Consider the following 72,089-nt stretch of genomic DNA (forward strand, 5'->3'; position numbering starts at 1 on the left):
TTGATAAGACTACATTTTATGTCTGTTAAATCAGAAACTAAATATCTTTAATCTCTTTTCTAATAGTATGGGGGTTTTTCTGCCTTTTACAAAGGTGTAGTTACATGGCAGATTCACAAGGAAAAAAAAAATCCTTCACCATGCATACTTTGAAAGGTTCTTAGTAAACCAAAATAAACCGCCGTTGCAAGAGCCCCTAAGAAAGAGGCTATTGAGTTTGAGGAACAGACAGGATGCCCATGAGTGGGAATGCAGTTATGTGTCATGTGCGGAACTTTGAGGAAAAGTTTGGGTCACAGCCCAAAAAGTGGGATCCACTGCAGATTTTAAATAGCTCAAACTGACACAGGATACATCTTAGAACAATCATTATCGAGTGCCTACTGGATGGTGAAATGAAAAGTGTAGAGCAGGCTGATCCTGTCAAAACCATGCAGAAACTTGCAGAGAGGATGTGTGGGTGTGGGTGTGTGCAGGAGTGATGGGCAGGCATAAGGTAAGTGGGGAGAATTGAATGGCTTGACACATGCCTAGCTGATATAAGAGAGACCGACCGATTTGGAGGAATGGAAAAATAGATCGGGAAGATGCCCAGCCTTCTTTGAGGAAAATTTAATACACTTAGAGATCATACTTACTAAGATTTCATAGCAACAGACATTACATGACACTGAATAAGACATAGAAGGGAAAAAGTTGAAGACCCAGGACTGAATCTTAAAGACTAGCTTAGATCCTGTAAGAGGTCCTGGAGCCTGATATACAGAGAATTGACAGCCTCAAGGGCATGTTGATTCATGTGTGTTCTAATTGTGTTTTGTATTCTTAACATTAAATTCTTCTAAGTAAGTTTACTCAGTTTCTCATTCACATAAGAGTTCATGAAGAGTGTTTTTTAAAGATGTAAGGCATATAATATTTTAAGAATTTTGTATCTGGAAGGTCTCTGACACAGACCTGTCAATGCTATGAAAGGATTATAAGTCAAAGAGAATCTGCAGAAGTCAGGGTGTGAGGCATCACCAAGGGTATGGCTTTGAGCTGGCCTTGGGGTGCATAGATTTTTAAAAGAAATCTCATATATAAATATGTGTGTATATTAGCTCCAAACACACATATTTGCTTTTATATCTTTATTAGTCTCTCTATATTTATTCTCTGAGTTCATAGTTCCAATCTAATTCTATTTCAATTACAGATCGATTTGTTCTTTGACAACTAGAAATCTGACCCTAATGTTTTACAAAGTATTTTCTCATTTGTACAATCATATTGTACCCAAAATATTTCAGAATTAATAACTCATACTTCTGTAGGAAACACACCATTTATAATTTTTTCATCTTAAGTTTGTAATAGTAGTTTATCAAAATACTGATTCCTAAGGTTCCTTACTTACTTCTGTCCTCTACCTGTTTTGGTGTGGTAACCATTCACAGGTAAGGTCGGTAACATTTGTTCGAGTTTGTATTCTACTTGGCAATACCTCCACTTGTGTGCTTTTACTTTGTTGACGAAGAGTCACATCCACTCCCTGTAGTCTTTCTTTCTTCAGGCTTCAGCAAACGCTTTGAGTTCTGTACCTACCACCACAGTCACAGGATGGCACACAGTGGTCCTGTCACCTCAACATCCTTTGTGTTTGCACTTTTGCTGAGAGCCACTCCCACTCCCACTAAACGGTTATCTGCTTCTTCTCAACTTTGTATAAACGTAACAATACAATGGCCTCTGAGTCTGGGAGCTCTCACTTGGCAAAGTATATCAGGAATTCACCAGAGGAGTGATAAGTAGCAATAGCTCATTTTCTTTTTAATGGTAGTATTTGATTGGTTGGGTTACACTGGGGTTTTATCTGTTCACAGATTGAAAAAGATCTGGGCTGTATGCTGAATAGAGATAGGATAGACATTCAAGTGTAAGATGGTCAGTATGGTCTAAGATCTTTCGAGTAAAAACACCTAGAAGGGTTTTAATCTTTTCTCTTTGTTTTTCAGTTTGGTTAATTACCATTGGTGGTTCAGCCTCCCTTTTCCATTCGTTCATTTATTTATTCACTCTACATCCCAATTGTAGAGCCCCCTTTCTCCTGGTCTCCCCTTCATACAGCCCCTCTCTCCTTCTCCTTCTTCTCTGAGAAGAGGGAGGACCCCCTGGGTATCACCCCACCCTGGCACATCAGTCACTGAGACACTAGGCACACTCTCTCCCACTGAGGCCTGACAACCTCAGTTAGGGGATTGGGATTTACAAGCAAGCAACAGATTCAGGAACTGCCCCCACTTCGGTTGTTGGGGCTCCTTCATGAAGATTAAACTGCACACCTGCTACATTATGTACGGGGAGCCTAGGGCCCGCTTTGGTTGATAGTTCAGTCTCTGGGAGCCCCCAAGGGTTCATGTTTGTTGACTGCTAGTCTTCCTGTGAAGTCCCTATCCCCTTCATACTTAAAGTATGTTGACCACCATACTGACATTAAATCTTAATGATATTATAAGCCCTGGAAAAAGATGAGTTTATTGATTAGGTCAGAGACCTTAGTGTCCAATCCCTTTCTAAAAGTCATTCAGCTGGCCACAAAACCTGTACTGTGTAAGTCTACAAAATAAGTTACAGATCTAAGCTATTGTGTGTAAGTTTGGTTTCACCGCAGTAGATTCATTCAATAAATAAAAACCTTACAGAGAACAAGGCAATTTAGACATATAAATATAAGAGGTATATTGATTTTTTTTCATGGAAAGTACCAATATGTTAATAGTTTGAGATTCAGGAGTGTATTAGAAGTTAGCGCCTGAGAATTTGCAATGCATTCCAAGTATCGGTGTTGTGAGGTCTTCTTAGCAGATCCATGGAAACCCTCTGCTGGCCTTTCTACGCCATGATATGTCCTTGGGCATCATTAGCATTGTATTTTTAAGCCAATTAATGTGATAAGTCATTATCATTGGTCATTAACTTATAGCTATTATAATACAACCATGGTAAATAACATTGTCTCATTACCTAAAATTTTTCTTTGACTCTTATTATATGATTTGTTATTTATTAATAGACACTCAAAAATGTTTATCTAACTATACTGAGCTTTGTGTAGCTTATCAAACACCTGGTCATATGCTATTTTTTACAAAGAAAATTCTCTTTTAAAAGTAGACAATATTACCTTTAACTTGTTTGTATCTTTGTTTCTTTGTTTGGTTGGTTAGTTGGTTTGGTTTGGTTTTTCAAGACAGGATTTTTCTGTGTGGCCCTAGCCGTCCTAGAACTCACTCTGTTAACCAGGTTGGCTTCAAACTTAAGAGATCCACCTGCCTCTGCCTCTCAAGTGCTAGGATGAAAAGTATGCTCCACCACTGCCCGTAACTTGTATAACTTTTCATTAAATATGTTCACACGTACTAATTTCATGGTCACTTTGGTTACCGAAACATTACAAGCAATCTGAGGAACTATAAGGATGTCTCTGGAAGAACTCTGTGTAACAGCTTAATTCTGATCCCTATGGTGTTATCTCTATTAATATTTTCTTCAGCTAAGCATGGTGACTCATGCCTCTAATATCAGGTGTAAGGACATCAAGGCAGAATATCTGCAGGTTCTGCCTTAGTAACATTTCTTGCTGTTTACCCACCTCCACGTTTCCAGGGCACTGAATCTGCTCTGTTCCGCCTTGCTTTTGCTTTCCTTTCTGGAAGAGGATGTAAGGGGAGTTCTGGAGGCTGAGGCATTCTAAGACCGACCTCCTTCGTCAGTACACTACTCTTGAGTCCCATCCTTGATATTACTGTGTCACAGTCTGGCCTCCTTTATTTCTGAGTAGTACTGGTTCGGCGAGTTTCTTCTGTTAGCTTTTTGTCTAAGCTCCGCCCCGCCCACTGTTACCTGGCAACAGTCAGGTATGCCTGACTCACTAGAAAAGGGGTTGCTCGCCCCCTCCTCTCTTGCTCTTTCCCTCTTGCTCGCTGCTCTCTCTTACCCCCTGTCTCCCCATTCCCTTTCCCCCGTCTCTCCACATGCTCATGGCCGACCTCTACTCCTCTGCTTTTCTACTCTCTCTCTCTTTCTCTCTGTCTTTCTCTGACTCTACTACCCTCTTAACTCCCCTCCCCATGCCCTGAATAAACTCTATTCCATACTATACCATCTTGTGGCTGGTCTCTCAGGGGGAAGGGATGCCTCAGCATGGGCCCGCAGGGGCGCACCTTTCCCCCACACCTTACCACACATCCACCAAAACATATCCCTCCTCACTTTCTCTTTTTATAAACGCATCATCTTCATCTTCTTAGTCTCTTCTATTGGTGGACTTTGAGAATTGGGGAGTACGAATGAAACTACCGTGCTCACTAACCTTTATCACGATTTTATTTCTCCAGGTTTCTGGTTGTCAGCTTTTCATCACCGTTACCAAATACCCAAGAGAAAGAACTTTAAAGCCGGAAAAGTTTCAGGGTCTTTATTAATGCACTTAGCATCCTCATGATCCATTTGCCGGTCAAGAGACCAGCTGAGACCCAAGCTATTAATACACAAACTTTTGGAGAGGGACATTTTGTATCTCCAGCATAAAAAGGTGAAATAGAACTGCTGAGACACTGGTAAAGTGCACGCCTAACTTCCTAATAAACTATCCACTGGTTCCAGGGTGTATTACCCACGTTAGGTTTTTCCCTAGCAATGCAAGCGCTTGCTTGCTGTTTCCAGGCGTTGACAGGTCAGAGTGAGTGATAAAAACATGCTAGCAAAGCCAAACTCCCAGCTTAAAATGGAAACAATGCAAGCATTTGGGTAGAAAATAAGAAAATATTTTACACTGGTATTTATTAAAGAATGAGCTGATGGTGTTATCTGATGGAGAAGAGAGCAAGTGGGCATAACCACTTGAGAGACCATGGAAGTATTACTAGGAAAGGCCAGGAAGTGAGTTACTGAATTTTATATGCCAAAGCTACCAAGTAGTGTGTGGCATTTCACAGTGGAGATATATAAAAAAAAAAAAAAAAAAAAAAAAAAAAAAAAAAAAACATAGGAGAAGTACTACTACCTAGAATGAAACCCAGCGCTGAAGATTTTTCTCTATAAGGAAGAAATAAGTACTCATTTAGGGCAATTGCAAGGTTTTAAAGACAAGGTTTTAAAGACAAGAACTAAGGATAGCCTGTTGTACCAAATTATGGTCCAGGCTTCTTGGATCTCAGCTTCTAGCATTTCACCTGATAGCCAACATATGTGTGTATATATGTTGGCTATCAGGTGAAATGTGTGTATATATATTACTATATATATTATATATGTTATATATATGCATTATATATATAATGTATAATATATATATAATTATATGATATATAATATATTATATATTAATTATATATATTATATATATTACTATATATAATACTATATTATATATATATATATATATATATATATATATATAAAATAAGTAATACTGAGACTCTTAGATGGCAGGGATATCGGAGAGGAAATGTGTAGGAAGTAAAGGTAGTCTTCAAGTCAGAAAATGTAAACAAACATACTTAATAAGTGGCCTATGGGTGTCATGTCAGAAAGCATTCAGTGATGATATACGCGATGTTCAGTGTGACTCTCCCAATTGGCAGTGTGTAACCATGGCGAAGTTCTAATGAAGCTGTGCAGGTGGAGGTATCCATCAGGGCCTGTACACACAGTGTACGTGCATGCCAGCACACACAGGCACATGTGTACAGGCACACACACAAACACACACACAGTATATGTGCACACACACACACTCACACCACCACACCACCACCATACCACCACCACCTCACCACCAAAGAAATAGATGCTGTGTATTTTCTCAGAAGAGTTAGAGCTCTAACTTTCACTTTAAAAACCTGTATTTGGTTTACTAGAGAAAGTACTGAATACAGTTCATTTTCCAAAGTAGGAAAATAACAAGATCCATCTCCAGACGTTCTTGTTACTAGTAGAACCTCCTTGGAGGATAAAGGTGAAGGTACCAAATGGCAGCCATCATAGAAGACATTTGATATTTTCAAATTAATACGGCAATAATTGAAGAACCCCTTGAGGGAGTTGGGGGGATTGGGGAAGTAAAGAGCTGACAGCATGGGTTCCTGAAAGTGGTGGGCATCGGATGCATTGGGCACAAAGGCGAATCCAGTCACTGAAGCGCTATATTTAGCAAGAAGACTGACATGTTATAGAAATTCTGAAGCTTATTCAATGATTTGGAGCAGTTTCAAGAGAGGGGTGGAGCAGTGGAATTCAGACAGCACTGAAGGGACTGTGTAATGAAGAGGAAGCACACAGAGTACCTGTCATTTGTAACTTGGGGGTAAGCAGAAAGTAAAAATAGCATAGTACTGATAGGAGTTTCTGGCTAAGTGAATTGCTTTTAAAACTTGGTCTGATGATGGTCACATTATCTCCCTCTGTCTGTATCTCATCCGAGGGTATGATCACTAATAAAGGGTAAACGGACAGTGTAAAAGAGCAATGGGTGCCAAGACAAGGGCCGGAAGGACTTCCTTGGTAAGAAACTACAGAACCTTGCAAACTAAGTTTTCTGTTTCTGCCTCTGTCCAACCCAGAGTAACAGCCAGGGCATTTACGTCTTTCCAACAATGGCTACGTCGTCTGGGATACAAATGTTTTCACAAGCACTGTTAATATATTCAGATCAACATTTTCTACTGAATTAAATCGGGTTTGTTTTGTACCCAAGAACGTTTCATGTTACAACTTCATGTCAATCATGAGCAAATACTCACTGTGAAACTTCCCTCTGTATTTGCAGTACAGACACCATAGACTGATAGGTCACTTCTCTAAACAGCTAGAAGTGGCATTTTTACTTATTAAAATAGAACCTTGAAAATACTTTATTGAGAATTCTTATGTTTAAATTGTTACAATTAAGAATTTTTTTCTTTTTTTTTATATGAATACAAAAAAAATGGAGGAAAATTATTCACAAATGTAAAGGCTGGCCACAACTTGGAATTCATGCAATTTCTGAAAAGAAAGAGAAAATGACATGGTAATTTCATATTTATTCTCAAAAACAATACATTTATTTTCTTTGGCAGGTGTGGCTGGCATGTCTATGATACCAACTCCAGGGAAGGGCGGAATTAACCCAAGGGTGATAAAACCAGCTGGTAGGAGTCGAGGAGGAGAAGCAAGTTCTTGACTTTTTTTTTTTTTTTTTTTTTTTTTTTGGTTTTTTGAGACAGGGTTTCTCTGTGTAGCCCTGGCTGTCCTGGAACTCACTCGGTAGACCAGGCTAGCCTCGAACTCAGAAATCCGCCTGCCTCTGCCTCCCAAGTGCTGGGATTAAAGGCGTGCGCCACCACCACCCGGCTCTTTACTTTTTTTAAAAAAAATTCTTTCCACTAATATTATTGAAAAATGGGTGTGTGCTTTACACCAGCAGTCTCAACTTTCTCTTCTAATTTATCATCTATATTTTTAGCCTTCTTCAGAAAATGGTCCAACACAAAGCTTGCGTCATCGTCTCTTTAAGGAAGTACTAAATCTTGTTGCACTTTTGAAATGCAAAACAAAACCATCCCTTTTCACATTTTACAGTTGAAAAACAAAAAGCCAAAGATGCAATACTGTAAAATCAGTAATTGTGTTGTTGTTGAGGTCTGTGAACCTCTATTTTGATACAATATAAAAGAAAACCGGAGACAGGTTTGTTCTCAAATGGATTATTCAGTGAATTGAAAGGCTGGCAGCAATAAGCACTCAGTGAGCTGTCTTTGTTTTAACTCTATTCACTGGCAAGGTTTGATAAAGTAATAGGTGCCGGCTTTATGAGCCTATACCTAGATTTAAGAATGTACTAACCATTTTAGGTCCTCCTAGCAATGTAAGCACTCGACACTGCCTGTGGGTTTGCCCCTGTTTTCACAGGTATATACTGCTATAACAATATAAGTGTGATTTTCATTTCCACAGATGGTAATGGCTTGAAACATCTTTTTATGTTCTTGCTTGACTTGCCCTTTGATTGTGTATATTTTTCTGCTGAAGTCTCTATTAAAAACATAGATATGTTAGGGCAATGGATTTCAACCTGTGAGACACAGCCCCCTGGGGTTGTATAGCAAACATCCTGAATATTAGATATTTATATTATGATTCCTAACAGTAACAAAATTACAGTTCTGAAGTAGTAACAATAGTTGAGGGTCACCACGACATGAAGAGCTGTGTCAGCATTAGGAAGGTTGAGAAGCAGTGGGTTAGTGTGTTAGGTAAGTGAGGACACACCTGCAAAGCTAAGCTCTCATCTTAGAATGGAAACATTGCAAGTGCTGGGTAGGGAATGTGTTGGTGGGTGTAATAGATACGTGTTTTGTGAATCTATTGCTAAGCTAAGCTATGTTGTTTCCTCATATTTATTAGAAAGCTTTGAAAACATGACTATAATATGTCACCTATTATAAGTAGCTCTGGGGAGGAAAATACAAATTCCATTGTCATTTGTTAATGTTTATTAGAAGCAGTACCTGGAACAACCATATTATACATCCAAAAACCGGAGAAATTCAGGTTTCTCTGAATACCAAGTTTTGATTCATCATTGAATGGATTCAGATTGAAAGCAGAAGTTGAAACAAAGCTTAGTTTCAAAGTTTCTAACACAGTTTCAATTTCAACAACACCCCTGTGCTCTCTCTTCCTTCCAACTACCCTGTAACATCCCATAATAATGCAGGAGGTAGAGCAGGGAATCTCCAGCAATGTGTCTTCCCACTGCCATTCTGCTTGACTGAAACCCGTGACATACAGCTTCTTGTCACTTTGGATAATCCTGTCTGGGCAATCGACTCAAGCAGTCAAGTCATTGGTGGGTGGAAAAGCTAGTGTTCAAAGTATGTTGTATGTGTGGTGTGTTGTATCGGAACATTTCCCTGGGGGCAGAAGGTACATTATGGTTCTCCCCAATCTTTACAAAAGAAGCTTATGGTTTTGGAGAGCTGAAGACTTTAAAGACGTAAATCCCCCAGTGCATGCCCCCCTGTTCTGATTCTATGCTCACCAAGTTGAGTGGGGTAGACCCTGGTGGGTATCAGGCTTGTCAGGGTTCTTGTTGTAAATTACGAAGTGAAATGTGGTTTCATGGGCTGGTTTCTTGAGAGCTCCCTAATGGACTGGTAAGATGATTGAGTACTCTCAGGTCAGGAAAACGCCACATACTGGCCCTTCAAGGCTCTGAGCCTGTGCAGCTATGTCATTGAGCATGCCTTAGAGAGTGCCATCCAGTGATCAGTAGAAGCCAGCTGTGCTTTCAAGAAACTCTTCCATGCTTCCATAGGCTGTTGCCTAAGAAGCATTAAAACCATCCCAGTTGCTGGCAATCTGTTTTCTCCATCGATCTATCACTCTGCTGTCTATAAGCAGCCATGACATTTGTCACAGCCATTCCATTCTCTTATAAAACTCAGCTTAATGTCAAAGAGCAATCCCTACTTGTGTAGCTGTGACGAGGTTCCTAGAGCAATGGTTTTCAGGAAATGTTCACTCGTTGGGGTCTACTGGAACCCCGACCCTGCCACCAGTCGGTTTTGCTATACTGCCTGGATCTAGGCCGATGGGGATGGGAAGCAGGCTGCCAGAGATGAAACCGGCAAATAGAAGGCAGAGGAAGCAAGCTCTTGACCTTTTTCTTTTCTCTCCACCACTAAAGTTCTTGAAAATCTGTGTGTGTTCCACACCAACAGTCTCCCTGTCCTCTTTCTATTCCACTTTATTATCTATTTTTACCATTCTACAGAAACTGGTCTAAGTTCACAGTATGCCAGATCTGATGGCCTCGTTTTAGCTTCCCTCCACTGTGTTATCTCCTTAACTTTCCACAGTGATCTTGCGGCCGGAAATCTATCCTGTTCTTTGTGTTTTCAGTCAGCATTTGTCACAGAGCACAATGGCAACTTCCTGGGAAATATGAAATACAGTTTTTACTGCGAGAGTCAATAACCTTTTCTCATCAATAAAGAAAAGCACTCCCTGGTTCTTGTGCTTCGACGATATTTTCCTAAAGAATCGTGTTTCTTTTTTGTCTGCGTTTACTCATGGATGTTCCAACAGAAGTGAGGATGGTAAACGGGAGGAGGGGATGCGCCTCCTGTCGCAGGTGATCAGTAGAAGTGTGACCAATGATTGACGGTGACATTGACTCTGTGATGTCCCCGTTACTCTGCTGACTTTGTGCCAAATTACTCCTCAGACACAGCAGCTTCAGATAGTGATCACTTACATTCTCTTTCCCATTTCCTGCCGCTTACGAGTTGAGGAAAGGCTAAGCTGGCCACTGAAGGGGCTCTAGCAGGCCCTAGCAGGCAACATGGTGCTGGCAGGCCTTGCCCTTCTCCTTTTCCTCTCCCTTGCTAAACCATAGATCAACATGCCTAAAAGTCAGCCACCAAGGTCTATTCCCTTATTTGCCCACTTCTTCCTCCTGAGGCTGACAACCAATTTCCAGCTATCAACGTATTGATGTCCAGCAATCAAAAGCCCCCTTTGGCTTACTTAGTCAGCATGCACGATTAAAATTAAATACCTTATCCTAACATAGGGTTTCCCCTTTTGTCATTATATAAACTGCTATTTGCAGATGAGGGCCACACCTGCCTCCTCTCTATCCAGAGGCAGTTATTTGTCCCTCCAGAGCAAATGTCCCTTCCCCCTCTCCCTTCTTGCTGAGAACTTGGTCTTGCTGTGTTCTGTGCTGACTCCAGTCCTTTCTGTCACTTTTCTCTTGAAGTGCTGATGGGCCTTGTATAAGGATGAAGGTGGTGAGGTGTCAGCTTAAATGGTGGAATCTGAAGGTTTGCCTTGGGTTAGAGAATTAATTTCCAAGGAAAGTACATCTCTATGGCCCGGGGGCCTCTATCCCTCTCCGTAGGCTTGCCTGAATGGCCCCAAAGCAGGGTATCTAATTTCCCTTAGAGTGAGCAGTTCAGGACACCAGGGTGGGATCCACAATGCTTTTAGAAACCTGTCTCATATGTCACATGGCAGCGTCCCACCATGCTTTATTGATCATACAGATCTCCCAGTTAGTGTGGCAAGATAGCGAATGTCAGGAAGTGAGGACATTAGAGCTTGCTTGAAAATGGGGCACAGAGAAGTTAGCCTTGGGGGAAACAGTTTTGAACTGGGACAAAGCTCAGGTAGGCAGTATTAGGAAGGTAAACATTCAGTACCAAGCCCCCAAACAAACAAGCAAATACATTGTTATCTAAGGATGAGTTGTATTTCTTCCCTCTCAGGTTCCCACCCCCCAGTTCTGTTCTGACACAATGGCTGGCCACCTATGCAGAGTTAGGTCCCCAAGCAGCACCCCCATCTCAGTGAAAGCCAGGCAAGGGTTTGGGTCAGTTTAATCTTAAACTGTTTGGGCTGTCCCTTAGGCAGAAACGGGAGTGTGCTAAAGCTGCCAGCAAATCTCAGATAAAGTCATTTATGCTTGTCCTTTGGCCTCACTGAATCCCTGGGCTGGGTCTCAAGGCTCCAAGACAGCAGAACTATTGCTTCTGTTCTCATAACAGTACCTGTACTCAGAGTAGCCTGGAGGAAACACGTTTCTTTACGATCATTTCAAAAGACCAGGAGCAAGGCAATAACTCCCAGGACACCTGGAGCACACCCACACAAAACACATGCTCCTTGGCTCTAACCATTTATGCCTCTCTATGTCTGTCCCAGTTCCCGAATAATGACACAGAGGCTTATTTATTCATGATTTAATGCCTAGGCCTTAAGCTAGGCTTGTTCTCCAACCAGCTTGTAACTCAGTAACTCGGTTAACCTGTTTATACTAGTCTATGTCTGCTACATGGCTAGTTCCCTCTCCTCTGTTTCATGTTTGACCTCCTCTGCCAGTCAGTGGAGAATCCTCCAGCGCCTGACTCTTTCCAAGAGATCCTATCTCCTCCCGGAAGTCCCACCTTCTCTCCTGCCTTGCTATTTAGCTCTTTATTGACAGGTGATTCGTTGACACAGTGCACAAAAGATTATCCCTATACACGGCTGTTGATTTTTATAGCAAACGTCTTTTGGATTTGGGGAAAAATCCAGAATGTGCTTGTGTGTGTGTGTGTGTGTGTGTGTGTGTGTATTTGGTTCAGTTACTACAATGCTTTTAAGTAATTAGAAAAATTGAAAGGACCAAGAATTATGTAAGAAAAAGTCGTGGAATAATTTTCAAAAAGATCATACGATACATAACCACTTGGCTCATGAAATCAACTCTGAAGTCAAGCATTCTTGTTTCATAAGATTTATGGCGTTTATTTTAAAATAACAATATGCAGCTGAATTATGCAAATGAGAACTATAAACTATAGGTTTGAACAAGTGTTATTTTTAACTCTGAAGACTGGTCTGCCTTTAGCTCACAGGCTGACTTCCTTTGTTTAGCTATGCAAATGATGATTTCTTACCTGGTTCTACATTAGTTTCTGTTGAGTTTTACTATCAGTATGTCTAGTAACTTACGGTGCCCCAATGCAACACATACATGATATACACTTTTAACCTTGACCTTAGTAAGAACGTTGGTGTGGTTAGCGGGCACAAAGGACTTTGAGCTCTGAAAATACTCAGTACCTACTGTGACTATGGACTTAGCCTTTGAATTGGAAAGCAGTTCTTAGAAATAAAACCTGTATTTTATCAGTGCTACATTTTCCCTCTTAGTCAACTACCCCCTTGTGGAAATTTCCAGATATACAGTTTTTCATATTTAAGGGGAACAAGATGTGTGTTAGAATCAGTGTTTCTTGGGTTCCACTACACACAGCTGAGCTAGGGCTCTGCTGTATCTGTCTGTACTGCAAGTGTCTCAAACAATTTGCTACTGGAGAGTCCCCTCTTCAGAGCAGTACTTCATCACAGAGTAATAAACAGTAAACACCTTATACAAGTAGTAAAAATAGGGTTGTTCTTGATGAAAGTGGCTAGCTAGTAGTTTTTGAAGGAAGGGAAACAAACAACTTTAAGCCGGTTGCTCAGAATGCAGCTGTTCTGGCCAGCTCTGGCCGTCTCAAGTTTGTCTATGCTGGAACCAGTCTCGCTTTTGCTGTCTTCATCTACACCAGTATCTTGGCCAGAAACTCTCTTCTCATTGCTCCTTGTTCTTTCTCCTTCAAGTCTTCATGTCTTCACTTGCATGTCACCTCCCTCAGAGAAACCGCCTAACACCACACCCCTGTCATCTTGTCTTGTCTATATTGTACTTACATTTGCATAGCTACTATCAGGTTTATTAAATTGCTGTCTTTACTAATGTCCCCTTGTTGATGACCACACTGCCCCACGCTTTGGGGCTACTATGTTGCTGTCCACACTGCCCCACGCTTTGGGGCTAAGTGCTCTCGTCAAGAGAGAGAGTGGGGATAGAGGGGCAAGAGACTTGAAGAATGGAGACAAACCAGAGTGTGTGGTCAAGTCCGGTTACTCCTTTATTTCCCCTATTCCCTCTATTATAAGAAAATCCTGGGTATTTATAAGCACAAGCAGGAGAACACAGGTGAAGACATTTTACCACGTGCACCATGCAGCTGGGGGTCACTAAACAGCAAAACAAGCTATGTGGGATAAACAAGATATTTGTCAGTGTGCTCAGCTGTTGTAGGCTGTTGAAAAACAAGTCTCTATCAGGGTATATGGTTTCAGATGGCTGCAAAGATGATCTAGCCGCTTTCTACTAAAAGTCGGCTCCCAACAATTCCCTAAAACTGGAAGTTTGTACCCTGGCTTGCACAATGGCCATCCCTCCCTGGTGAATGCTGGTTAAACAAATTAATTGTTGGGAACCAATGAAAACAAACTAGAACCACACAGTTATCATATTTTGTCATTTTGATAGATTGTATGTGGTAATATTTAAAGTCCCTCAGGGATGGATCAGAGTCTTGGCAGCAGTTTGGCTGCCAGTGGGAGAATTTAATTCATTTGCTACCAAGACTTGATAGCAAAATATTTGGCATCTTCTATTAGTTATTTAAAAATACAGAAATGTCTTCGTTGTATAAAACAATTTAAGTTGAAACAAGGTAAATGCTATTTTACATCTGCTTGAAGACTGGGGACAGTAGTAATAAGAATATTTATAAAAAGAGTTAATGGGTGGGAAATACACTAGAAATGAATCCTATAAAGAAATAACAGGAGGGATGAAGTCGCCTTTCCGATTGCAGTGTCAGTAGAGAGCAGATTCTGAAGGAGGCATCGTGGTGCTGATAGTGATGTGGCCCATGCAGGAGAGCTAGTACGGGGAGGGGGTGGTGGTGGCAGCTAACACACAAAATACCCCCGAATTTTATCTTCACAAACTAAAACACATTTACAAATTCCTTATTTGGAAATGAGAGATCAAGGAAAATGTCCAGTGAGCCCTGGTTTGGTCAAAGACTCCAAGAGAAGTTGTACAGCTTGTGTCCTTGATGAAGGTATGTCCTAGAGTCCTTGGGCAGGGACTCTGGTCCCATAGGGCAAAGAGCATCTTCTTCTCAATAGTATGGTGGCCCTACAAGTATTAGCAGAGACTTCTACAGTGGTGAATTTTGAAAGGGACTGGTATAGCACTAACTGTTTCTTTGAGGCATCTTTTTTTCTTCTTGCCTCTAGGATTCTATGTGCTGCTGCTGCTGCAGGGTTAACACCCCAGATTAAGTAAAGTGGGCCTTGGCTGACCTCTGATTTTATTTGAAGATTCTCAAAGGACATATTCAACAGTAGACCTCCTTTGTTAATATTCTTAAAACAACTCATCACAAAAAAATCAAGTTATGCCAGGTGTGTGTGTGGGAATCTACCCAAAGGGTTTAGTTTCTGAAGTGTCCATTACTCTTTAAGACCTTTCAACGCTTCCAAAACAAAATTGAAAGCAGAATTAGACTGGGGAGGGTCGGTAGTGCCTGTGTGAATCCAGGAAGAATCTGGATGCAGGGAGGCAGAAACCATGTTTCATTATTCATTCTGATAGTACTTTCCTCTTTATTCCACGTACAAATTACAGTAGTGCTTGTCTTAGTTTGGGTTTCCAGAGGTTTCAGTTCATTATCATCACAGTGGGAAGCATGGAAGCATTCAGGCAGGCACTGTGCTGTAGAAGGAGCCTAACATCTTGATCCTAAGTCATTAAGAAGTCTGGCTTCCACCCTTAGTGGAGCCATCCCCACAGTGACTCACTTCCTCCAACGAGGCTATATCTACTCCAACAAGGACCCACCTCCTAATAGTGGGCCAGGCATTCAAACACCAGTCAATGAGGACCAAACCCACTCGAACCATGACAGTGCTCAATTTGATATTCTTGAAAGATGTTTTAGATGAATAATGTCTAGAACTAACAAACACTTAAGGTGATTCCTGGTAATGGGTTAAGTGATAAAATTTGTTTTGTTTTCAGCCAATTTCTCCCTATATTTCTTGGGTCAATTTTGAACTCGAGGGCTAAATTAACACTCCCACCTTAGTCTTCTGAGTAGCTATCACTACAGGAGCTTTCTGCTGGCTAGTTTTATGTCAACTAGATACAAGGGAAAGTCATCCGAGAGGAAAAGAGCCTCACTTTAAATCCCTCTATAAGATCTGGCTGTAGGCAAGCCTAGGTAGGGCATTTTCTTAATTAGTGATTGATGTGGGAGGGCCCTTCACATTGTAGCTGGGACCACCCCTGGGCTGATGGCCCTGCTACTATTAGCAGGCTGAGCAAGCCACAGGGTGCAAGCCAGTAAGCAGCATTCCTCCCTGCCTCTAGGTTCCTGCTGTGTTTGCATTCCTGTTCTGACTTCCCTAAGAGGTAGAGCATGACCTGACGTTTGTAAGATGAAGTGAACCCTTTCCTCCCCGAGTTGCGTTTTGGGCCATGGTGTTTCATTGCAGCAGTAGTAACCTTTATTAGGACAGGGGTATGCTACCATGCTACCATATCCTGCAAAAGGATGAATTTCTAGAAACACACTTAACTGTTAATTCAAGAACGTCATATACTCTCAAAGGTAGGAAGGTTTTTGTTTGTTTTGTTGTTGTTTGTTTGGTAGGAAGTTTTTTAAATGTAAGTATTCATTAAGGGCAATTCTTTTATTACAGGACCTAAGAGATATTCAGAATTAATTAAAAACATATGTTGGATACAATGTAGGCAAATTATTGCTCTAAACTTACTTTAAGAATTTTTCTATACTATGCTTTGATAATGTCTCATCTAAAACTACATTCACCAATAAATACATATCACACCTTGGCAGATGATCCATAACACTATAAAAACTAATAAAAATGCCAGAAGGTATAGGAAAATGTAACAGCTTAACTGTAGCAGTTATTTATGTTAATATATGTAAATTATGTAAGCTTGCTGCATGCTCCCCACTAAATAACAGAGCACTTTAGAATTTAGTGATCTAAAAACAATAGTGATTTTATCGAATTTCACGACTCAGGAATTTTAGCAGTGCTCTATTGGGTGTTTATTTTGTTCCAAGTAGGATCAATGAATCTTACTGAATGAAATTCATCTAGTGAATGGAGTCAACACGAAGCAATTCACATTTAATAGGAGATACTGAGAGGCAGGGATTAGTTGGCAGTCCTGGCCAGAGCCCATATCCAGTGGCCTTTTCAGGGAAGCAGTATCATGGGAGTTGAATTTGCGTGTCAGCCCAGAGTTATCAGACGGAATAACGCAAAATAATATTCTAGAAAATGCAAAGTTCCTTTTGGCCTAACTTTGAAAATGTTAGAATATCTCTTATTCCAGGTTCTATCTATTCTCAAGGTATTTAGGTTAGAACCAATTCAAGAGTGAGGGTTAAAACTCTATTTTTCTCTTTTTAAAAATATTTTGAAATTAAAATATAGTTACGTTCTTTCTGCTCTTCCCTTTCCTCCCTTCAGCCCTTCCATGCCCTCCTACTCCCTTCTATTTTTTTTTTTTTTAAATCAAGTTCATGGACTTCAGTTTTTCAAAAACTATTGTTTCGTATAGTGGACGAGATAAGGAGAGCCTGTAAGAGTCAGAGGACCCGGCGTCTGCTGTGCGATTTCCTCTTCTAGACTTGTCAGGGAAGCTACACCCAGGAAGACTTGTGAGCATGCCCTGAACAGGGATGGCACCAACAGACTTGCTAACACAAAAAGGGGGAAGTCCCTCAACCCTAGACAAAAGACTCCATGCAACTAAGGCATTCTGGGAGCAGGGGAAATAGGCTCTTAAAGGAAAGCAAAGACAGTGCAATGGACCTAGTCTACAATACACCTGGGCTCATTACCACTAAGCTTCCGGCTTTGGACTAGTTAAATGTTCACTTTGCAGTATACTCTAGTCTAGTAGAGTTTTAACAATGTCGGATTGATTTGTTCTACAGCTGCCCCATAATTGTTTTGTTTTTTTCTCACCAAGTCATTGTCAACATAAACCACAATCAGAGGTTCTCCACAGTGACATTTATTTGGGAAGAGCAGAGTATGGGGAGAGAGGAGACAAACAAACAAACAAACAAACAAACAAACTAAACTGCAGATATAGTCAAGAGGGTTTGAGGAAGGATAAGATTTTAAATTTAAAAAGAGATAAATTTACATAAGCGTCTTGAATATCAAGACTTTGGGTTTTGGAGGAGGGAGGAAGAAGTTGAGATGGGTTCAACTTGCGGAGTAGGTTAGGATTGCTAGGAAAACATTCTGTATGAGCATTTGTATGGACTGCTGCAATTGTAATGTTACAGATAATCTTACCTCTCCCACCCCCCTGTATACCCCCCCCCGCCCCCCCCCGCCCCCCCCCCCCCGCAGTGGAAGAGGTGCGCAAAGCAAGCTGGTCTATTAAAACAAACACAGATCTAATGAGCCAAGAAACTACTTACCTCAGACAGGTACGACCACTCCTCCCCCAATAATATTGTCGGGTTCTAATTTCGTTTGGGTCTGACAGGAAGGACTTCATCCTAATATCATCGGTTTTTATGAATATCCTGACCAGAACGTTCTTTTTGTGTGTATTACGGGTCCATTATTAGTTTTTGACCCTCTGTTAGTCATAAAGTCATTAAAGGTGAAGCTAGATGTTACTCCAGAGAGAAAAACCTGGGTTCATTGTGAAGATGAGGAAACTAGTGGGGTCTCAAGGAGCTACGTGACCTGTTCAAAGCCAGAAAATACTGGCAGAGGCACACCCTACTGTAATGGTTGGAAAGCAGTAACCGTTGGTTTATCTATGGAAAGACATCTGCTAGCAGAGTCTTCCCTAAGCAATACCCATCCACCTGGATTTGTAATTTATTTTTTAATTACTAGTTCTGAGTACATTATTGGTGCATCTAATAAAACTAATCCATGATCCCGGCAATATCCCACAGCAGAAAAAGTAAAGACTCATGTGCAGGCAGAGGGTCACTGTTTCATGGGGTTTGTTTCACGCTCTGCCGTTTTTTCGGATTCTTTGGTTCTTATTTTGCCTTGAAGCATTCTTACAGCATGGTCACCTCTGGACCTTAGAACCATAGTCTTTAGCACTCCACTTAGAACTTGCCTATTCGTTGTATAAATTCCGAGGCTTTTCTGCCTTAGGGCACGAAAGTGGACTACTCACTGATGAAATAAATGCATTGGTCTAATTCTTCTTGCTCCTTTGTTTCGAGAGAAGTTTGCTCTTTGGATGAGAGGACAGAGAGCTCTGACTTTTATTTTCTAGACCGCAGGGACTTTAGGTGGCCTTAAGTACTGTTCCCGAAGCTTGGATTTCCCGTTTAGAGGGTGCACTGTCACGATTAGCTTTTGTCTTCTGCTGCAGCTAATTTATCTTCTTCCTCTTGGCCCAGCCGGTGGGGGGCGGGGGTGTGGGCGGGACCCGCCTGCTGATGGAGACACCCCCTTCCACTCTCTGACCTGGGCGGGATCAGGCTTCCCGCTTGGCTGGGAGGAGCCCCATGGGGGCGGATCCCGGCCACAGGGGGCGGGGCAGCAGCTGACCCCTGGCCACTCCCGGGGACCGTGGAAGGGGGCGCGTCCCGGTGGAGCTGGTCCCGCGCTCTCGGGAGTGGGTTGGCCTCGCTGGGGCGGGGCGAGGCGGCGGCGGCGGCGGGATGGGCGGGCTGGATCGCGTGCGGCGGCGGCCCGGGAGCGCCCGGCTCCTCCCCGCCTGTGCGGCGGAGCGCCGGCGGCCGCGCTGAGCTGTGCGGCGCGGGCCGGGCGAGCTGCCGCCTGCGCCCGGAGCGAGCGGAGCGCGGCCATGCCCGGGCCCTAGCGCGCTGCCGCAGCCCGCGCCCGCCGCCGTCTCTTCAATGGGCAACCTGCTCGGCGGGGTCAGCTTCCGCGAGCCCACCACCGTGGAGGACTGCGACTCTACCTGGCAGACCGACTCGGAGCCCGAGCCCGAGCAGCCGGGGCCGGCAGGCGGTGGCGAGGGCCAGGAGCACGACGAGCCGGAGCAGCCCGAGCAGCCTCTGGAGAGAGCTGGAGGGCGGCCCCGCGCCAGCCCCGTACCGGAGGATCACGCCGAGGCGGCGGGCGCGGAGCAGGTACGCGGCCCCGGGACCCACGGTGGGCCCGGCGGGGGTCGTGCGCCCGGTGCCGGGGAGGGGATTGTGTGCGTTCCCCCCCCCCCCGGGGGGTGCATGGCAGGATGCTCGGCGTGCGTGGTCCCGGGCACCTGAACTAGGAGAGCCTGAGGTGCCCAGGATCGCCCGGTAGCTCGCTGCTGGCCCGGGGGGCCTTGCTGTGCGCCACGCAGGGAAGTCCCCCAAGGCAAATCCTGACTCCACTCGGTGTTCTCTGCAGCGCAGCTGTGTGATGCGAAGGTGGGGTGGGAGGAACTAGACTAAAAATAGAAGATTGTGAGGACCCGGCCGGTGCGTGTTGTTGTTTTTTTTTTTTTTTTTTTTAATTTAAAATATTATTCAGATCAAGACAAAAGGCAGTTGCCCGCAGCCTTCCCCTCCCAGCGGGGGGCCATGGCCATTAAAAGTATCGCAGAAGGTTTCTGAGTAAACTTAAAATAACACCGTTCTTTCCCCCAAGAGACACCTTTCAACGACTTCGAGTATTCCTTAACCGTTTCACCTAGAAGACTTGTTGATCCAACCAAGCTTAAATCAGTTGACCAATACAGTTAGGTAGTTAGGTTAGATGGCGTCCCTTAACCTCTTGTGGTTTCAGAAACTTTTAAAAGGAGGAACTGTATATTAAGTTTGCAGCGTTTAAGGCTGCTGGTTCTGTATTAGGCCTCCCTTTTACAACGTGAAGGAAAATGGAGCCCAAAGTCCAATGTGACATTAGGGGAAGCATTACCTTTCGAGGAAGTCCGAGCCTTCCCATCCGAGTTAATTGAGCTTGTTATTGAATGGAATGCTATTTCAGGGTGTGCGGTCCATTTTAATTCCCCGTTTTGGAGAACTGTGAGCTTTTCAGAGAAAATCTTGCCCAGAGCATATAGGGAGAAAAAGATGCAAGCTTAAGGATGTCTGTGGCCATAGTGAGGGCCGTGGCACTGCTGGATGAGATCGTGGCCGACCTTGCCTTGTGTTCCGGTTTGTATTTTGCACATAGTATTTGCTCAACCTCCAAACAGTATCGCATGACACATGTCAGCGTTTTATCCTCCCATTTGTTTCCCAAGTAAATAGCCACCGACAGACGTTTAGAATTGAAAAAAAATTGATAATAATCCAATTAACTAGATCAATTGTAAAATAACATAATGTTTCAGTTACTACCCCTCAACCTGAGTAAGAGTAGGGCATCCTTTAATTGTGAATATTTGTTTCTGGAAGTTCCACCAGACTTTTTTGAGACAGGGTTTTTCTTCGTAGACCAGGCTGCAGGCTGTCCTTGAACTCAGAATTCCACCTGCCTCTGCCTCCCAAGTGCTGGGATTAAAGATGTGGGCCATCACTGCCTGGCCAGACTTCTTAAGTAATCTTTGTGGTGTTTTGATTCCTCTCCGGTTACCCACTACATGGACCCGATCAGTTCCTCCTTTAAAGTAGGTCTCAGGCTGGCTTCTCGCCACTGTGTTTGCTCTCATCCATCTCTGTAAACGTTAGACAAAAGACGGAGCTGAGGTGAGAAAGCCTGGGCTGAAAGATGCTTCAGAGGTTAAGTCAAGGCTGATGTTAACTTTTCTGTCCTATGAGACACCCAAGTGGATGGGTGAGTAGTTGATGTTCTCTGTAAATAGATAGTCCAGGACTGGAGCTGTAGGCAGGCATTTACGATCAGTTGTACTTAAAAAAAAATATCAATGCAAGGTAAGAGGTCATCAAAGAGTCGTGAGGGATGAGGGTAGGTCTTCTCACCCTCTGTAGATCTGGTGTGATTAAGAAGAGGAGTCAAAAAAGAGGGGAGCAGTGGTACAGGAAGGAAGACAGGAGAGTGTGGTATTATGATAGCCAGCTGTTAACACTGCTTCAGGTGGTCCAGAGCTTCCGGGAAGTCACCTGGGATGACCAGAGATACGATTTGAGTAGATGGAGATTTATTTGGAAAGTTCCTAATAGTCCCAATTTAAAGCCAGGCTGTGGACAGGGTGTTATTTAGGTCATGAGGTGGGCTGTAGAAGAAGAGAGGGTATGCACACAGTTCCTTGGTGATGATTTACTTCAAGAGAAAGCAGAGACACAATCTACAAGTAAGCTTGTCAAGGGAGACGTGCTTACGCTTGCAGAGACTACAGCGCGTTTGGTGGTTGCATGGAATGGTTTGGAAGAGAGAAGTTTAGATGACTCGGGAGGGGCGTGTTAAGGAGCAGAATCCTTGCTGAGGAGGTAAAAGCAGCCAGGACACAGAAGTGAGCGGGACAGATGCTGGCTTGTTGAAGGATGCCATCATTTACATGGCAGTCTTGGGGAACAGGCAGGACATGAGTCGTTAGCCTCATTTCACAGCTGATAAAACTAAGATTCAGCTAAGTGATTTGCTTAAGGCCTCACAAATATTAAGGAGCAGAACCCATGCCTCACCTCACCCTTTTGGCTCCAGATACTTGGGTCGTTGCGCTTCATAACAGGACTTTCAAATATCCATCACTTCCAGCAGGGATGAAAGTGGTTTGGATCCAATTAGTCAGACGTGGAAGCCGCGAATCCTCGCACTGTTGTTGGGCTCTGAGCCTTGCTCGGTTCCTCTACGTTTCAGCAACCTTGTTCCCAAGATGCTGGCACTAATAACTGTCAGTCAGGCGTGTTGCACGGACGTGTTTTGTAAACGGGAACGTGCTTTCCGCAAGTGCGTGTGGTTGTAACTTGGGCTAAGCAGATCCAGAACCTCGCTAGGCAGAGCTATTTTGAAAAGTGTGGCGAGAACCAGGATGTGAACTTTTCCTTGCTTATGTAACACAGACAGTGTAAGTACTGCTCAACAGCAGAGGATTTGGTGTTAAAGTATCTCTGTACTTGTAGTAAGAGAGAGAAATCACACCGCTTCAGAGACGTGTGAAAGCTGCTTAGAAGATGCCAGTCTGTCAACACAGACAGACAGAGGGTGGGAGGGGTTGAGATAAAGGGTTGGGGGTAGACTTCTTGATGAATATTCACATTTCAGCACTGCAGTCTTCTTGGTCATGTTCGGTTGGTCTTATGGTCCTGAGTGAGTGTCAGTGAACAAATGCATTTCGCCATACAGCTTATGGTCTGGATAACTAGAGGTTATTAGACCGGTGTCTTATCCATTTAAAATGACATCACAGTGCTGGCACTTTGTAAACAGCACGAGTGAGCCACCACATAGAAAGTCCTTCAGTTAGTGTCCATTCCACCACTGAGAGCTCTGTCTTGCTCTGTGTATCTAAGTTTGCTGATTTCTAGCCCGCTGATCATTGAATGGGCAGGTGATTACTCATGCCTCGTATGTTTGTTATGGTGCTTTGAAGTAGTGTAGAAAGCTAATTTAGTTTAAAGCTCCTCTTTTCCTTTCATAAATATTACTTGACTTTCAGGCGCAGCCAGGAGATGCAAATTTAATGAGAATCTTCTGGGTAGAACTGACTTGCCAACTTAACCCTTTCGTGGCACCCGAGAGAATAAGCTCTGTCATAGACTTCATTGTATAACACCTGGTGGAACATGCTTTCAATTCGTTCTGAGTGCTGTTCTGGATCAATTCTGATCCGTAGCAATTACCCTCCAAGGGCATTGAACAGTAAAGATTTTTTATTTAGTGATATACCCTAGGACAAAAGTTTTTAGTGCAAATAAGGCGGGTTGATGCCAGCAAGCACTGCTTGTAAGTGTGATTAAAAAGACGGAATAATTTACTTTATCTGGGCAGGTTGTCAATGCTCAGGGTTCTTTATGGAGGTTGATGACTTTAAGTTTGTCCCAGAAGTTTCTCAGTATAATTCTCTGTGTTAAGTGGAGTTTTACTTTGTGTCCTAGGGTGGCGAATCCACGGAAGGAAGTGCTAAACCAAAGAGAAGCTTCTATGCAGCGAGGGATCTGTACAAGTACCGACATCAGTACCCGGTAAGACGGCGCAATGCCTTTTCTTTTTAAATGTAAACTTTTGTTTTTCTGTTTTTCTGATTTTACTCTGCCGGTAAACATGTCAGAAGGAGTCTTGTGACGCGCGCGCGCACGTGTGTGTGTGTGTGTGTGTGTGTGTGTGTGTGTGTTTCCATACACTGGAGCACTGGAGATTAATTTATCTTTGCCTTTAGCAGAACTTCAAAGACATCCGATATCAAAATGACTTGAGCAACCTTCGCTTTTATAAGAATAAAATTCCATTTAAGCCAGATGGTGAGTAAGCCACTTTGATAACAAGCAAGTTTTAAATAACAACATGTACCTGGGCGTACTTCCCTTGTTCTGGGCTTCACATGGTCCTGCTGCATTTGTTGGGTGGTTACTTTGGTTTTGCCTTGCCATGCAGGCTGATGTGTCCCCCAGAGCCCTGGGGTTTGGAATTTCCTCCATCCATTTACTGAGCTGCAGACAAATAGATATTGGTTAGCTGCACCTTCTCATTATCTGTGTGTCATGGCAGTTGCTGACAAGGTAGGAGGGGTAGGGTTTCTGTTTGCTGGTTTGGTTTGTTTCATTTGTGGGGCAGGGTTGCTTAGGAGGTTTTAGTCTTCTTATATGAGCAGAAAAGAAGAGAAAGTTATAAATGTATAGAATTTTAAGTGATAAGACCTTGGAGGGGGTCAGATTCAGCCTTTCACTTTGAAGATGAGGTTACTGGGATTTGAAGCCTAAAGGACTGACTTGCTCAGTCACCGGGTTGATTATAGAGTAGAACCAAGTTCCAGGATCTATTGTTCTTTCTGCTGTGCTGAACCTAAAAATCAGGGGTTGGGGAACTGTAGCAATCCCAGTTCAAATCCTGCCAAATAAATGTACCTCCCACACAGCCGTACGGCCTCCCTCATAGAACAGGAGCCTTCCCAGGCCCAGGCCCGTAGTGAAAACTTTCAGTTGCTATGGCAATTTGATTACAAACTCATAAGCAAAAAACTAAGGTAGCACCCTGTGCCTCACAGTGGGTATCTGAATTGTGTGTAGGCAAACAGAAGCCAGATACACTCCTTAGAAGTTCCTTGTGAGGTGGCCAGATTGTCCTGATTCTTGTCATGTGCTCTCAGTGGAAGCTGAGTGACATTCAGAGCCGTATGAGTCAGCTCATGAAGGTCCTAGATTGTGAGCCGTGCTGGCTAGCTTTATGTCAGCCGACACAGGATGGAGTTGTTCAGGCAGAGGGAGCCTCAACTGAGAGTATGCCCACCTGATTGGCCTGTGGGCAAGCCTGTGGGGCATTTTCTGGAATGAGGACTAATGTGGGGGAAGGGGTCTTACATCACTATGGGCTGGTGGGCCTGGTTGGTATAGAATAGCAGACAGAACAAGTTAGTAAATGGTATTCCTCTATGCCTTTGCTTCAGTCCCTGCGCTGAGTTTCTGACCGTCCTTCCTTTCCGTGGTGGACTGTGTGTGATACAGAAGTGCGAGTGAACCAAGTCCTCCTAGTGTTGCTCTTGGTCATGGTGTTGGTCAAAGCAATAGGAACTCCTAAGACACAGACGGTTCAGAATGCTGGAACCATGGGGAGGAGGGAATCATGGGAATGCTGGAAGAGGGCTCAAAGTTTGGATGTGGTGTTTAGAAGGGGGGAGTCCTGACATGTCCTGAGGAGTGTTGCCGAAGTGGGCAAACCCAGTTAATGAACATTTTGGTAGTCTCAGAAGTCTGGAGGGTATAATGCATAGTGTATTTACCGTTGATTTAAAAAAAAAACAAAAATCACAGGGGAAAATGACTCCAGCATGTTAATAACACAAAAGGACAAATTGTGTGACTCAATACTGATTTCTGGGAGGGGGTCCTGGTGACAAGCTGCTGGTCTTTGAGGAAACAAGGAGATGAGTTGTGGGGGTGGTATTTTTTTGTTTTAAGTTGTTGTTTTTGTTTGGCTTTCTTTTTTTCTTCCTTTCTTTTCTCTTTTTTTCTTTCAAGGCCGAGGATAAGGGCCTTGACAGACTTGAGAATCAGTAGGATTTTCTTAAGTTCTTATTGGAGACCATGGGCCATTGTGAAAGGAGTTGCTTTCTGCAGGCACAAAGACCTGTGTTCCGCTCCCACATGACTTTGTAACTAGTGTGGGACACTGAACAAATTGTCATTGTTATTAATTTACTAATGAGAGGCTTTGGGCAGATATTCCACTTAAGAGCAGTGTTTTCCTGTTAGTCATGCAGAGATGGTAATGTTGTTTGGAATAGTTTTTCTGCACAGAGGCAGATAGCAAATATGTTAGGCTTTGTAAAATAGTCCATTGAAACACTCAAGCCTGTCTTGTCCTAAAACAAAACAAACAAACAAACAAACCAGGCGTGAGCAGTATTAAAATGGTGTGCTTGTCTGTGTTCCAATAAAACTTTATTTACAAAACGATTGTTAGGCCGTCATTTGCCATCCTCTGTACATCACTCAGTACAAACTTCTGTAATCTGAGGTGCTGTCAGTTTTATTTTAATTGGGCTTTTTACATTACTGGGTATGTAACATAGAATATTCCTCTTTTAGGAGCATTCTTATGTGTTGCTTTTAAACTGAACGCTTTAGTATAAACTCAGGTGAGTCATAGGTTTTAATGCCATCACTGTATTTTTAATGAGTGGTCCATTTTCTCAACATTTGCTATGTAGGTGTTTACATTGAAGAGGTTCTAAGTAAGTGGAAAGGGGACTACGAGAGACTGGAGCACAATCACACTTACATCCAATGGTCAGTACAGTGTTCTCCGCCTCAAACTGCGTCCTGTTCCATCGTGTTTTCAAGACATCGTTAATTGAAAATTGTTTGTTTTTTTTCCCCCCAGGCTTTTTCCCCTGAGAGAACAAGGCTTGAACTTTTACGCTAAGGAATTAACCACATATGAAATTGAGGTAAGGCAGGCTCAGTTTACCTTACATAAGGTAACCAATAAAAGAATATCATTCCTTTATTGTCCTGATAGCTACGGAGTCATTTCAATTGACTTCCTCCCACCCCCTTTTCCTTTTTAGGAATTCAAAAAAACAAAGGAAGCAATCAGAAGATTCCTCTTGGCTTATAAAATGATGCTAGAGTTTTTTGGAATAAAGCTGATTGATAAAACTGGAAATGTTGCTCGGGCTGGAAACTGGCAAGAAAGATTTCAACACCTGAATGAGTAAGTGAAGCTCCAGTGGGAAGCCCTTGGCCTTTTCTTGGAGCTCCATTCTCTGGAAAGTAGGAATAGCTAGCCATTGGCATAGGTCCGCCTAGCTGTTGGGCATGGAAATAGCTAGTCATTGGACACAGGACAAGCTCTAGGTATTGAGCGTAGCTAACTAGACATTGTCCAATTGTAAATATTGAGGAAACAAGAGTGAATTAACACAACCAGATCTTGGGCACAGGACTGGCTAACTATTGGGCATACATAGGACTAGCTAGCTGTTGGGCATAGGACTAGCTAGCTGTTGGGCATAGGACTAGCTAGCTGTTGGGCATAGGACTAGCTAGCTGTTGGGCATAGGACTAGCTAGCTGTTGGACATAGGACTAGCTAGCTGTTGGACATAGGACTAGCTAGCTGTTGGGTATAGGACTAGCTAGCTGTTGGACATAGGACTAGCTAGCTGTTGGACATAGGACTAGCTAGCTGTTGGGTATAGGACTAGCTAGCTGTTGGACATAGGACTAGCTAGCTGTTGGACATAGGACTAGCTAGCTGTTGGGTATAGGACTAGCTAGCTGTTGGGCATAGGACTAGCTAGCTGTTGGACATAGGACTAGCTAGCTGTTGGGTATAGGACTAGCTAGCTGTTGGGTATAGGACTAGCTAGCTGTTGGGTATAGGACTAGCTAGCTGTTGGACATAGGACTAGCTAGCTGTTGGACATAGGACTAGCTAGCTGTTGGACATAGGACTAGCTAGCTGTTGGGTATAGGACTAGCTAGCTGTTGGGTATAGGACTAGCTAGCTGTTGGACATAGGACTAGCTAGCTGTTGGGTATAGGTCTAGCTAGCTGTTGGGTATAGGACTAGCTAGCTGTTGGACATAGGACTAGCTAGCTGTTGGACATAGGACTAGTTAGCTGTTGGACATAGGACTAGTTAGCTGTTGGACATAGGACTAGTTAGACATTAGGAATAGGAATCAAAATCTAGTCAGAAATGCATTTATTCCATCTCATGCATTCTAAAACAAAACATAGGAACGACAATGAAGAAATTCTACAGAGAGCTGGCTGTTCTGCTCCAGAGTGGTTTCTTCTTGAATCCTCTACCAAACTACAGCCAAATACTTGGCTTCTCTCCTTATATACGCCACTTTTCAGGGAGTTTATAGTTATTGCTTGCTTATGGTTTTTGGTATGTTCTCTCTCTCCTAGGCTCTAGGGTTACAAATTGTTTGTAATATCTTCATGTATGCAAACTTCTTAGGTTAAAATCATAAATGCCTTCTATGATGTATAAAAATGGGTTCATTTGATGTGGCCACACTTCCAGCTAAGATAGAGGAAAAAGCACAGTTGTCTTCATGAATGAGGTAAAGAACAAGTACCTACCTCTGGTTAATTCCAAAATCTATAAAGGAAAATTTAGCAGCTTTCTTGGATGGGTTTGGCTGTACTCTCTTGCTTGGATATGTGTAATGGTGATTAATACTCATAACCAAAGTTTAGTTTTAAAAATATTTTCTTCATATGCAGACTGATTTTTTTTCTTTTTTAATTATAGAGTGACTTATGAGTACTGGACTATAAAACTAACAATTTTAAGAAACTTTTTTTAGTACCTTATAATTAGCTGAACTGGGCAAGTATTAAGGGGGAAAAAAACTAACGCAAGCAATTTCTCTTTGGCAAAAACAATCAGAGTTTTGGCATCAGCTCTTTAAATTTTTTCCAGAATCCCCCTCACTTTGGTGAAAGGAGTAAAATACTAGCACTGAGGCATCTTTGTCGTAAGTAACACTGTTAAAATAGGAGGTTCAGCTAAAGCCTTGAAAATATGGATGTAAAGCTCTATGATCCTGACTGGTGGCTCAATGACTTATAACTCAGGTTAAAGTTTGATACGTAAGCTAATATAAGTGTAGACATATGCATGTGCCTATCTAATGCAGATAACCCTGTCTGGATGGTTTCTCTATTGGACTTTTGAATAAAGTTATCTGCAGTTAAGGCTTTGGCAAACACACCTCACCCTTTAGGCACCCATCTCTAGCCTTCTGTATTTTTGCTTGGAATGACAGTCCTGTTAGGTACATTGTTGTTGAAGTTGTAAGTCATGGACAAAATATGAGCAAAAGCTTGTTAGGTTTTTTCATTTATAGCCAAAACCAGAGCTCTTTCTGGAGGCTTTATTTTAATTAGATCGTCTCGTAGCCTCTGATGAAGAATGGCCTGAACTCACAGCCTTCCCACTCTGTCCCAACTAGCAAGCTCTCTCCCTCTCAGCCAATAGCTTTCTGCTTTTGAAGCTCTGGGTGAGCTCTCCTAGGGAAACAAAACAAGATTTAAAAATTAAAAAAAAAAAATTGTTTACATGTAGACGTGTGTGCCTGCTTGTTTGTGGGTGTGCCACATGTGTGCCTCCAGAAGTCAGAAGAGGGTGTCAGATCCCCTGGAACTGGGGTCTCCAGGCAGTTGTGAACTGCCTAATTCGGGCACTGGGAACCAAAGCTGGATTCCCTGTAAGGCTTTTCTGTTTCTTTATTTTTGAGACCAGAACTCCGAGTAGTGCCACCATTCTAGCACCATCTTCCAAATTCTGGAATTGCAGAAGTGACTTTTTTGTCACCACAAGTTTTTATTGATTAGGTTTGAGCAGATGATAGGGAATGATATAGACATATCGCCTCTATTTTCCTTTTGATTCTTCTATGATCCGTTCTTAAATGTCATGGCTTATCTGTGATTGAAGCTGGGAGACATCCTGAGCATTTTACAATAGGCTGGCCGGGACTTGGTTGTGTTTATAGCTCAGTGGAGGAAAACTGTTTGATCAGAGTAAGCTGAAGTGAAACTGAATGTAGAAGTGACCTGGATAAAAGTTGTGACATGTGTTCAGCTATTAAAGGACAGATGTGCAGATCAAGCGCTAAGATGCTGTCCAGGTCAAGGTTGGGATGAGCTAGGATTCCTGAGCTGTACTGAGTCTAGTTTTGGGTTTTATATCCCTGTGCTACCATCTCGTATCTGGTCTTCTGATAAAGTCAGCACTGCCTCTTTGTCTCCATAGTAGCCCCTTGCTCCATTGCCTGGTGTGGAAGCCAAGGATATGTACAGCTCCAGCCTTATTTAACTTCTCTAGCCGCCATTTTGCCTTCCTTTTTTGTTTGTTTGGTTTTTTGTGGGTTTTTTGTTTTGTTTTTTGTTTTTTTTTCGAACAGGGTTTCTCTGTATAGCCCGGGCTGTCCTGGAACTCACTCTGTAGACCTAGCTGGCCTCGAACTCAGAAATCTGCCTGCCTCAGCCTCCCAAGTGCTGGGATTAAAGGCTTGCGCCACCACTACCTGCCATTTTGCCTTTCATTGAGACATTTATTTCAAGCTGTCTTGAAACAACCAACTCCGTAGTTTCATAAATAATTTTGTTCTAAAATCCTAATCATTATTTTCCTCAGCTGCTCAGGTTTTTCTTTTGTTAACTCTTTTCCCCTTGGTTACAGAAATGCTTTAACTTATGTATATGTAAATACCAATGAGTGTATATGCAAATGCTAACTTGTAGTGGTACCTTTTCTTGGAAGCAGTCTCCCTGTCTTCTCCACCTCTTATTCTTATGAAGTCAGTTGCAATAAGTTCTTTCAATATAAGAGACCTGAATGCATGTGACAGCTAAATTATCCGTGTTGTTATTGGAATAGTGTCTTCACGTTTCCCAGTCACCTTGTCTTAAAACAGTGAGAGCAGTCACTGCTCTCACAGAGGACCAGGTTTCTAGCTCACATGCGGCTGTTCAGACTGTCCATAACTCCAGTTCCTGTGGATCAGGCATCCTCTTCTGACCTTCTTGGGCTCTTGCACTCACATGATCCATATAAACTTCAACAGGTACACACAGACACATAAATAAGTTTTTAAGAAATTCAAATATTACAGATTCATAAAACTGAGGCGTATGTGCTGAGTTTCACCCTTTGGGTTACAAAATAGATTTTAAAATAACACTTTGGAGGCAAATATCCAAAAGGTTGGACAGATAACAATTTTTTTATTCCAGTATTTGTTTAGCTCAAATAATACCATTTTTTATTTTGTCTGTATTCTTTCATTAAAATATAAGACCAGAAACTCTGTACTTCAATATCTTTAATAATTTGACATCTTTTCCCAGTATTCCCAGGTGATTTGGTAATTACTTCTAATAAAAAACTCAAGCACTTTTGGAAGCTGGGGGAAATATGTACAGTACTTTCAAGAAAGTTCAATGTCTGATATAAAACAGAATTTAAGAAGTTAGAAGCAAGTACTAGTTCTATTGTGTATCAATCTTGGGTACATACATGCCTGACCTGCTAACATCAGACATGGTTCTGTAACAGGGGAGAGGGTCCTTAAAGGTTCAGCCTGGTGGTGTGTGTGTGTGTGTGTATGTGTGTGTGTGTGTGTGTGTGTTCAGCTGAACAAGGCTGGTGAGGTGAGTTATGAATTGTTACTAAGTTTGGAAAACGCTAATCCAAGCATGGCCTCAGTTTTGAAAGAAAAAGGTGTGTCATGTGGGGGAAATGTATGCTCAGAATCAAAGTTGTCCTAAGTAAGATCTGAAGGTTTTTAACAAGGTGAGGCCAGCAAAGATGGAGGGAATAGGTTAAACTGAATTCCCATGTGCTGTTACTCAATCCTAAATTCTGTTGTTGTCGATAATAGTAGGAGTAACAATTGTGCTAACAGCTGAGGGTGGTGCTTATAATCCCAGAGGACACACTTGCAAACACATATGTGTATAGCCCTCCCCACCCCCATGCACCATTGCATACATGAACACATGCACGCAGAGAATAGTTCTAAATAATGTCCATGCTTACTGGGTTTGTTCATGCCCTTCATCTGTATTGTCTCATTTGAGTTTTCCAACAGGGCTGTGAGATCAAGATCCCTTCTCCCCCCCCCCCCCCTCATTTTATAGATGCAAACACTGAGGCTTAGATGGGGATCGTACTTACTCATTGCAGTTAAATAACTGCCGTAGGTCCAGAGGTTTAATCTATTATCACCATAATGGGAAGCATGGCTGCATTTAGGCAGACACGGTGCTAGAATGACAGCCGAGAGTTCTACCTCTGGATCAGCAGGCAGCAGAAAGAGAGCAACATTGAGTCTGGCTTCAGCTTCTAAAGCCCCAGAGCCAACTCCCCCACCCCCCAAGGTGACACACTTCCTCCAACAAGGCCACACCTCCTAATAGTGCCACTCCCTGTGACCAGGCATTCAAACACATGAATCTGTGGGGGCCGCTCCTGCTCAGAGCACCACAGTGATAAACCTAGGGTGAGACCAGCTCTGGGTCAACAGCTGAGGCAGGCACTGTCAAGCAGTTTTGTTTTCTTTATCAGAGTTCTTCTACCCAGACAGAGAACTGAGCGCTGCTCTCTGGATTTTGCTGGTCAGTTGGTGCTGTTAAAGATACCGTTCAGCTGTTAGCTAGTGCGCCTATGCTTCTTTGATGTTGCAAGTGCAGACGTTCCCCATAGACGGCAGAAGTCATAAATTTTATGGAGCCCTCCACGTCCTCTGTTTTGTTCCATGGTGAGATTTATAAATTAGGCGTGGTAAGGGACAATGTTACCATAATAAAAGCTACGCGCATGGCTCCTTCACTCTCTCATCTTGTGCCATGGTCACTACTTTTCTTGTGGTGGCATCGGCCAACCTGATGCTTGGCTGTCGGTGCGAAGCCGCTCTTGTAGAACACTGGTCCTCAGTGACATTACTCAATTAACACCAGCAAGGACACAGTCAATCTCAGTGGTTCTTTATGTTGATAAACCTTTTCAAGAGGAGAGTTTGTTTTTACGTTCGAGTTCCACATCTTTAGACTACACTGTCAAGTTTCACACAGGTTAAATAAAAATGCATCCTATAAGGCTTATTTTCTTGCTTTGCATTTCTAAAAACATCTCAGTGGTTTGGATTTTCCGACTTTTCTTCTCCTGATTCTTTCCTCTCATTTTATCCAATTCTCTCTTTCAGGTCTCAGCACAACTATTTAAGAATTACGAGAATTCTTAAAAGCCTTGGTGAGCTTGGGTACGAGAGTTTTAAATCTCCTCTGGTAAAATTCATTCTTCATGAGGCTTTAGTGGAAAACACTATCCCCAACATTAAGCAGAGTGCTCTGGAGTACTTTGTTTATACAATTAGAGACAGAAGAGAGAGGAGAAAGCTCCTGAGGTTTGCCCAGAAACATTACACACCATCAGAGAATTTCATCTGGGGACCACCTAAGAAAGGACAGCCAGAGCGAAGCAAAGCCCAGAAGACGCCTACTCTGCCTGCTTCGGGCTCGAATGCTCAAACTTCTACGCACAAGAAATCCAAGGACTCCAAAAATTCCTCAGTGGCTATTCACTTAAATAGCAAAACAGTGGAAGAAAAAAAGGGGGCGTCTAAAGAGCCTGGGGAGGAGGCAGACAAGCCAAGCCCAGAGCCCAGCAGTGAAGATACCAAGCCAAGAAACACAGAGAAAGGTAGTGCTACTGACCAGTCTGATTCTACACCGGAGAAAACAGTTACTGATACTGCAGGAAAAGGGGACTGTCCAACTTCTTCTGAAAAAGATGAAGAAGGGGAAAACCAGAGCAAAGACTCTGAAAATCCTGAAAATGCCAGTTGTCATGCTGAGGTAGTGGTACAGCAAAATGTCACAAACCCACAGACCAGTTCTGGTTAAGGGAGTAAAAACAACTGCTGTCTGATTTTACCATGAAGAACAGAGATGAGGTCAGGTTTAAATGTTAGCCACCTGTGACTTTTGCTGTACGCCCTTTGCTCTTGCTTTTATTTTTGGATCACAGTGAATTGGACATTTAATAAGAAGTTTTAAGACCAGATCCAATAAAAGAATACGCTTAGGATGTGTTTTCAAATTCTGTATATAACAGTCACTTTAAAAATAGTTTCAAGTTATCCAGACGCAGTTTCGTAGCATTTGGTATCCAACATGTTCTCTTGAGAGATTCCTGCAGACATTAAGACCCTCTGGTAATGCGGCAGCACCTGGCTTTTAGATTAGTGAAGGATGATGAGTTAGGCATGCCCAAATGTTTCCAGAAACTGATCTGGATGCTCTGATTACAGCGCCTCAGAGCTCTTAGCTTTGGTGTCTGCCGTGGCTGTCCTTCTCACTGGCTTGCTGCCCTCTCCTCCCCCTCTTCTTCTTGCTTGGGCTTCACCATCTCTCTCAGCTTCCACTCGAGTTTTCTAGTACACACACATTAGGATCCTCTCCTGTCCGGGTGGAGCAGAGGGGATTTTTTACTAGTCTGATTTCGGGATTCTTTTTATGTTCTTAATAATAAACATAGTCTCAGTATTAAGTGTTTAGAAAGGACTTTTGTGTGTGTGTGTGCGTATGTGAAAAAATAAGGAATGAAAATAGACTTTTGTTTTTTTCGTGGCTGTTCTATACAAAATTGGTAGTTGATTACGGATGCAAATCACTGAGGAGTGTTATAAAAACCACAAAAAAAAAAAAAAATTAGTCATTTTGAAAAGAGGACTCTTCATGCTGTCAACAAGCAAATTGTCCTTTGAACCATTAGTGTAGTGATGCCATGAGGACTACACTGATGTCACCGGTCCACGGTGTGTGTGTGTGTGTGTGTGTGTGTGTGTGTATGTATGTTCATATTTATTATGTGTTCATGTTTGTCTCATCTTCATGTACTGTGTGTATGTTCATCTTCGTGTGTTGTATGTTCATCTTCATGTATGTGCATCTTCATATATTGTGTGTATTCATCTTCAAGTATTGTGTGTGTATTTTCAATTTCATGTATTGTGTATTTGTTCACCTTCACGTATTATGTGTATATATTCGTCTTTCATTTGTCATTTGAAACTGAGAACAGTTTGAAATTATATGTACCCACTTTGAGTAAATATTAGATTTGCATAGCATTAGTTAAAAGTCTTGTTTTATACAGAGTTATTGCTAATTATTAGTACAAATCAGAAGACAATCAGAAACACTGTGATAGGAACTTCAGAACATTCATACAAACAGACAAAGTGATGAAGAAAATATTTTTACTTTTTTTTATTGAGCGAAGAATTGACTTTTAACAATCTCTCTTCAGCTTTTAAGAAAAGCTCCATGTGTTCTCACCCACCCCCAGACCCCAGGGAACTTTTCGTGTTTCCTCTTTTGTAGTGCATCATATCATTGTCTTGGCTTTTTCAGCCCACAACTTTCAGTGGCGATTCCTACAAAATGCTCCCACCAATTTTAGGCTTTTAGAAATAAGGCTTTATTGTTTTTAAATTTACACAGCCCAGTTATTTATCCCTGACTTTATTTGTGCATCATAGTGCCACAATTATGATACCCATTTATTTGTTAATAATATCCCTGTAAGTAAGACAAGAAACACTTCATCGTTCTAGGTACGTAATACATCAGCTTTAGCTTGTACCAATTTGTGAGGTGTGAAGATTTTAAGGTAATTATCGCGGTTTAAATTCAGTTCACTGCAAGGAGTGCATGGGCTCTCTTAAGTGTTGCTTGTAGCAACAGTCTAAAGATCTTAGACATTTACACAGAGTTCAGGGATGGGAGAGGATGGTCAACTTAGGCTGAATTGTAGGGATATGCACAATTTAATAAAAAAAAAATCTTAATTTTGAACACACAATGAAGCATTCACACTACTTTAAAGGTGTTTAGTATAAAAACAACCATGGGACCAGGGGACTGGGGAGATGACTGAGTGGTCAAGAGCTTTTGTTGCTTCCAGAGGACCAAGGTTCAGTTCCCTGCACCTATACTGGGTAGTTCACAACTGCCTCAGTGACCAGGGGATCTTGTTCTGGCTTCTGGGGGTGGTGGAACTTGCATGCATGTGGTGCACATAAATACACTCAAGCGCACACATACACATAAATAATTTTTTAAAACTAGACATGGGATAAGATACTAAAAATATTTTTTAAAACACAAGCTACCAGATACTAACGTTAATATAATCCAAATTACTTAGAAGTCACAGTATACCAGAGCCCTTAGAAATAAAAACACCTAACAATTTAGATTCTAGAGTATTATTCTTTATTAATGTTTTTGTTAGGTTATGCTATTTACTTTGAGAATATTTCGTTTCTAGAGGAGAACTCCCTGGCTTCCATCTAAAATAGTGGCCTTTTTTCTTGTGGCAGTTGTTTAAAACTGCATATTCATAACGTGACAATGTTTCCTACATTTAATCTGTAAATAGCAGAGAAAATAGCAAAGAACAAGTTGAAGGAAGTCATTCCTTGCACTGATAAAAATTGAGCATCTCGAATTTTTTTCTATTAAGATCACTTTGTACATTTAACAGTTTTTTACCGTAAGATCTATAGATGACGTGTTTATGTGTATGGTAGCTATCAAACAGTGGTCCGAATTTGACTTAGATGTTTTGTGTTTTTCGAACCACCATATGCTTACAGTCCTTACAGTCATTTACTAAGAAGCTGTTCCAGAAAATGCTGTGCCGCATGGCCAAGTAGCTTGATGCATTGCTGAACATCTGCAGGTGTTCTCATGTGGTCTTTGCTGTACCACAAGCGGCAAGGATACAAAGTATCAGCTGTTGATAAAGTTACATTTCACAACAAATGGATGCTATATTGCTCGATTAGCTTGGTGCATTTATAATATTTTTTTGCTTTCATATTTCAGAGGGGAAAATATATGTGAAGATATTTTGAAATACTGTGATAAATAGTTCTATATTTCTGTATGGTGGAGATGTTTCTGACATTAAGATCATTGTATTGTTCTGCGTTTTCAAGCTCATTCTCATAGGAAATTTTAAGTGGTCATGATGGACTTGAAAAAAAAAATCTTACCTGCTTTCTCTAAATTGAGGCTTGTTGTCAGTTCTAAAATTAAATTCTATACTGTTATTTTGTTTTAGGCTTTTGAAATTACAATTTTTAGTTTTAAGGAATGAAGATCTACAACTCAGGAGTTACTAAGAAAGTTTTACGATTTGTTTTTTGGTGTTACATATATAAATACATGAATGTGTAATAAAAACCTGTCATAACCATGACACATTGTGCCATGCCCTCCTGATTTTCCTAATTCACCGGGAATGAAGGTAGGATGGGGTGAGAAGGAAAAAAACATACACCGAGGTAGTAATTAGAAAAATCATTTTGACAAATAAACCTATATGCCGTATGGTATTTTTAAATTGGTTAAATGAACAAAGAATATTTGGTTTGTTGTTTTAAGGTCAAAGTTTGTAATACAGTGATTTGGTCAAGCAAATGTAAAACTATTCTCCAGGCTCCTCTAAAATCTGTGTTTTGTAACACAAGAAAAGCATTTTAAAAATCTTAATTATAATTACATCCATGGGTCTTTAATGAGTATTTGGAGTTGTTTTTAGAATATTTTCCTTTTCCTTTCACTGTGTGCATGTGCGCGAGCATATGAGTATATGCTAGGATGAGCTGAAACTTGACAGACATGCTAGAATCATTCAAGGCAGGGTAGCTTTAAAGGAAGCTGGCTGGAGTGAGTGTTGCTCCCAGGAGCCTAGCGATGCCTGTCTACTTACCTCTTTAAGCATTGACTTTATTGCAGGAACAGATTTGTGTGGGAAATCTCTAGGCTGAACGTGAATACTACCATACCTCCCCCACTGTTCTAGGGAGCCAACCCCACCCAGCAGATTGTACTCGGGGACAGTCTGCTTTTAGAAATCTCATTATTGAAACTAACAATATAGTTCCAACAGGAATGCCTAGAGGTTTCAGATGTGCCTTAATGAACGTAAATGGTTTTCATTCAGAAGTTCTTGTTACTATCCCATTGTAAACTCTTGCCAAGAGGAACCCTGAGCACCCATTCTTAAAGGATAAGTTACAGTATTCAACAATGTGTCACCTTTGCTGCAAGAATGCAGAGGAGTAAAGATTCACCTGTATTAGGTCATGTTTGTTTCTCTGTTCTGTCCATGCTGGCCCATTTAAACATCCTTTGGTTAGTACAAGTCATAATGATTGGTCTTATTTTCTGTTCTTGCATTCAGATGGCTACATAAAATAGAATGTTATTAAAGAAATTATTCAAGCCTTCATTCTTGTAGCTGTGTGGAGGAGTCTGAAATTAGTTTGAAAACCTTTCATGTTACCTTCTTAGTCGGCATGTTTAGAAAGGCTTGTTCTTGCTTTCCCTAGAGATTAGAGAAAGTATTCACTGTTACCTAATTTTTACCAGTTCTCTTGTAAAATTTATTGTTTTCGTTATTTGTGGAAAATAATTTTTTTTCTTGAATTAAAACTTTTACGTGGACAATCTTGTCATGTACTTGTGTGGCCCTGATTGTGACTGGCTGCAAGTAGAGTTCAGAGTGGAAGACATAGCTAAGAAACGTGACCATATTGAAGGCAGAGCAAGCCCCTTTCATGGGCGTGTGGGGTCTTCAGAGATGACTCTGGATCATGAAGGTGTGATCTCTGATGTCCAGGATAATAGGCCATCTTGGACCCTATGCTCCATTTTGATGGGTGCCATTTTCCCCAGAATATCTGCTATAATTTATCTGCTATCATTTTATAGTGGTTCAGAAATTTATGAGCAGTTGGACATCTGCTATGTAAATTAATTCTATCTTTATACCTATCCTGGGAAATACTGAAATATCATCCTTTATATTTGTTCTTCAATCAAATTTTTGGGGCTATTTTTTAAAAATGGCTTATTTTATAGGCAGGGCTCTGAAGAAATATAACTTATGGAATCTATATATGTGTGTGTGTGTGTGTGTGTATGTATGTATGTATGTATGTATATCAGACTGGCTTACAATCTATGGTCCATCTAGTTCAACAATGGTTGTCTACTAACAGAACATCTAAGAATCCAGCAGTTATTCCGTCCACAAGGCTGGGTTTCTTGGCTCATCTCCAGTATCCACTGGAATCTGTAATGGCAGTGAAGGAATGGACTTGCCAGCAAAAGCAGGAACAAGCAGGCGAAGAGAGCAAGCTTTCTTTTTCTGTGTCCTTCACGTAGGCTACCAGCAGAAGATGAGGCCCAGAGTAAAGGTGACTTCTCACTTCAAAAGTTTGTTTTAAGAAGAAAAAAAAAAAAAAATCCCTCACAGGTGTGCCCAGCTGCTTGGGTTTTAGTTAATTACAGATGTAGTCAGGTTGCCAACCAAGAATAACCATCGTATTTCCATTTTAAAAACAACAAGAACAACAAAAATGTTCTTGTGAAGTGGGTGTAAAAGGGCTCAATCTCCCACCTGTCGCTCTAAAAATATTTCTCAAATCATAGCACCATAATGAAAAAAGTTTAAATGGTGTTTAAATATTTTATCTTTTTAATTAAAGAGGTGGGGAACTAGAGGCAGCTAAGCAATGCTAAGAGACACAGTCATCCCCGAAGAGGAGCACAGCAACTGATTATCCAGTATGGTCAGCTCTGAGAACACATGCATGCACAGGGCTGAGAAGATTATAGTTTATGTATTCGGGAACGCACGAGTATGTGTATACACAAACACGTGACAGGAAAAGAAGCCATGGAATTGAAGAACAAGGAGGCAGCCACTTGGGATGGTTTGGAGGGAGGAAAGGAACGGAGGGAATGGTATAATTGTGGTCTCAAAAGGAAATCTTAGAAATTATGGAGCTTGTATTAACTAGAGAAACCAGGTACAGGAGATACTTTTAGCCTAAGAAACGCTCAACTACTGGGCACGTATATTTTCAGCATCAATCGACTTATAGTTTTATGTGACCAAAGACATGCTCAAATCTAAGTTACTGCAAACCCCAGAATTCTTTGAAGCAGGAGCGGAATGGGTTAGAGATGCCGTGGGGTGTGTTGTGAAGATCAGCCGAGCCGGGAGCTCTGTGCTGAGGTGATCAGCGATTGGTGTGGAAATAGACCCATTAATACTCTCCATGAACTGTGAGTTCCGCATTGACACCTTCAGTTAGGCTAATGCAATTAGTCAAATGATCGGTACAGAACTGAATTCCTCTTTATGTGCAGACAATCAGGGTTGCTAAGCTGACTCAGTGATAGGTGGCAGATGGAGTTTCTCTCTCCCTCACTTTCTAGTTGTCTGCATAGTAATTGTATGGCATCACAACTAAGAATCGAGTGAGGGCCAGAGAGACTGGCCACAGGGTAAAGATGCTTGCTGCCAAGCCTGACAACCCAGGTTCGAGTCCCTATAAGCCACATGATGGGAGGAGAGAGCTGACTTCTGCAAGTTGACCTTTGACCCTCCCAAGTGCACCGCAGCCCTCCCACAGGTGCACACTCACATGCATAAGTGTACACACACACACGTAAACACACAAACACACAGAGTAAATAAATGGGAATAAGAAAAGAAACCCCCAAACAAGAAACAAGTGAGAACAATTTTAAACTCTTTCGTAAGTTTTTAATCTTCTCTAAAGCTTTTATTTGTGTCCTAATTGACATTGGTTCTTTCCTTTTGCTGTCTAAGGAGGTTTTAAAATATATATATATATATATATATATATATATATATATATATATATATATATATATATATGTACTATTTTAGGTTGGAAATGGTTGGGTCTCTTGTATTTCAGGGAAATGGTTGTGATTCTTATATAGGTGTGTGTGTTCCCTGTTACCCAGCTCCAACCCTTTAGGGGTCACAGGGCCTTCTCTGCACTGTATTCATCTACAATGTGAAGCACTCAATGGTTTGCATGTTTGTTATATCAATGCCATGTGTAGAAGTCGTAACCAGTTTTGGGGTTGGTATAGTACTACGGAATACTTCTTTTATAATTCTGTAACTGATTAATTCCGGGTAAGTATACAGTGCAATAGTTTCTGTTGCTAACTGTTACGTATTGTTTCTAAAACAATATATTTAGTCTTCCTTTAGAATTGTTGTTTATTTTAATAGCTATTGTGTTTAAGAACTATTATACCATGAAAATTAATAAAAGTCAATCAGCCTTAGGGAAGACTTTAGTGTTGTGTTAGAGTACACTGTGTTGATTTTACAGGATTAAAATGTTTTTTAAAGAGCTAGAAAAAAAAAAAAGAGACTTGCTGTTTTCCATGGTTAAACATAGTTTTTCTAATGCTTAACATCTAAAATATTTTCTTTAATCCTCTAAAATAAATATTTTATTATAAAGGATAAAATCTTACTCATATGAAGTTATTTCTACTGCAAGATTTTACATGGCAGATTGTGTATGCACCTACTTGGATATATATCTTGCTTGCTTTTTCATTTTTAAATGCCTATTCAAAGATGTATCAGTGCAGGCTCATGAATATGATGACTTTTTCATTTAAGCAGGATAAAATTTGTAAGAAATTAAACTTTTTTTTAAAGAGAAATCTGATCACAGGATACAAGTGAGAAGGGGTCTCTAGAGCAGTGGTTCTCAACCTTCCTGATTCTGCGCCCCTTTCTACAGTTCCTTAAGTTGTGGTGACCCCCAGCTGTACAATTATTTTTGTTGCAACTTCATAACTGTAATTTTACAACTCTTATGAATTGTAGTTAAACATTTGATATGCATGGTATCTGATATGTAACCCCTGGAGAAGGGTCATTGGACCCCCAAAGAGGTCATGACACACAGGTTGAGAACCACCGCTCCAGAGTCATTGGACAATGTGGATAGATAAAGTTGGGAGAATATTTTATCTTGGCTGCATTGACCTGTTTGGGCAGGAAGAGACAGGACTAGAGAGGGAAGAACAACTTGTACTGAGAAAATGAGGTCACCTTGTACACCACGGAGAAAATGACAGAAAAGTGTGACAATCACAGGGGCGGGAGAACAGGATGTTAACTCTAGCATTTTGATGAGCCAGCAGAGAGGATGCACACAATTACTGTCAGCCAGAGAGAATGCACATATTCGAATGAGAGAACATTGAAGGCCCTTTTTGAAGGCAGTGTAAAATCCAGTGACAATGAGAGTCTCTGGCTAGTCAGGTAGGCTGAAGCTCGCATCTCTCTCAGAGTGTAGTGTTTGATAAAAGAAAATTTATACTTTATTTTAAGGTTTCAGTGGACACCACACAGGCATGTCAGTATCTTAGAAAAAAAAGGAAGACCCCCACCTGGATAAAAGTCCTGAGAGAAGTTTAGGGTTTTGTGTGTGTGTGTGTGTGTGTGTGTGTGTGTGTGTAATGATGATGATTTTAGGTCTGGAAATAGTGACTGAATCATCTAACTATGACAGAGGAAATAGAAGGATTATCTTGCTCCTCAGATTATCCTCATGAATATGTAGGATTAATTGAAACAACATTTTAAAATAAGACACTAAGGAGACAGCTTAGAGAGTCACAAGGCTTGCATTTGATGGCCAGGGAACACAGGGTTTATTAATTTTGCTGTAATACTTAGCACTGTTCTAATCAGATTAGCATTATTGTGTAGCCAACACATAAGAAATATACAAATGCTGAAAATGTGTATAAGATTTTTGTTGTTGGTGGTGGTGGTGCTGAGAGGGTTTATTCAACCCACTCTCAGCTTTGGAGAAGGAAAGGATTATAAACAGAAGGAAAGTGGCCTGGCCAGGATGAATCATGTGAGGCCAGACAGTTCTTCCTAGAACACTGAGGGGGCCTGAAAGCCTGGGGATAGTGTAAGAAGGCAGAAGGAAAGGTAGAGACATTGCTTGACAGTGGGATCTGAAGCCCGGAGGACTTGACTACATATGGCAACACCGTCACTTATGGCCCTGTAATCTTGCACAAGTCTCTTAGTCTCTGGGCTCCATTCTGTGACATTCTCCTTGGATCAGAGAGAATGTGAAAGTCTAGGGATGTATTCCAGGCAGTCCCTTAAAGGACCAGCCACTGGTGCTCACAGAGAAAGGGATGCACACCAGGAATTACAGAGCATTTATTCCAACAGAAATCAGTCTAATCTCACCTAGGCTAATCAGGTTTATAAGCCAGAGCAAATACTGTAAAGTTTACTTATAATTCTAATGTGCTTCTTAGAAAAGACTCCATGGGGTATATAAAATGGATGGTTTATATTAGATCTGTTGACATAGACAGGCAGAAACTTATCTCGTTGTAAACATAGTATACAAAATGGCTCCTCGTTGCTTCACCAATAATCATTTGGAATGGCTTATAACTAGAGGCAGTTTTGGCTTCTTTAAGGATGCTATTTGATCCCTATTGAAAGCAGGACATTTTAATTTGTAACCCTCTAAGTGGATATTCACTTTATGTCTTAATGGGAGGCCACTTAAAAGTTAAGTTTAAAAATGTTCATGCAATTCTCTGAGCATGATGGTTTAACTGCCTTTATTTTCGTAAAATTAGATGGATGAATGATCTTGGCTGATAGTCACACTTTGAAATTCTAAATTATAGGCATTGACATGCTGTGCATTAAAAGGGGTCTTACGCAGCCTTTCCATTCTCTAAGAATACCACACGTATATCATCGACATGCTAGGAAATAAATCCACATTGAGTTGGACAGAAATTTAACATTTTCATTTCCTCTAGAAAACAAATAAAAAATCTAGATCCGTGTCAGGCCTTTGCCCTCGTTTTGTTGTTTCAGTTTCCAGAAATGTGATAGGAAGTCAAAGATCTCCATGCTTGGCAGAATGTTTTCCAAGTTCACAGACAATGAGGCTGAAACAGGAGTGACTTTCTCCCTACACAGAGGTGCAAAGGCAGGAGCCTAGTGTAGAACCGGAAGCAGGGGCTCAGTGGGTGTGCTGTGTGGCTCCTTTTGCTCAGTCTACTTTTTAAATAATTAAAATAGATGTAAGGGGCTCCATTAGGAGCTTGCCTATTCTGTAGAAAGAATTTAAAACCAGGAGGCTGAACTGATAGAGGCTTAGCCATTTTTTTCCCCAGCCCCAGCTAGTGCTTACTTACAGTTAGCAGAATTTCGGATTTCCATTTGGGAAACAAACCAAGGGGCCTCTAAGAATTGTCTTGGAATATAGCATGCCACACTGCAGTTAGCTCTCAGTGTACTTGTCCTTGGGGTGATGGAACCTGTGGTCCTGCTCTGACCCTGACATTTCTTCACTTTATTCAGCAGCATTGCCTGACCCCCAGACTATTCACTAATACATGCAATGTGATAACAGAGCCCACTAATGCTACGTCTTGGTTTGTCTCGAACTCATTCACTCACTGTCACCATCACCACCTCCACGGGCCTTTGTCTACTTCTGCAGATGTTCAAGTCCTCTTCTTGCAGTGGAGAGCAGAGTCTTCACAAGATGCTGTGGAGTCTCTTTATATTTTGTGTGCTTAACTCAAACCCTGTGGTAAATACAGAGTTTCAAACATATGGCAATAGCATCTTAAGACAAGATGTGTGTGTGAGAGAGATAGACAACTAATTGTGTTCTTTATGGTAACAATATCTCTTCCTCAAGGTAGGTAGTTTTAGAAATAAAATTTTTGGGACTGGGCATTGTGGTGCATGCCTATAATCACATCACTCGGGAGGCAGAGGCAGTCAGATCTCTGTGAGTTCGAGGACAGCCAGGGCTCTATTACACAGCAAAACTCTTGGAAAACAAAACAAACAAACAAACAAAAAGAATGAATTATTTGGGGACTGGGGAGATGACTCAGCTGTTAAAAGATTTCTGGTACCCACATGGCAGCTCACAACTGTCTATAACTCCAGTTCCAGGGATCCAACGCCCTCTTATGGCCTCCATGAGCAGTGGGAGCACACTTGGGAGTGCACAGGCATACTGCAGGAGAAACACCCATACACATAACATTTTTAAAAATTGCAAGGGAATTATCTGATGGAATTACTAATTTTACGATTCAAAATATTTCTCAAGTATTTAATGGTTTGTTCTGTGAACTTAGGTCTGCTGTCTCTGGTCACTTTAGCAGTAATTGTTTTTAAGATGATTTAGTGGCAGTTTCAAGCTCAAGGTTAGAAAAAGAAAAGGGGTCCAAGCCCATGGTTCCACTGTTACTGCTTGGCTTGAAATTTTACACCAAGTCAAGTCATTTTCAAATCATATTCTGTAAATCAGAGGAGTACCTGACTCTGTGCCCGGCTGAATTATGTACATGCAAATCAGGGTGAGCATGATATGAAAATTTCTCTGGAAGAAAACCACCTGGACCATTTGGCAGGATAAAGGTAATTCCCTTGGCAATTCACAGCAAAAGATGATTTGCCATCTCTGTTTTTACAACCCAGAAATCTTGATAACTAGCAAAGACCACATACAAAGTAATACAGGGTTGTTGTTGTTTTTTTCCAATAACATTTAATTTTCAGGTTGTATTTGTATCTTTCATTTGAGCCTTTTTTTTTTTTTTCATCTTTTTGAGTGTTGACGACCGAACCAAAATAAAACATTCACTTAAAGTTTATGTCAGTAGAAACATTTTGGAGGTTCAGTGGATGGAAGCAAGTTATCACTCGGATTTCTCTAACCTATATGGGCATTGTTAGGACCCCTACGTAAGCTTTGAGTGTGTTATAGACTTAGAAAACCCTTGAATTCACGTGACTTTTGCGAAGGGGTAATTCTTGATTTTGTCTGTCTTTTTGTGGCTCATACGGATAAAAATCAAATTATACAAGTATGATGAGGACACAGAATCAGAAATGTAACATACATACATATATATATGTATATATACATATATACACATATATATACATACATACATATATATGTATATATATACGTATATATATGTATGTATATATACATATATATGTATATATATACATATATATATGTGTATATATATATATATATATATATATATATATATATATATATATAAATAGGTGCAAGGCATGGTTTCTAGTTCTTCCTCTGCTCTGCTCTGCTCTTCACAAGCCCAGCCTACCGATTGTCTGGGATTCTGTAGACTGGATAGTGGGAGCTGTTTGTTATTTCATGCTTGCATTTGTCTTTCTGGTTGAAATGTCCAGAGTGTTCAAAACTCGAACAGAGCCAGTAAAATGCCTCCTTGGAACAACCTCGCTTCTTTCAGTAAATCGCCCGTTTATTCTGGGCTTGGTGCTCCACTTTGTTGTCTTTACCAAGATGGCTCCGGGGAAGCTGGCACTGAGCAGTTCCGCTCAACAACTGTGGCAGCACAAACAGCTGAAGAAAGCCTCTGGAATGGCTGAGCTTGGCTAACCCCAGACTGGAAATAGGCTTTCTCTGGCTACTTAGACATAAACCCAGTGGTACTCATGGTAGAGCTGAAAGCCTCGCTCTTACAGTTGTCACGTGTGGCAGCCGTAGACTTGAGGCCTCGTAACCTGTAGGGTCATGGGCGTTATAGAAGACATGTGGATGATAGGAAGAAATTTGGTTCTGAAATTTTAATCTCATTCTTTTTCTATTCATCCGTGTGACCTTGGGAAAGGTTACTTAGGCATTGTGAGTGTTGATTTATTTATAAGGTGGAAATAATACTTACCTTGCAGAGACTGACGGTTATAGAATTAGGATGTCTTTTCCTGAGGCAGAGCAGACAGCTACTGTTTGTTGATTGGCAGTTATTTAATATTTGTAGTTTATGAGTATTTTCCACAAGGCCAGAGTCAAAAAGGGAACAGAAAGAAAGAACAGAAAGGACAGAGCTTGTTCTACATATGATATTTTATATCCCACTTTGACTTTTGTTTGAATTTATTTCCCAATTAGATAACACCTAATCATTTCTTATCTAATCTATTTGATATGCAGTAAAGTGATGGCACAAATAGAAATGTTATATAACTAAGTATATTTATTATTTAGTTATCATGGTAATCTTAAAAAAATCTTTTTTAATTAAGAGAATCTATAAAATGCCCATCAGGGGATTTACCAAGAGAATACAATTTTTATGTTTTAGGAAGTTACTTTCTTCTTTATCACCAATAATTTTTGTGGGCAAAGCATAAAGGTCAGTGAGGTAGCTTGCTTTCCTCCAGTGTTTTAAAGACGATTTTGTTTGTGTAGGTAAAACTCTGCTGCTCAAACATCACTATCTCCATTCAGTGTCTAGACTTCCTCCAAGTACCTTATAATTGCATAAATACCATTGCCTGCTCACACTGAAGTACAGGGATTCTGCTAAAGCAATGTCCTCAGGGATACATTTCCATAGTGTCTATTACTGTGATAAATCACATGGATATTTAAGTGGTAACTATGTATAACTCTAGGCTGGGTCATCCAGAAAACAGCTGCTTTCAGCCTCAGAGACATAATTATCTTGGTCAGCAGCTTCACCAATGACATGAGGGAGACCCAGGCACCTTAGAGTCACCCTTGTCTGTGTGCTCTCTGGCATTCCTACTGGTTGTAGCTGAGAGGGGTTTCATGTAGATTCCCCCTCCCCTACTGTGACAGGAAATTAACTTTAAATCGGAAATGCTTCCAGTTGGGAAGCATCTACCCCCCATTGTCACACCTCCTCCCCTGCCACCAAGGTGAAGGACTTATTGTTACAACACCAAACACACTGACCAATTTGGGATGCTATTAACCTTCCGTGTAACAGTCCACTTCTAGGACAGATGTCTAAACTAATTCGGGACAAACGATACAAAGTATGTGTAAGATCTCTACATTGATAACACCAAAGGCTATTAGGAAAACTTGGAGAAAGGGGTGAAAGATGGCTGCCCAGGTGCGGAGCGCTTTCTTGGATCTGCAGAAGTTGTAAATGAAACAGCTGAGGTGTGATTGCAGAGAGTGGTGAGAGCCATCAGGCTTTGTCCTCGGATAATGAAATTAAATTAGGAAAGTATAGGAAGGTAACAAAATCACCCCCAAGGGAAGTTATGAGAGCTCGGCCTGTAAGGTAAGCGGTGCGCAGAGACTAGACAGAGTCCAGAAAATTTGAAGTTTGGATATAGAGTAGAAACCAAAGACCCTAGCATTGGTTACTAGGCATCATGGTTGGAAAGGGCAAGAATCCCCTGCAGTGGGGCTTTAAGTGAAAGAGATAATTGAAGCAGACGCTTTAGAGTGAGTACCATAGATACGGAATGTGAACTCTGCAAATTATCACCTAGGACAGAAGCTGTGCAATCTGAGGCCAGAGGAGTGCCCCAGAGCCTCACCGGTGTGGAAGAATGTTCTTGAGAAGTCTTTCAGGAAACCTCTCTGCTGGCAGTGGTTTTAAGGGTAGACAGAACCGCTGCAGCTGCATTTTCGTATCCCCCAGCCCCAGAGGCTTTCCCTTTCCTTTAGTTAAAAGGGCAGGCCTAAGAAACTAATTGTGATTTTAAAGCAGAAACAGAGACAAAAGCCTCTCTGGTGGGAAGTGTGGCCATGCTACAGAAGGAAGTGGAGAGCTCATATTTCGGAACTGTAGCTCATATTTGTGACCCCTGAGAAGAGAAATGAGACCAACTGGGCATGCGCATGAGCAAGGAGGCTGAACTAGCGTCAGGTGTATGACCAGGGCACCCAGGATGATCACTCAGTGTCCATTCCTCTGCAGCCCTTCCCCCATCATGTCCATGGCGTGGGGTCACTTGCATTCACTGCACTCTTTCAAAACCCCAGTTACATTTGCTGGAAGCTCAGCAGCTTCTAGAGCATTTCCTATGCAGACACCTGCACTGGCAGAGTAATCTTTTGATATTAGGCCATCCAGCTGGGAGGTGTACAGGCTCAGCTGGCAGGAGCAGTCTGCTAGGGACTGCTATGCTTACCCTGTCCAAAGACCTCAGAATGGAAAACGCTGGCCAGCATCCAGCCCATCAGGAATCACTGTAGCTAGCCTTGTGTGCCAAGGTGAGAAGAGCAGAGTGTACTAAGCCTGCAACGAGTTCCTGTCTGCCTGCCCCCAACACCAAATAAACTGCAAACCAAAGAGTCTGGGGATGGATGCAAAATGTATCCATCCCTCGCTCCTTACAAAAGAAGACATACTGACTCTGTATCTCCTTATCCAAGCTGGTGGCTAGGTCCTAGTAACTATTTCAATGAGTTATGATCTTTGCCAGGCAAAAGAAAGAAAATAACTTCAGAGCCAAAGACCTTGGCACTCGGTTGTAGGATTCTAAAATTCAACGTGCCCCCTTTCTAGGGGTTGTAGTAAAGAAGATGAAATAAGAACATCATGAGGGGGAGAGAGAAAGAGAAAGAGAGAGAGAGAGAGAGAGAGAGAGAGAGAGAGAGAGAGAGAGAGACAGAGACAGAGACAGAGACAGAGACAGAGACAGAGACTCACTGCCTTTTCAAATCATGAGCAAAAGGTAAGAGATCTAAATGCTTGGCTGCAGAGCCTCCAGGCAGCCAACTGCGGTTAATCTGTATCCAAAGCCAGCTGAAGGACACTCTTCTGGGCAGATTCACCGCAGTACATATGATTTGATTAGATAGTACCTCATCCAGGAGAAAAATCAGTCAGTCTATGCCAGGGAACAGGGCCTGGCAGACAGAGTTCAGCATGGCTCTACGTTCTATCACCACTAGAAACTAACCCTTTGTACTGTGCATAAGCATACAAGCATACAACTCCCAGTGGACGTGTAGCAAGACCTTTGAGGGATGACTCCCTGGTACACATGCAGGGGAGACATCTGCAGTATTCTTAGCAACAAACTCATAGCTCTGTGTTCTGTGGAGTGGAGAAACCAGAACTCTAAGGAGTCACAGATTTTGAAGGAGAACCATGTTATATATCAGCTGGTACTGGGACAACCTAGGAATGAGAAGACTTTCTCCCACCCCTATATGTGTGATTTCCTGAATACTAACATGATCCTGGAAGAACCAGTAACTTAATGAAGTTTCGTTCCCTGGCAGCCTTGAAGGGGTAAAAGTTGGGGTCTGTTTTATTTGTTTTGAAGTCAATAAGAAGCAAGATGTTTCTTATCACTTGAGTTTGTGTGCTATATTTGCCATGCCTGAATTATAAAGTTAGTGTCTCTTGAGAAATAAACCTTCAATATGCAACCTTCAAAATGACAATGGATTCGTTCCTATGTTTGTGAAAGTGGGCTGGCATTTGCTCCATATGAAGGAACATCAGAATACAATCTGAACCTTGACTTTAATCCTGTACACTTTGATCATCAAGATACCTCTGCCCGATTGACAAGGGGTTACAGCACTCACCACCTGAAATACCAGGCATCCAGAATTAATCGTAAAGGTTTGATTTTTTTCCAACTGGCCCTGTAAGCAGATTTCTTGTGACTAGTTTATCCCGCTGTATTTTTAACATAAGACGTAACAATATATAAGATGGTGTGGCTGTTACATTAAGAGATCCTCTGCCCTACTCCTAAGCATCTGCAACACAGATGTTTACTTTGTTAACAGTCAGCAGTGTGTCATTTCATATCAGCACAGGATAGCTTATAAATATTATGTAATCTGAATTTGACATGGAAAGATTCATCATGGCTGAAATTGAAAATTAACTGTGATTCATTGAGAGAAATAAAAATTAAAGAAGTCAGAGTTAGAAACATGCAAAAACAACTAAGGAAAATTAAATTAGCTGCACTGACATTCAAATTAAAATAAATATGAAATTTTCAAAAGCTTTTCCTTGTAAATAGAAGTTCATATAGAAAAGCAAGGACTTTAACACACATGATACCTAGCATCCTATGACTCTTCTGGGAAAGTACTAGAAGAAAACATTGTCATGTTAAATAACAACAAAAAATCAAACACACTGTAAAACAGAGAATTTTGATGTATTAATTGTGCTATAAATTCTAGTATCTTTTCCTCTAAAGAATTTAAAGCATGTGAAAATACTACATACTCTACATACTCTGTTTTGTAGAATTATGAAAAGCCTTCCAAATTCACAATCAAGAAAAACTACAGCACAAAGTTTAAACAATTCCATAATTCCACAGCCACGTATACACAATGGCTTCAGGATTTTCTCTCATCATGGAATGCCTTCTCCTTATTCTCCATGCCTCAGAGCATTGCTCATACTTTTATATCAAACTAGATTATTGGTTTTTTTTTTTTTTTTTTCATGACCATGTCCCCTTCTTCAGGCAAAAGGAATGACTGGAACCACTCTTCATTCAGAATCCCATCCTTAGAATTCTGAATGTTTTCCTTAACCTCTGTGCAAGTACAAGACATGTTGCCAGATAAACTGGAAGTGCTAGCCATGGTAGTGGCAGCAGGCATAACTCCTCAATTTCAATATCATCCAAGTCTTTAAAGGTCATATAATTAATGGCTGGGATAAACAGCAAAATTGTGGGAGGTCATAGAATATCTTTGTGACAAATGAATACTTTAATTTGTAGCTAAAAATTGTTTCAAGACTAGGACACAGAAGAGGAGGGGGAATTGATGTTAGAAAGTTCAACCCCGGATCTTCAGCCTTCTGGCCCAGGATCATCTGACAGACCTAGTGATGCAGAATTATTAAAGGCTGATTACTCTCTCTTGGCAGATATAATCAGTCGACTATTCTGCAAATGTGTCCTTTTCTGGACAGTAATTTGTCTGTAGATGAAAAGAGGTGATTCTTGCCTAGTGGCTGTCTCACCACAACTGGAGTAACTCCAAAGATGCTCAATTTCATCTTAGAATCCAAGACAGGAAGCTGTCAGGAGCAGACAGGTCTCTAATCAAATGAACATTAATACAGAAATGTTTGTCACATCAATTCTGTGGAGTTCTGACGTTTTGAAAACCAACTATCCATGTAAGGCAATCTGGACTGTTGTCTGTTAACTCCTCTCAGCTATTTCTAAATAAAATACAGAAAACACCCTAACAATAAACTCAGAGCCATGAATTTGCTATAGCTCCTTAACTCACAGGCTAACCATCTCAAATCAGTTAAAAAAGTTAAAAAAGGGCTGGGTCTAAGCCTTGTATTTCTAAATGTGTTATATAGGCACAATGCCTATGAGAGTAACAATATTAATCTCACTTTTATATCAATAAGAAGCTCATATCAATGAAAACCTTAAATTTGAAATGAAAGTAAATTTTGTACCATTTAAGAAATTATAACTTCCTCTTAATAACAATTATACATATTTCTACCAATAGGTTATGGCTATGCAATAAGTCCTAGCTAATCCTCCCTGTTCCACCAAAACTACTACTTTTCCCTAGAAAGACAGCCCAATATTAACCACCTCAGTCCCCAAGTCCAGGGAATAGGGGCGCCGACTCTTCATTAACTTCTTCAAGCTGATTATGGGCATTGAGATATTAGAAGAGGGGCAGGGGGAAGAGTAAATTGATAAGCCTCTGATGCTGTGTCTTCACTGCATCCAGCTGGAATTCCATGACATCAGAGGTTCAAGAAGGTCTGCTCAGCTTGCTTGATGAGTAGATACACCAAGCCTGTATACTGCAATATACAATTCTCAACAGAAATGTTTGTAATGTCAGTTCTGTTAATGTTCATTTTGATTAGAGACCTGTCTGCTTCTGACAGATTCCTGTCTTGGATTCTAAGAAGAAATTGAGCATCTTTGGAGTTACTCCACTTGTGGTGAGACAGCCACTAGGCAAGAATCACCTCTTTTCATCTACAGACAAATTACTATCCAGAGAAGGACACACTTGCAGAATAATCGACTGATTATATCTGTCAAGACAGAGTAATCAGCCCTTAATAATTCTGCATCACTAGGTCTGTCAGATGATCCTGGGCCAGAAGGCTGAAAATCGGATGCTCCAATGTTTTGTAATATAGGGACTGACCAGGTGTTCAGTGGTCTCTATAAATTGGCTAAGTTTTAGAAGCTATGCTTTATGCTTCCCATAATTTCAGTTACTCAGTCATTCTGAATTTTTGACAGGGTTGAAGACTTATAGTCTCATAGCCAATCCTGGCTATTTACTTTGAGAGAAAATATTTGAGAGGATGGTTTTCAGCTGACATTAACTGTAAAACCAAGAAAAAAGCCTGGTTGAGAACTAAGTCTTTTAGGAGAGATGACAGAGGTTCTGGTTAGTCAACAAAATGATGGACTAGGTATTAGGTCTATCTTGTACCTTACTGACCCAAATTGGTATAGTTATGCTGTAATGGTATTTTGAGAGAAAAGTTGTATTTTAACAGAAAGGGTGATATGTAGGAGGAGCTAAGGTAGGAGAAGTAAGGAGAGGAGGAGGAGGAGTAAGGAGAGGAGGAGCCTGGTGATTAGAGAGAGGTGGGGGGAATATGGAGGCAGATGTTCGAGTGTTTCCACCAGTCAAAAATAGTTGATATATTTAGGTTGGGTATTGGGTTACACTTCTGATTGTATGGGCATCTTGTTATTGAGCATTACCAAACTTATAAAGCCTTTGATCAACATTTAAGAAAAATGTATAAATGAAAAATGAAGAAGGGGAAATGGGGAAAGGGGATGGCATCTGAAATGTAAATAAAATATCCAATAAAAATAAATAAAAAATTTTAAAAAGATATTCTTTCAAAGACAAAAAAAAAGTTCAACCCCTACTAAATTCCATCCCCTCCACATAGTAGTACCTCTGCCTTCTCATGGTGCCTCTCTATCGACTTCTCTATATGCTATCGTGTATGCAGGTGACTCAAAATGTATCTACCTGATTCAGTGAAAACAAACAAAAAAAATCAATAAAGGGCAAGTCAGAGATACATGGCTACCAAAAAAACCGAATCTATCTTCCTCTAAGAAAAGGGAAGGAGGAGCAGAGTCTTCTGGAGTGAAGTAAGAATCGATGCCCATCTCAAATGGTTGTAGCCTGATGCTTCCTGTTCTCTACCTTAAACTTGAACATAAGGGGGTCACACAGTGTCAACTTATGTGCATTAGTTAGGCAGGAAGTCAGGCTTTGAAAAGTGTCCCCAAAAGACAATGACCAAGAGAAAATGAAGTTTATCTTTCTTGCAGAAGTAGTTTTAAGGTAAGTGGTTTGGTTTGTGGGTGCCTCTGCTTTATGTAGCCATTCAAATACTAATTTCTTCCATATATATGATATATATATATATATATATATATATATATATATATATATCCTTTATATTAAAAAGGATGAGGAGATGACATGCCCCTGTGCCCAAACTGTCACATATTTTTTACAAATGCATTTTGTTATAATATATCCATGCCTCCTTATCATCTTTAACTATTTGCATACTAATGGTGGGGGCTGGGAGGTTGCAAAGCTGTTGTGCTTGTCACAGGAAGTACTTGCATTGGACTTTCTAAGCAGCTGAGGCTGGGTGCATAGAGCACATCGAAACTCATGGCGGTGAATGGAAAAAAGCATAACATCATTATTTCAAACCCTAACCCATCCGTCAACGGGCACACTGGCTCCCACACATTACTCTGTAACAGCCGGGTTCTAAGTTTTCACATAGTCAAAGATGCTGGGACTTGTGTTCTTGGCAGCATAAGCAGGAAGCCATCCTCAGCCAAGATAAAACAAAGCCCAAGGACCATAAAGACAGGTAGCACGTTCCATGGCGTGATGCATTTGTTTTGTCTGTCTGCTTCAACTTTGATCATTCATGTCGCATCATAGGCAAATGGTCACCTTTTATTGCACATAAAAATATCTACTTTTGCTATGCTTGAGACAAACATATTCTACTATTGCTTGTTAGACCCATGGGGTACAGTTTTCTGGGAGAGGGCACCTTTAAGAGCTCTAATGAATATTGAGACACTCTGAAGATAGGCCTTTAAACACATTCTCTTTCTCTCTGTTTCTCTGTCTCTGTCTGTCTGTCTCTCACATGCACACACACACACACATATGCACACACACATAATGACAAAAGAAATTAGGTTACACACACAGACACACACACACATTTGAAAGCCCTATATACAATGTATTGATGGAATATAAAATACACCTGAGGCCTCCAAGGTTCCATGTCAAAAGGAAAAAGGAACAGTATGTATTTAACAAATAGTCACAATTTCCAAAGAAAATTTTGCAGCCCATTTATATTACATAAGACTAGAATTCTAAAAGATATCTAAGCAGATCTTTTTTAAAAAACAAAGATCCGTTTGTCGCTGTTCTTGGTTTTTTTGTTTTTTTTTTTTTAAGAATTATTTATTTATTTTTATATATCTGAGTACACAGTAGCTGTCTTTAGACACACCAGAAGAGGGCACTAGATCCCATTACAGATGGTGATGAGCCACCATGTGGTTGCTGGGAATTGAACTCAGGACCTCTGGAAGAGCAGTCAGTGCTTTAACCACTGAGCCATCTCTCTATCTATAAGCTGATTTTCCTATTAGATGGTTCTCTACAAGTTTCCCTTCCTTTCTTTGATTCTATTCTAAGAACCCAAGGCCATATACATGGCTCATTCCTCTGCTACAGGTGGTTGATAGTCCTGTGGGAGATTTTTCCAACACTCAGGTTATGAAATTTAATCAAGTAATGACGAGTCTGATTTTCAAGTCTTCCATCCCACATCTCAGTACATGAATATGAATTCCTTCCACACACCCATCCCTTCTGCTCTCTTCCCTTCTGTGTCTCTTCCCTTCTGCTGTCGAGGGCACTCTGTGGGAGAAACAAAGATGGAAGGCTAAGTGGAAGTCCCTTTAAAGTGTGTGAATGAATGGAGGAGTGACCGGAAGAGAACAAAGAACTGATTGCATCTGTCTTCTGTTATCGATAGTGGAGGATGCAAATATAAAATGGTTTGGAGGGTGGATTCTGGGAATGCAAGGGGAAAAGAGGGGGAGGTAAGAATGCAGGCATCCGGGGGCTGGAGAGATGGCTCAGTGGTTAAGAGTACTGTGCTCTTACAGAGGTCCTGAGTTCAATTCCCAGCAACCACACGGTAGCTCACAACCATCTGTAAAGGCACCTGATGACTTCTTCTGGTCTGTCTGAAGACAGCTACAGTGTTCTTTTATTTACATAAAATAAATAAATAAATTTTTTAAAAAAAAGTAGACATTCTAAGTTGTTGTGCAACGAAGTGTACTATCTCAAGGAAGGTCTATTTCAACGAGACCACGTGACATTTTCTGGAATATTGAGTATATTAGCTAAGACTGTGTGGAACCAAACCTGGGAAGCTAACAAATCTGTCTGAAAAGAGAAGTGATTTGGTCTGAGTACATCTTTAGAGGTGTTATTCAAGGGGCACTTATCATTTGCTGAATTGGCTGATGGCAGGGAAACTATTGAGTTAAAACTAAGACAAAATTGAAAGGAAGAGTATCATAAGGGATGATATTCCTTGTGCTGAGTAAGATCTCATCCGCTAGTTTAGAGATGCTATACTCAAACAATGATGAGATAGAAAAAAGAGCAATTAAATTGATAGACACAGGGCTAGGGAGATGACTCAATGGACAAAATCTTGCTGTACTAGCAGTTCTGATACCCAGCACCCAGAGCATCTGGTGCTGTGGTTTTTCTTAAATTGATTCCTGGTGTCCTTGAAGAAATAGCACACTGTTGGTTTCTCAGATGTTGGGGACACGCAGGTGGTTGTTTTCAAACAAGCAAAAATAAAAGGTGTCATTTCTACTATGATACATCAATGTCCTACCCAGTCCGACCGATGCTATAGAAAGGGCAGTCAGCAAAGCTATTGCTATCTTCAAAATTCTCTTAGGAGATAAGCATCCTAGAGCTGGAGGATGAAACTGAATTGGCCAAGCTAATCATATCATATGGATAGACGTGCCCTGGACTTGAGGGCATGCTATTATGAAGTCTATTGAGGCACTAGGAAACTACTCTAGGGCACTAGGAAACACTAGGCACTACTCTAGGGCACTGGTAGAAAAGACTGGAGTTAAGGCCAATAAAGCAATCTTCAAATTTTCTGTAGTGCCCTAAGAAGTAAAGGGATACTGGATTAGCCATAGAGGCTGATATTCCTGCTGTGAAAGACATTTTTGAAAGCCGGTATTCTCCATATTTGCCTGGGAAAATATTGGACTTTTAAATTGGCTAGCAGTACTGTAGTCATGATACTCAGAGTGGATCAGACGAAGCAAACCCATCCAGGGAGTCCAAAAATGGTTAAAATGACTGAACAGCTTAATTTTACTCTCGCTGAAGACCATATCTGTACCATAGGAATTGTCTAATGTTTCTGTGGTCTTCTGAAATCAGGAAGTGGTTCTGTGTTTGCAAGCTCTCCTGAGTGATGTAATAACATGCTTCTGTTTGAAAAATTGCAAGGAATACAGCTAGCTATGAATTGAATGTGCATTTGTGGTATTGAAAGACCAGATCTCTTGGTTCAGACTCCTTTTTAGAGAACCTGACCTAAGGTTAAACTCAAGTTAACTAACAGGCCAGTACCTAGCACCAGTTTCCAGGTTACCCCCCCCCCCCCGCCCCAGCAAGACCTGTGTCTAGCACCAGTTTTCAGGTAATTCCCCAACAAATCTGCACCTCTAAGTTACAAGACTGCCCCTGACACTTCACTTCCTCACAACCAATGAAAGTTTGCTGAAAGGAGTTTTGCTTTTAAGAATCTAGATGAGCAGAGAGTCTGGCTATGTTTTAGAATGTTTGCTTCATGTTTGGCACTGAACAAAGCATAACTGATTGAGTGGGGAGAGACATATGATACAAATGAGGAGATCTTGGGCTCTGGAGAGAGGGCCAAGCATGCTGTTATGGGATAACAATGCAAATCCTAGATAAAAAATTTTTTTTCAGTTCAATGACCCTTGTAGATGCCTTTATTATATTTTTCTTCAGTTTTGAATCTTTGAAGTAGATGTTATTATGTTTTAAAAAAAAACAACGTCATTGAAAGGTTAAATGATTTTCTCAACTCCACTTAGCTGGCAAGAATGTAGGTACCTTTTATTTAAACAATTAATCCTCGGAGAATTTTCAACAGAACAAGATTTCCAACATCATTGTGTAAGCCAGAAATACACAAAGAGCCTTCAAACCTCCTTGGTTGGTTCAGGTGACAGAAAAAAACTAATTGTTTGGTTCTTAAAAAAAAAAAATACTTGATTCTTCAAATGTTTCATCTGAAAAAAATCTTCTGTGTGTGTGTGTGTCTCTGTGTCTGTGTATGTATATGCATGTATGTGTGTGTGTATGAAAATTCCATCATTACATTTATTACTAAACTATTTTAAGAAGCATTAGTTTTGTTGTTTGAAGTTACCTTCATGAGCTGTGAGTGTAGTTCTGCTGTTGAGTGCTTATGCACAGAGCACTGAATTTAACTCTTCACACTCCTCTCTAACCCCCGTCCCCAACACACACACAGGCAGAATGGGAAAAGAAACAAAAGCGCTATCTTATTGGGAGTAATACAGAGACTCAGAATACAGGGTGGTTTATCTGCCTGAGTCTCTCTCTTATCTCAATGATCATAGCTTGCTCAGCAGGGTGTTAGCGCCATCTCAGTCTCCTATGCCCTCACTCTTTGCTGAGATTTTCAGTTCAGTGGCCTGGAGTGGCCAAGGAGAGCTCCCAGTGGTCAGGGATGCCTGCGAGGCAAGAGGTAGAGACAATTTGAGTAGACAGACAAGATTTATGTTACCATGACATTCTGCTGAGTGCTAGAATTGGATTATTATTTTATAGCTTTATCTAAATGCTATGAGATATTGATTACATTATGCCTCTCCAGTTCAGAGATATGAAAGTTTAAATAAGGCATAGACTGAGATGCTTACGGAGGCCATTGTATTGATAGCCTACACTTTGACTGGTACATTTTGATTTTCAAAGAACATAGAGATGTTGCCACCCTTAATACAGTTCCTCATGTTGTGGCGACCCCAAGCCACAAAATTATTTTTGTTGCTACTTCATAACAGCAATTTTGCTACAGTTATAAATCATGGTGTAAATATTTGTTTTCTGATGGTCTTAGGAGACCTCTGGAGAAGGGTTGTTCACCCTGCAAAGGGGTCCCAACCCACTGCTTGACAACCACTGGTTTGGAAAATTTAGTCAAGTGATGTAATTCAAGGGAAAATGTACAGTGGGCTGTCTTGAGAAGTAGGACTGGATATTCCACTGGGACCCAGGACAACTGAACAAATGTTCATACTTCCAGGGCATCTCTCTTTCTCTCTCTGCTAGCTTTTTTTCCTGGTCCAGCCTGTTTTATTTCTCCTTATCTCTGACTAGTCCACAATGTTTTCTGCCTTTGATAACCCTGATTCTACCCGTGACAGTCTACTACACTCTCAAATTGTTCCCTAGGGTGCTTCTACAGGTCTCTGGCCTTTCATGCACTTCTGTCATGAAAGCAAAATAGTAGCTAGGACACAAACAACAGAAAATTCTGAACATATATGTGTGTACATTAAATATATATTAAATATATTTTTATATTGAATATATTATGATATATATATATATATACACACACATATGTATGAATTGATTACCAAAATTAGATCAAAAGACACCTGTTTGATGCTCATGGAATGTGAGTATCTAGAAATTCTTAGCACGCCATGTGTGTGTGCCAGTTCTAGACTATCCTCTGTGTTTCTGTGTTCTGCAATTCAAAGCCCCAGAAAAGAGGGCAGGGTGTCTAAGGGTTATCGAGGTGCCAGCCTTTAGGCATTGCAGGCACTAACAGGGAGATCAGACAGAGGAGCCTGGAGTAATGTCTGGGTTTCCTTTCCCACTAGAGTGCCACAAATAGAGCAGGGAATTACCCCAGAGGACATTAAGATGCTTCAGAGATTGGGGATGAAAGCTGAGCAGACACAACAACAAATGTCCCCGTGCCCTTTTCACCATTTCGCTTACCACAGCACGCAGTTTGTCATTTGTTGACTGCCTTTATGTTTGCACCATTCTACAAAGATGTGGCCGGCCTTAATGCATCTCAAAGTAAAATATAAATGACTTTTAGGTCTTTTCTTCTGAATTATGTATGGCATGGTTTCCTTCTTTTTTGAACAGTCCACATCTGATCATGGAAAATGACAGTATTATAACCTTCTATTAGGCGAAATGTTAGCTTTGTGTACCTTTATTTGCAGATTCCGCATCTGTGTCTGTCTCTTATTTACCATGGCAGCAGGTGCTACGGGAAACAGTGAAACCCTGGACAAGATGGCATTACTGCATTTCAGTTGGCATTGGATGTAGAAGGAAAAATAAAATAGCACAGATAAAAGTTTATAAAATTGCATAATCAGATAAAAATCTGCCCATGTGAATAAATATAGTACGGTTGATAGGGTAACTTGTGCTGATCCATGAAGAGTTAGACCCAGACTACATAATTAGCCCTGAAAGGGTATATTTGATCTGGGAGAGAGATAGATTTGTGATTGGCAGCGAGTTGATCTATATCTAGACTATGTTAATCTAAATGAAAATTCCTGCTATTCATTTGTTCCGGAAGACGGGATGGAGATTGATTTAGACATCAATTATTCTTCACTGGATCAAGCAAAGAATTTATCCCAGGGTCATTCCCCTCAGACATGGCCCTGGAATGTAGCCGTGCAGAGAGATGCTGTTATTCTGCCCTTTGTCAGTGGCACAGATTCAGTCCACCTGTCTGCCAGTGTCTTCCCACTGTTAAGGTCATGAAATGCCTCTGGCAGCATAAATAACTTTATTACTAGGCTGTAAAGTAGAGCAAGTGATTAATATTGTATGAATTGCATTCCATTCAGGTTTTTTTCCCCTCTAATGGGAAGAGATCTCCGTGTAGTCTAGGAAATGCATCCTTAAAACCGCCGAGGAGCGTGATATTGAATGAACTGCGTTAGCAAGCCCCATAGCTGGGAATTTTGATTGCAAGTTTGCTCCTAATAAATTCAGGTTTACTTTCTGAAGTCCTCATTTTCTCGAGGAATTCAGTTGATGAAGGCAGCCTAACTCTATCGGCAGTAACTACGAGAAATTAGATTTGACTGTGACGTCTAAGCGAGCCCTCCTCTGTTGATCCGACACTCTCGGCGGCATTATCAGGAGGCCGGTGCGCGCTGCTCTGCTGTGGGAGGTAATTAACACTGAAAGCTTCTTGAAAATGAAGGTTTTGAGGAGCAGGCCCAAGCCAATGGCCTTTTGTTTCAACCCAGGTATCCCAGTAAAATGTTAGTTGGCAGGTCCTAATGCCGTGTTACGAAACCCAAGTTTCGGGAAGATATTAACCTCCTTTGCAATAAACAGAAGTTAAGCTAGAAAGGATAAAAATAAAGTCCCTCCGGATCAGTGTGATTGCTCTTTAAGGAACAGAGGAAGAAAAGGCTTTGCAGAAATAACAGACTCAGCTTCGTTTGATGTGAGTTTATTTCTCCTGGGCCATTTAATAACTACATCTTAAATTCTCTCCTTTTTTTTTTCTCCCCTTGAAGAATGAGAATTCATTTTGCCCTTTATTGTAAATGATTTCAAACAAAACCTTCAACAAAATTAAAGATACTGGGGTCCATTCTTAAATTTTCCTACCAGACTAATGACTTTCAGCCTCGGTGTCCCCAGTGAAGAGACACTTGACTGGCAATATTGATTTGTACAATCCTTTTTTTTTGGCCGGGGGCGCGGGGGGGGGGGGGGGGGCGGGGGGAGTCCCAGGAACTGTTTCATTCCTGGATCATTAACAAGGAAAAAAAAAAATCCATGCTTTTCTCTCCTGATCAAGAATGGATTCTGGAATGCAAATAAGGTTATAGGGATAAATCATAGTTTATGAATAAACCTAATTTATAAACAGTAATAATTTTCGACTCTCACTCTGTCATTATCAAAACACACCCCTCACGAGACTTTTCATTCTGTGACCTATGAGGTAAACACCTGGCTTGACTCAGCAAATATCATATGAAATGGCTTTAGCTATTGAGACTAGGACCTCAGCTTCCAAATTCTGACTCGGACAATGACCAAGGAGTATCATTGAGAGGGCGTATTCTCACTGGCAGGTCACTGAAGGAATACGCCTATTTTTTTTGAAAGTACTCTACCTTTAACGTCCACGTTGAGTCTGTCCATCATGAATGAACTGTAATGCAAATGTTACTGTGACGCAAATATAAATTCGTTTTCTCAGGCCCTTCCAGCCATTGAAGAACTAGGCTGTGAGTTCTGGAAAGGTCAGGGCTATGCTTTCATGTGCTCACTCTTCTGTCCTCAGGAGCGGACACAAGGGGAGCCTAAAAATATTATATTGCTATGTACAAATATTTATATTATTGTTAAATGTGTTGGAAGCCCAACTTGTAGGTACAAAGGAAGTAAGATATTGGTATGGTACACCCTAGGATGGAATTTGTGTGCCTGGTTTTAGGAATGACATTTAAGGACCAAAATCCATAGGTCTTGTCTTCAACATGCAGTGCCTTTTCTTAGGTGAATAATGACCATAGGTAGCATGTGGGTTGGCCCAGTGCCTTGGCATCAAGGTGGGTCCACTTGCCTTCTTTGGTTAAACTGCTCTTGATGTGTCAGTTAGTTTTTTTTATCAACTCAACACAAACTAGAGGCATCTGAGAAGGGATCTCAGTTGGAAAATTCTCTCCAGATTGGCTTGTGGGCATGTCTGTGTGATATTTTCTTGATTTACTGTTGATGTAGGAAGGACCAGGCTACTGCGGATGGTACCACCCTAGGCAGGTGGCCTCAGGCTGTATAAGAGAGCAAGTTGAAACAACATGGAGAGCAAGTGAGTAAGCAGAACACCCCCTCCACCTCCCACCCCAAATCCCCAACAACAGCCCCCCCACCCCCACAGCCTCCCTGCCTTCAGATTCCTCTCTTGAGTTCCTGTCTTGGCTTCCCTGGAAGATGGACTTTAACCTGTAAGCCAAATAAAATTAGCCTTTCCACCCTGACTTGGTTTTTTGGTTTTGTTATTGTTTTATCTCAGCAATGAAATATTAACAGGGAGCATGGAGAAGTTAGGGGCCGGGACAAAGCTTGCAAGAAGCTCTTTTTATCAAGAATGTGTTAGTTTTAGTTTATGCTTTAAAAGTCAGCTATGGGAAGTTAAAAATCGGGTATTCCTTAAACAGTCATTTACACTTTTACCTTGCTAATCTTTTAATGTGAAACAACTTCCCCTTTTGTTTGGAGAGCCATCTGATTCTGAACTCTCCTGCTCTGATTGGAGCCAAGACTTAAAAGCATTTGCATCCAACCTCCATGGAATACCTTTCTAGATGTTTGAGATGGTCTCTTCAGCTGAATACAGTGCCATTTCTCATGGTCCATTTTACAGGCTTGTTTGGTTTTCTTCGTTTGGTGTTATGATTTTGCATCGTGGAGATTTTCGAAATCTTTCAGGATACGTCCAGCAAGAATTAAACATCCGTTTTTACCACACTCATGTTAAGATTTAATGAAATTGGTAAAATTGGCAGTAAGATTTGGGGGTCGGGCAGTTGGGCTGAGGAGCAAACAATAACTTTTGTAAACAAAGTAGGCAAAGTGTCTGAGCTGTGCCCGACATCCATGTGGTCACTGTGTCCTAGGTGTCAGCTGCTCTTTGAGATAGTCTGGGAGAAGTATTCGATTCTCTGGTGCCCTGGCTTTAACAGGCAGCATCCTGCCTTTGGGTTTTCATTATGTGTGTGTGTGTGTGGGGGTACAGACACCTGGATATACGTGCATACACTTTAGTGTGATGGTAAAAACATGGGGACAAAGGAGGGGCTGAATTGGAGCTGCTACTTAGAACAGAAAAGGGTAGAAGGAATTAGTAATAGAAATGTTTGCTACTTCCAGTTGTCTAGGGCACCAGGTATTAAATACTGAAGAAATAACACTAAGTTCTTGAGAATTACTGTATTATTGTTGCATATTTTAAATGTTTACATTTAAAATATGTTTACATTTAAAGAACATTCATATATGTTTAATTGTTTACATATATGTTTAAATGTTTACATTTAAAGAACATTCACATAGACCAGATGCTAATCATAGGTCACCAAAAGATTTTTGTATGGTTGTTTGTTTGTTTGTTTGTTTTTCAATACAGGGCTTCTCTGTGTTTCTCCTGGCAGTCGTGGAACTATCTCACTCTGTAGACCAGTCTGACCTGAAATGTAAAGATCCACCTGCCTCTGATCTGCTTCCCCAGTGCTGGAATTAAAGACTTGAGCCACCAATGTTTGGCTCAAGGGCCCTATTTTCTTTTTCTTTTTTCTCAATTTATTTATTTTATGTATATGAGTGTTCTATCTGCATATTCATCTGCATGCCAGATGAGGACATCAGATCACATTATAAATGGTTGTGAGCCACCATGCAGTTGCTGGGAATTGAACTAAAAAAACCTCTGGAAGAGCAGACAATGCTTTTAACTGCTGAGCCGTCTCTCCAGCCCCACAAGGACCTTATTTTCAATAAGCAGTGGGACTCATTGAAAATACCATGACTGATGAATGTCCTCTGAGAATATTTCTGTGACTCTATGCTAAGTATTGTTTGGAGATAGTGCCAGCATCCCAACATTGAAGTAGCTCTAAATGTTAAACTGTGGCCAAATAATTTTTCTCCACATAAACCTCCCTACTCATGTGCACAGCAATAGAGCATATTACTGCAAATAAAATTAACAGCAACCAGGATAAATATATGCACTTATGTTCCATGATGTGTGTATGTGTGTGTTTTAAAGAACAACAACTAAACAACAGCGTAAAAATGTAAAAAACAACAAAAAAAAACAAGTCATGTAGGACTTTATAATAAATGTAAATAAAAGTCACAGAACTTTATAATAAATGTAGCAGAGAACCCAACAATTCTCAAGCCACTGGCCATGATCAGACAATGCTTGCATTTTTCCATTCCTCATACCATTTCCTTGCAGAGCTGTTATTCTGTCTCAAGGCACTCAGTGACCTTAGAAGTAAATGCCAAATCATTGTTTGCCCATCACACCAGATGACAAAATACTGAAAAAGTACTCTTAGTCGGGGAGCTTGGGAGGTTGAGTGACTTAGCCTTAAAAATGGAATTGTGGCTTATGTTGAATATGAAAAATGTTTAAAGAAAATACCCAATCCAGGAGATTTACACACATTCCCATCTAGAGAAAGCATCCCAGAATCCCACAGGTTCTGGGTTCTTCTGCAACCTCTCACCACCATTGCTCATTCTGACACAATCTAAAGGGATTTGGCTAGCAATGGCTCTCCCTCCTCCACAGTGGCTTTGTCCAGGCAGGTAAGGCTCTCAGTGATGGATGTCACAGACATGCACAGGCAGCCTGAACATCAAAAAGCTCAGAGGGGAAAAAAAAAGGCAGGGAAAGGTATAAAATGTGATGAACAAGCTTATTTTCTCCCTGCTCCTAGTCATATCACATCTTTAAAAAAAGGGAGGGGGAGTATATGTTAAGAAACTTTATTAGGAAGAATAGCCTTTAATTGAGAGTGATATCGCTGATCGTAAATTGTGGGTGGATGTTTAAGGGGAATGAATGCCGCTTTAATGAGCGTCCATAAACTGGGGGTGGGGAGTCATGAGATAATTGACAGTTATTCCGGCAAGAAAAACGTTCTTTTTAGCCTGAATCATGACGTTTGATTCTTCAGGCTTGAGCAGGCACTGACAGGACTAATGTGTTAACACGATTGACTGAGTGGATTAAAGAAGATTTTAAACTACACTTGGCATGTTTGAGGGTCACGCGCCAAAATGTTTGCAATGTTTATTTATTTATTTTCCTTGACTTATCTTCTTCTTCCTTTGGGCTGAAAAGCTTTTATTTAGGTTATAAAATTATAGGATTAGCAATTGATCATTCACGTGTAACAAAATAGAGCCAATGAAGGATGGTGGGTGAGGCAGAGAGGATGAGACGAGAGGACTGCACTCTGGGATGTTGCATTAAGGTTTAGACTCAGACAGCTGCGGGGCACCTAAGATGACAATGCGGTTGGCTGAGTTTGCACTTTGGCTGAGTTTGGCTCAGTTTGCACTGAGATGCACTTGCACAATGGTATGCCCAGATCGCGAAAACTCCAAAGAGGCCACCATGAACCACAACTCCGATGAAAGCACACAAGAGTCTTTATTCAAGCTCGAGCTCAGGCCACAAACCTTCCTGATTCGACAGGATAGGCGAGTGGCCCAGAGGTCTAAGGGAAGGGGGTTTGTAAAGGAAAAAAAAAAAAACCGCAAGTGGGGGTTTCCAAACCTTTAAGCTAATTGGTTTACTTCACCTGGTTAAACCATAAGGAGGGACCCTACAACAAAAAGGAGCATCTTGACCTGGGAAGGACTTAGGTTTTCTTAGCCCGCTCTGTTGTTATGAGCCAGCTGCAGCTGCTGTGGCTATTTTGCAACTGCGACCTGAAGGGTCGGGGCCAAGTGTCTCAAAGGACAACTTAAGTTAGAATGGAGTCTCAAACACAAAATGGGGTTTATTCTGCTACTTTAATCCCTACAACTCCTGTCCTCAGTGTGACTTGTCTTCTCAACTTAAGCTGGGAACTTCCGACTCTGCCCAGCATCTGCTCTGCTGTCTGGTGACTGAATCCAAAAACAGTATAAACAGAGTTGCAGAGAGACATATATATAATCTTTTTTCAAAACACTTTATTTATCAATATCTGTATAAGCATATATACTTATACATGTATACATATATAAACAATAATTAAATAATAAGATGTATTTAAAAAGTATGGGCGGTTGGGAAAAGTGGGAGGAAGGAGAGAAAGGGGAAGATTATGCAAATACAGTGTTCATATATGAAATTCTCAAAAAGGAATCCAGTTTTTTAAAATGTTCAACAGATCAACTAGCATTTTACAATATGAAAATAAACATGACCTATAATTATGTTAAAGGACATTTTAACTCACTACAGACTTTGAAGTTTAAAATGAGATCAATAGAAATCATTTTACCCAGCACAAAATCCACAATAACGCTTTATAATTCAAAGTATTTCTAAGAGCAAGAAAATAGATTGTCAGGAGCTAAGTCAGCAGAACCAGGAGTATACTGTGTGTGTGTGTGTTTTTTTTTTTTTTTAAATCAAATCATAATTTTTACTTTTTTAACATGGGGGTTTTACACACAAAAATGCAAGATGTGGGGAAGGGGATGACACAGGAGCATAGGTGTTCAGGGGGAGTACAGATATCTTTCAGAACAGGGTATCAGCTGGGTGAAGGTTCAGGGGTCAGGTCACTATGACTCTGCCTATGATTCACTTGTCCTTATCTAATTTGGTACTATCTGCCAAAGGCTGCCTATTTACAAGGTCTATGACTACTGCAAAGAGACATTTTGTTATAGTTTTTTTTTCCTATAAAATCTACTAGGTTATAGCTTTCGTTGAAATCATGCAACTTTAATGTTGAATGAGTGTCAGGGTCCAGCCTCGACCCAGGATCAGAGTTCTCAACTGGAGGCAGGGATATCTGAAAGGCATGTAATAAATATACCCAGACTACTTTGTTAGGTACAAGCTGACAGGCAAATTTTCAAGGCCTAAAGTCTCTCTCTCTTCTCTCTCACTCTCTACATTCTTTCTCTCTTGCTCTTTCACTCACAGCTGCACACACTTTGCATTCTCCTGTGTACTCTGCTTTCCTCCTGTGCACTTTTCTTGAACTCTCACACTCCTACGTACACATCTCACACACACCACATGCACTCTCCTTTCACTCACACACTCTCCATACATACCTCACATTCTCTCTTCACTCACTCTTCACATTCTCTCTCTCTTTCTCTCTCTCTCTCTCTCTCTCTCTCTCTCTCTCTCTCTCTGTCTCTGTCTCTCTCTCTCTCTCTCTCTCTCTCTCTCTCTCTCTCTCACACACACACACATATACACACACACACTCTTCTCCTCATACCATACTTCATCTCACATTCTCTGCCTTACTCTACACACCATGTGTGCCTCACTCTCTCCACTCTCTCTCCACTCACTCTCCACTTGCTCTCCACATTCACCTCACATGCTTCTTCACTTTTCTCTTGCCCCAGTCTATTATTGATACTCCAAAAGCAGGTAGAAAAAAAAGACACTGTGTAATCATTGCCAAATCAAATTCAAAAGAATAACCACATCCCATAAAGAATCAAGAATTACAATTATTCCCCAAAGTTTCAAGCTCTCCCTATTCCCAGGCCTGTAACAAAAATAACAATAATTGCAAACTTATCATTATTTAAACTTCAACTTTTGACTTATACTTCAGAGCTCAGAGCTCCGAGGTAAGCTGCATGTATTTTCCTGTGAAGCTCTAATGATAAATGGGCAAAGCTGCCAGGCAGTGGCCAGAAAGAATCAAGTTAACCCTTAACTTAGTAGCTCTTCCAGCTTTCTGCTTCTGCATATTGCACACAACTACTCTCCTAAGAGTCTCAGTGTTTTGATTTAGTTTTACTAATATATAATTTTATGTATTCTATACTTGCTTATCCAGAAACTACTCTTAAATGTTGTACAAAATTTATTTCATAACCTCGATAACTTTTACCTTTTTTGGAGTCCCAATGTTGGCTCTATTTCATTTTCTAATAATTTCTTCAAACTTTCTTTGCAAGTCAAGTATTAATCTGGAACTACTATTGTGCAGTCATTGCACTGTTTCCAAGATGAGAGCACACAGCCTGCACCTGGGCCATTAGCACTGTGCTGTGCTGGGCCCTGTGCCTCAGTTTCTAATTGTTGAAGAATCATTACATCAAGGAACATCTAGTTTCACAGAATTCACCAGAGCAGAAGGAGAAAGAAGTCAGAAAGTCAGATAGAATAATTATGCACACCAAGGCCAAATGAAAAACAGTCATGCACAAATAAAATCTATACAGCTGTTGTCCAGGGCTAAGGCTGGGAGAAATGGGAACAACAGGGGTTTTTTTGTTTTGTTTTGTTTTGTTTTGTTTTACAAAGAGCTGCCGCGAGCTACTAAGATGTCTCCATCCCGGCCTACTGCATGCAGTCAGTCCCTTATTTCAGATGGTGGGTCCCCTGGAGGGATGTGTCTCCTACTTCTCAGGGTCCCAGATGCCATCCTTTTTTTTTTTAAAAAAAAAATAAGGAGCTGCCTGCAGGCTTCTGAGATGTCTCCATCCTGGCCTACTGCTAGAAGTCCCTGTCATGGTATGTTGTCCCCAGCAAATGAGGATTTCTATGTTGATGTTGCCATTTTCTGAAATTGGTTTTGAAATTTATTTATTCACCCAATTTTAAGTATACATAGTTCATTAAAGGAGGTTCTCTCTACTGTGACTTATAATAATAAATTTGTCAAATGTTAATGCCATACACTTAAATTTATAACATAGGTGTCCATATTATATTTATTAAGTGCTCTATATATTTGTGTGTATATATATATATATAGTATTTATATAATGTTTATATTAGTTATATAATAAAGTTTCACAAAGCAAGCTTACAATGTTCACACTGATAACTTTGTTCAACAAGGCCCCATAGGGTATACAGAGCTCCTACATAGTATTGGCATTATTCTGACAGCCCAGCCTCACACAATCCTATAGAAGAAACACAGCGCCATTTAGCATAAGTAACTCCTGAATCCGGTCACTTTGTAAAATCAGAGTCTGGTCATAGGTCCCTAATGTGACACCATAGGCCTAGGCCTTATAGGTTTTTGAGACATCTGGTTGATTTGAGGTAGTAATATATTGTTAAAGAGTATCTGAAAAGGAAGAAGTTATAATTAGGTCCTTGCCCAGTTATACAGGCTCTTGGTAGTCCTAGGCACTGCAAGGAGAGACATTTATTGTGCTGAAGGAAAGGGTTAAGACCACCAGTTAGTCATTCATTCCCTTCCACCCTTTAACTATGCAAATCTCTACATTAATCCTTCCTCATCTTTTGGTATCTACACTCCTTCGTTCCTTCCTTCCTTTTTCACCTGTTCCTTCTTTCTTCTTCCTCTTCTCTCTCTCTCTCTCTCTCTTACACACACACATACACACACACACACACACACACACACACACACTCACAAACACCCTACCCCTAATCACAGGCAGACCAAAGTATGGTAACACGAAGGTTTATTAAGGCACCCTAGTAGAGATGATGGCATTTTCCCACGATGTTCTTGATGTACAAAGCCCAGACGTTTTGCCAAGTCTTCGTGAGCAAGAACACCAAGATATTGACAGCCAGGTGGATGTTGTAGACCAGCTTTCATCAGTCATCATCATATGGCCAACAGCAATGGCCAAACACAGTACCTTCTTCATCTGGAACTTGATCATGTATTTTACCTCATTGCCTTGGGCCACCATGTTTTTATTGTGTGTCAGCAGGGAAGGGAACTTACCTGTCTTGTTTAGGTCTAAGCCTTTGTTCTGCTTGATAAGAGATCCAGAGGCCAAAAGGCATCACATTTCTTGGTATCCTTTTGGTATAAAAGATGAAGGGTCTTCAGTGTTTGGATGTCCATGTCAAGGATGTCCACAGCTTTGGATTCATCACAGTGCTACTGGTCCCCCAAACACATGCAGGGAATGTGGTGTAAGGAGTAGAATTAAGCCTGATTGTGCTCCAGAAGTGTTTGTCCTTCTGTGGGTTCCCATGTAGGACTTCCAGCACTGCCTAGTGCAAGCTGTCACTGAGACACTTTGCTGATCATGGCTGTTCATGCGTGGGAAACCAGAAAAGAGCCCTCCACCTTTTCATTTGATGTTCTGGAGAGAATTTGGACAACTAATTCAATCCAGCTAAGTTGGGGTGAATTATTCAGATCTACAGCAATCAGTTATAGGCAAGAAAGATAGAGAATAGGATTCTGTGGCCCAGATTTCCAACATTTCCATGTCAACAGCCTCTATCAAAGCACAAATCACAACAGGTAGGGAACCCATGAGTCAAACATCTACTCTAAGCGACATTGACTATAGGCACAAATATCTTAGGAGTCTTCGAATCCCAGTTTTGAGCTCCTCATATTTCATGGGACCCTGACGGAAGGGTATAACAAGCCTAAGGATCCAACAAATGAAAGTGTAATTACTCAGAATCGCATGGGGAGTTTCTGGGAGATGTGGGGCACAGCCCACATTTAGAATACCATAATACTTATTCAGTGCAATAGATTCAGACCCCTGTTGGTGTTAAAAATTGCTTAAGATTATAATAAGTCTCTTCATCATCCTAGTTAATATTGATGCTCTCACAATGTCTCCGTTGTTCAGGAGACATTGTGCTGGCTTGTTTGATTGTTTGCTCTGGAGCTTGTATTCAACTAGCAGTCTGTAATTTCCTATGACTCTCCTTCTCCCTTTTTATTGGAAAGAAGAAACATTCCCTTCTTTCATCTTCAGAAATTTCTTTTTCTTTTTTGGTGTGTGTGTCCTTTATAATTTTTCAAAGTGACTGAAGAGTGCCTCTGTCATGACAGCAGTAAAGCAATTTGTGAGCCTTCACAAAGATGCAGCTCAAGTAAAATTTATTTTTCTGTGTTAACAAAGTAGCACACGACACCTAATATTTCCTAACCAGACCCTCCTGTCCAGAACTCTGGCTGTTCTAGAACGGCATCTCTGAACGTCTATCTTTAAAATGATGAAAAGATATTGGTAGCACTAAAAAAAAAAACCATCTTTTATCCCCCCCCCCCCCCTTTTTAAGAGCTAGTAGGATTATGGGAGCTATTGCCTGGGAATATTGGTCCCACACTAACAATTGCATTTTTTTTTAAATATCTGTCAAGACCCTGGAAACTTCCAAGTTAACAGTTGAGGACTCTGACTTGGTACAAATCATTATATTGTATATATATACATTATATTGTATGTATATATAATGATATATATATATATATATAATGATATATATCATTATATCAGTAATCATTTTACTCTTGTAGACTACTCCATAAAATTACTGCAACAAACAATAGATCTTTAATGAGGCATGATGTTGCCAAACATGTAATCCTAGCACTGGGTAAACTGAGGCTGGAAGATATCAAGGTCAGGGCCACTCTGGGATACATATTGCAACCCTGTATCAAGATATAATACTACAAAAGAAGGAAAAATATGCTCTAAAAGCCCCCCTCTCTCTTCCTCTCTCTCCCTCTCTTCATCCTTTCCCCCTCTCTCTCCTTCCCTCTTTCTTCCCTTACTCCCTTCCTCCTTCCATCTCTCCCATCCCTTGATCCCTTCTTCCCGCTCTCTAGGCATAGTGTGTGTTATGTGTATACATGTAACTCTATTCCTGCATTCCAACACATACATTTTGATTCATGATGTAAAATATGTTCCTTTTAGAAAGAAGGAGGATCCAGGAGATACTGATATTTAAGGGACTCAGTTACTGGTCAGGGAGGAACCTCCATGAAAGCACCAACTCTGTCTTGTTAGAAGTTAGTGTTCGGTTGTCACCATCATAAATGTGATTTCTGCTTCAAAAGCCTTAGCTCAGTTTTAACTCTCCTCTGATGTTTATTCCTGCATCCTGCTCCCACAGGAAGAGCTTCAGACGGTTCTTTATCTTCCACACCTAACTGGAT

At 41.0% G+C, this 72,089-nt stretch overlaps 1 protein-coding gene and 1 pseudogene across 2 annotated transcripts; one reads left to right on the top strand and one right to left on the bottom strand.

Moving 5' to 3' along the window:
- The first annotated feature begins 19,171 nt into the window (after positions 1–19,171).
- Positions 19,172–36,764, top strand: Ogfrl1 (opioid growth factor receptor like 1). 2 transcript variants are annotated; one of them, XM_034521536.2, is made up of 7 exons: positions 19,172–19,556; positions 23,409–23,495; positions 23,690–23,771; positions 26,177–26,255; positions 26,350–26,416; positions 26,537–26,682; positions 32,698–36,764. In XM_034521536.2, exons 1-7 carry the CDS (start codon positions 19,320–19,322, stop codon positions 33,395–33,397), a joined length of 1,398 nt encoding a protein of 465 aa, XP_034377427.1. In that variant the 5' UTR covers positions 19,172–19,319; the 3' UTR covers positions 33,398–36,764. The 2 variants fall into 2 exon arrangements, with proteins under 2 accessions (XP_034377427.1, XP_034377428.1); XM_034521537.2 differs by having other exon boundaries at positions 23,693–23,771.
- A 30,805-nt stretch (positions 36,765–67,569) lies between these two features.
- Positions 67,570–71,173, bottom strand: LOC143434854 (large ribosomal subunit protein uL1 pseudogene; annotated as a pseudogene).
- Positions 71,174–72,089: the final 916 nt, after the last annotated feature.

This window comes from Arvicanthis niloticus, chromosome 17 (assembly GCF_011762505.2).
Source record: "Arvicanthis niloticus isolate mArvNil1 chromosome 17, mArvNil1.pat.X, whole genome shotgun sequence".
NCBI lineage: Eukaryota > Metazoa > Chordata > Mammalia > Rodentia > Muridae > Arvicanthis > Arvicanthis niloticus.

What these genes read in the sequence shown, in the direction of transcription:
- Ogfrl1 (XM_034521536.2), top strand. Translation starts at nt 19,320, where the DNA reads ATGGGCAACCTGCTCGGCGGGGTCAGCTTCCGCGAGCCCACCACCGTG. An exon ending in TAACCACATATGAAATTGAG is followed by an intron (nt 26,417 to 26,536) that starts GTAAGGCAGGCT and finishes TTTCCTTTTTAG; the next exon opens with GAATTCAAAAAAACAAAGGA. An exon ending in AGATTTCAACACCTGAATGA is followed by an intron (nt 26,683 to 32,697) that starts GTAAGTGAAGCT and finishes TCTCTCTTTCAG; the next exon opens with GTCTCAGCACAACTATTTAA.